At 39.5% G+C, this 72089-nt stretch overlaps 2 protein-coding genes across 2 annotated transcripts; both read right to left on the bottom strand.

Annotated features, from left to right (window-relative positions):
- Window positions 1-33769: 33769 nt before the first annotated feature.
- Window positions 33770-47130, bottom strand: slitrk6 (SLIT and NTRK-like family, member 6). Its single transcript, XM_058052034.1, has 2 exons — window positions 46729-47130; window positions 33770-37448 (listed from the first exon to the last, which is right to left on the bottom strand). The coding sequence occupies exon 2, from the start codon at window positions 37431-37433 to the stop codon at window positions 34899-34901; it is 2535 nt and encodes an 844-aa protein (XP_057908017.1). The 5' UTR covers window positions 37434-37448; window positions 46729-47130; the 3' UTR covers window positions 33770-34898.
- Window positions 47131-58464: 11334 nt separating this feature from the next.
- Window positions 58465-65145, bottom strand: LOC131104723 (hepatic sodium/bile acid cotransporter-like). Its single transcript, XM_058052217.1, has 7 exons — window positions 65073-65145; window positions 63015-63252; window positions 62448-62534; window positions 60553-60665; window positions 59585-59789; window positions 58794-58972; window positions 58465-58690 (listed from the first exon to the last, which is right to left on the bottom strand). Exons 2-7 carry the CDS (start codon window positions 63225-63227, stop codon window positions 58465-58467), a joined length of 1023 nt encoding a protein of 340 aa, XP_057908200.1. The 5' UTR covers window positions 63228-63252; window positions 65073-65145.
- Between the last annotated feature and the right edge of the window lie 6944 nt (window positions 65146-72089).

Genomic DNA, 72089 nt, shown 5'->3' with positions numbered 1-72089 from the left:
ACTGTATTGAGCGTGTGAGGAAGGACTATGAAAGAGGTCATGGTTGGTCACTTGTAGAGAGCGCTTATCAGCAATCTGGAGACACTGTCTCTCAGACGATTGGACAGGAAGGACTGGGACAGCATATGTGTCACTCAACAGGCATGCATGCCTTCATATACCCCGCCACCCTTCCCATGCTGTCACTCATAACGCTCCCTGTTCCACAGCATCATTCTCTCGGTTTTGGTGTCACCAATCCTTCCCCCATCAGATGCACACTCGTGCCTTGCTGCATTGCTATGCTGCCATTCACCCCCGTCCCCCCCACACCCTTCTTGTAACACAACCTCACCCCATTCTCTCTTTATGTACACCATGTTGCTTGAACTTGAATTCGAGTGTCATGCATCTCCTCCACTTTGATCTGATGTGGCTTTTGTCTGCACTCCTGGAAATGTGCTCACTCTGGTAAAGTGAGATGTGAGCCCCTTCTGTGCTCCCTCAAACACAAGGAGGGCTTGTCTTTGTGAGTGTGTGTGTGTGTGTGTGTGTGTAGTGTCTAAAAGAGGATAGGACCACATTAGCATGGTTTACACATTACCACAGTTCAAGATTGTATAGTAGCCAAAGATGCTTCCAAAGTCAGGTACAATGCTAACCCGGCTGTTAAATACCACCTTGTAAACATGTGTTGTATTTTATAACATCCAATTAAATTATTGAATGGCTTGTTTTGACGCAGCACAATGTACAATGAATGAAATGATTTTTCAAATAACACAAACAAATGTTTCACCACCCATGCCAGTGAAAAGGTGAAACGCCGCCAAAACATTGACAACTCCCCTTTCATTAAGTCGAACAATACTGTGATTAGAGAGAAGCGGAAATGATTTAGAGTGAGCGCCTGCTGTCCTACTGCCAAAATGTGAGAAAAAAGTGAGAGGGTAGAGCACGGAAAGCATTCTATCCAAATGGAGAGTGATATGTCCCCAAGGCAGAAAAATAAAACATCAACACATTGAAAGGACATTTATGTATAAATAATTACTTTATTAATTTTATAGCAATCGAAGCCAATTTTGCAATAGAGGTTTCATTTTTAAAGAAACACTAAAATGTCACTGTAAACCACTGTGAGATAACATCGGACCGGGGTTAACATGCATGAGATTGCTGTCAGGGCTGGTCCAAAGATGCAGTTTCTCTTTATTGTTGCTTTAAGCAGTGCTTCTCAAATCCGTCAGGTGGGAGCCGTGTTACATTACGCAGAATAAGAGAATGTTGCAGAATGTTCTATGTCATAAAATTAATTCCCATCAAAAAGGGGTGACATTGAAATTGTTCATTTTAAATTGGAAAAATGTCACTGAAAATATAAAATTGTGGAATTGTTTTTTCAAAAATTCCCAATTTACCTGTACCAGCCTTGTTTCTTCAGTTTCGTGTTCATGATAATGCCTGGCACAACTAAAAGTCCATTTGTTTCGACAAAAAATAATGATAAAATAGCTCATACGAGATTATTTTTTTGGCATACAACACTGTAGCTATTGATGTATTTTGTTATCAAGAAAACCACGAAAAATAATAGATATAAGCTCTTAAATTAAATTCTTATGAGCTTTCTTGTCATCATTATATTGAACAAATATGAACAAATAAATATAAATAAAAATATTTTTTTCCATGACTCTACTAGGTTAATGAGTTAGTTTTGTTCTGATAACAAAACACTGGACAACCAGCCCTTATATATAACATAATTGTATTGATATATTATCAATTCCATACCGTACATCGGTTCAGCAAATTTCATGGCAACACTGTCATGAAATCACATCACCACAAGACTTACCTTCAAGTGTGCACAAACTGCAGTTAAATCTAACCTTGAAAAACGTGATGCTAAAAGTTATCTGTATTAAAAATAGCACATCCCTAAACTACTGCTTTAAAGGATGTTTGTTTATTTATTTATTTAAAATTTGAGTTCATTTTAGGTTTATCCTCTACCCTACAAAGCTACACTGTTGTGTTTAGAGATTAATATCCCCTTATTTATTTATAAGGAAGCCTTTATGGATTGTCCCAGGTTAATGGCTACATATGCACAACAATAATTTGTGAGGATAATCCAACTCCTCAATCATGTAGCTCGGCTGGCTAAGAGCCAAGAAGAGTTGTTTGTCTGTATTTTGTCTCTTCCTGATTAAAGATTAGAACCTGGGAAGCTGCTGGCATTTACAAGCTAATAAAACTGGAGCCAAAACAATCTTGCCACCACATATTGGGATTCTTGGCTGCTATCGAATACAAAAAAAACAACAACAACTTGCACGGCATGCCCAAACTTGCCGACTGATAACCACCACAACAGTATGCATTGTCTTCCAGGTGTCACACATTCTATGGTCTGTCCAGAAAATAAACCAGTAAACAGTTTTACTGTTCATGTTTAGCAGACATACACTACAACTAATTTGTGCAATCCTTCTTGTATCTTGGATTATGTATTTGATTAAAACATGAATTTAAATCCTTTTAACATGTAATTTGTGCGACAATCTCAAATCCACAGCCACCATTTGTTTGCTATAAAAGTACCATTTGCTTTGCCTTGCAAGCCCCTTGGAAACATTTGCCTGTCATGACGTCTGCCTGATGGACCTGGACGATAAGAATGGTCCACCAGTTAGGAGGATGAGATATGAATCTGAATTATTGTAAGCATTATGGCCTACAATGACTATTATCTAATACCACTTCGCCACAGGGCATTTTAGTGGCGCAAGGTAGCAGCCGTCGACTGTGGATACAAACCTGGCATTGTGCTTATTTAGTGTCCCTTGTGGATTATGTGCTTCAGAGAAGCTCCACTCATCCCTGCCGTATCATGTGACTGATTCCATGGCCCATTTGCTAGATTTTTGCTTCGGGACCGAAAAAATACTTCAATTTTGCCTGGAGTAGCAGTTATATCGCCCAGTGTGTGTGTATTTTTCTTCTGTGCAGCCAACCTGCGACACCTGTGGTGATGTTGATAAATATTTTACCTCACTGCTTTGCCATTTGGCTTATGGATACAGGCAATGAAAACCAGAATGATTTATTTACAACAATTGTGTGGCAAATTGTGCCTACAAGGCTATACTGACATGAATTTACAACTTTCATAGTAAAAGCCCTGTAGTTTGATGTTAAAATAGCATAATGTCTCTAAAATAACCCCCAGTGTGATGATAAGTAGTCACTTGGAACACCTGACACTCAGGTGGCCAAGCTTAGCCAAGTGCGAAAAAGGCAACTCTGAGAACTTGATGACTGTTGGTTAAGAAAAGTAAGAGTAATTCAGTGAATTTGTTAATACAGGTTTGGTTGCTGTGATCTCTATTTTGATTTTTACTTGTGTCACATGAGCCTCGGGGCATTTCTCTCTTTAACATCTGCTCTGACTTTTCGCATAAATTGCTGTCACTGAACACAGGCAAGTCTTATCTTCTATAACTTGTGTCGACATGACTTCTTGGTAAACACAATGTCTTGAGATTTGAATGTAGCTGAAACTGGCAGATGTGCTTATGTAACCTACCCTCTGATACTTATTTAACTTTAACTTTCTAAGCAAATACATTATGGAGTGCAAAATAATGAACCCAAATAGACCACAGATTTTTTTTTTCAGTAATGAAGTGATTTGCGTCCTTCCATCTGTTTTGGTGTAAGAGCATAAAACAAATATGCTGAGCCTCTGTACCAGTCTGAAGGTCGCAGTTGCTAGGGCAACCCGTCTTACTGGCAAATATACTATGTTGCTAAAAGAATTGAAAGATGAACATAAATAGTCAAATCAATCTCCCCCAAGCTTGTTGTCCAACTAGTTTTAGAACTTCAAGTAAATTGGAAACATGGATTTGTGTCTCTCAATATCTCTATGACAGTTTATTTTTTTCTGTATTAATAACATGAATGTAAAATTGGAAAAAGATTAAGGTGAAACAAAAGGTCCTTAAGGCATTTGTACTTTTTGCTTTATTGCAGTCCTGGAACTTTAGGAAAGTGTTCCTCGTGTTACAGCCCCATGATTTTATATTCAGTGGAACATCTAATGAAAAAATGCATCATTGCTAGACGTCTGATTTATTCAGTTTTCCACATGGGAAATAATGGAAGTTTGACTGACTTTTGGCAGTACAGTAATCCCTTGTTTATTGTGGTTAATTGGTTCCAAACCCAATTGTGATAAGTGAATTTCAAAGTATAATTCCTTCTTTATAAATTTAATATTTTGTATAGTTTCAGCATAGAAAACCTTGTAATTATGGTTTTAAAAATTGTTAGAACTCCCTAGACATGAAATAACATCCACACAGTCACCTTTACACTTGTATTACCCTATATGGTAGCCGTAATAACAGTAAATAAGCCATTTAAAGGAAAACTAAGTTTTTATTTTTGCCCATCGTCCAGAGTCATGTAAGATATGTACATGTCTTTCTCTTTCCTGTGTGTTCTAAATAGAGAAAAAAACATCTTGCACAAGGCAACTACATAACAATGCAGATAATGAGATTCAAATAGTCTGCCAATAAAGCCTTCTATTAAAACACCTCCAAAAACCTTGAACAATATTTTATCATTTTACATACATACATGCTGCAGTAACAGGTACATTTATGATAAGAGAAAATATTTACAGTATTTTGCTGTATTTTGGTCAATTACCATTACTGCAACTTCCTTCCTGGGCGCATTGATTTCACTGAGCCCATAGCAACACACACATCAACAACAGCAACATGGAGAGAGCATTTGCTGTCACTAATCATGGCAGACTTTGTGAGAGCCGCCACTGACAACTGCTTTTTACTTTTATTCCCCCCTTTTTCAGATGTCATTTTGTACAGACAAAGTGTGATGGTTTTAAAGTGTTGATGTTTCTATTTGTGTACAGTTAAATTATTCTTACCTACAGTCTGAATCTGGCAACCTTCACGACAATGGCTGCATAATTAATGCTATATATAATACTGTGGCAACTTCAACATTAGTGACGCTTCAGGAATATTGTAAACAGGAAGAACAGCTTAATTGTGCAGATCGTTGTCATCAAAGTCGGCAGTGCGGCCTGGTTCCTTGCTGTTTTACAAACAGTTGGCCGGAATTTAACACATATGCCCTAGATTCGGGCTGTCAAAGTCAATTGCACTGGGGGCCAAAACTCAAAGCCTACTTTAGGTTGTGGGCTGAACTGGACATTATCCCCCCCACCCCCCCACCTCCCACCTTGGGACTTTATCTCCCAATCAGGACTTGGGTATATATGTACAGTATATTTATTCTCATTGCATTTTATCAGATCTATGGTTATGCAGTTATGGTTGGAAACCCAGCCAAAGACAAGTCAGCCCATCCTGCAGGGCATTTTGAAGAGGAGAGAAAAAATTCTACTGATGTCATTGTTGATCGACCAGCGCTACGTCATTCTCTCAATGTCTGGGCAATAGCTACAGTATTTTATAGCTGGTGTTCCTCCCCCAACAAACCACAGCAAAGTAAAGCAGAATCTGTGTTTTGTTTTTTTTTTAGGGTGGCTGTTAAAAAAGTTGCAAGTGCCAGAACTTTGATAAAGAAGGTGGGAATCACTGTTGAATTCAAGAAAGAACTTGTACAAAAGTATGAAGGTAGTGTTTGTTACAATAGGTTTGCAATGGGAATGGTTTAACAGAGACACATAGCAGATAGCAAGCCAGGCCAGTGTGTGTAATGATGATCGTTCCTGCTGCTGAAGTTTACAATAAAGTTCAAGTGAGCATATATACAGCTCTAACCATGCACTCTTGACAATGACATGACAATGCTATATAAAGAACTTGGAGTTAAGTGTTTGTGTTGTTGACCAGAATGCCCTGTCAGTGTGGGCAACCGGGGGGCAGTCTTGGCACATCAAGGCGGCTGTGGTTTTAAAAAAAAAGTGTCAGTGACTGAAAGACAACATGGGATAATCTAACTGCATAGTATGCCCTTGTGTCAGACATCACCTTGAGGTGTATGAACACACACACAAAATATGCTGACAAAAGTTCCTTGACCTCAAGCATTGTCATGGTGCCAAGGAGCCATGGCAGTTAATTTAAACGTGTTTATCGGCTAGAGACAGTCAGTCTTTGCTGAGATGTGCCTCTGTCCCACAAGCTAAGTGGGTCACCGTTGTGTTTCCTGTTTAACATAAAACAACTCACTTTTGATGTGTTGCTATTGCTACGTACTGTACATGTCTTTCCATCATTTATATGTAAACCAAGTGATGTGGAAGTATGGACTTGCACGTCCACTTGTCCTTCCTTGTCAAAAAATACATGTGTAACATAAACACAACTTGTAAGGTGTCGAGATGGTGCCTGGTTGATGCTTGTCTTGCTAAAACTACTGTATTTTCCACACTATAAGGTGCACTTAAAACCCTTTAATTTTCTCAAAAATCATTGATGCACCTTATAATCCGGTGCTCTTTATGTGTGCACTGAGTTCCAAAATCTGTCAAAAATGTTGTTGTGCTACTTTGTTAAGTGCTCCGCTTGATTGACTGTCGCACCATTTCCCGCTGACACAGGGGCGTAATACAGACTGCCAGCAATGAACCAATCAGAGAACATTACATAATATGTATAGCACATACGCACAAACCACCAGGTTTTAGATGTACTCTTTGGAATGGATTCATCATGAAGCTAAGGTTCCGCTGTATTATTATTTATCTACTATACGTACGATTGCTCTCTTATCCTCCAGCAACACACAACTTTTAGAGCGACAGAAAATAATTAGGCCACTGGCAGCAACAGACAACCAAAATAATAATTTGCAAATCGGATTTAGTCATTCAAGCATCTACCATCATTGCATGTGGAACATGTGTGTCCTCCTGCGGTAATGCCTTAATTCATGAAATTATTCATCTATCCTTTATGTCAAGAAACACAAACTGAGTTAAATTATTATTACTTTTCAAGGTAATGCATCTGAGAGTGTGCGAGGAGCCATAACATGCAGATGCTTTCATCGCCTATTTTTGAATCAAAATACTGCAGGATAATACCATTATGATTCACTACAGATGAGAGGAGAGCATACAGTACTCTGTGTTGGCATTCAAGTGCAAATTTACTTGACCTCTGGTTCAGCAGAGAGACAACCTAAATAAAAAGAACCAAGGTTTATTTTGTCACAAATACAAATGCTCTTGATGTTAATACCCACGGTGGGACCTCTACCTTTTGTGTCCCTTATCAGCGATTTCATTTGCAAGCAAATAATTACTGTGTATGACCAAATTGAATGTGGAACTAATTATTTCCAAATGAAAGTGCCACAGCTGTGCTCTTCTGGATATTTAAAATATCATTATGGTTGAAGAGCAAATCATACAGATATCATTTTTAAAATGAAACATCTCTCAAAGGCTGGTGACCTTCAGGGAGAAAAGGGAAATAGAAAAAAGGTAATGTCTCAAAAAAAAATATTTGGGTGAATAAATTCCTGGTAATAAGAGTTCCTGGAAATGTTGCTGGAAAATGTGCTTTTGCGCCATGCTTCCAAGACGCAAACAGTACGGTTGTCCCAGACCAACTCACCATGGATGTATCCGGACACCCGATCCATCTCAGCTTCCTCCTCTAGTTGTGAATGTGAAGCAGCTCTACTCTGAGCTCCTCCTTGAGGAATCCATCATCTTGTCTCTTAGGGTATCTCTTAGGGTGAGTCTGGCCGCTCTATAAAGGAAACTCATTTTGTCCAGTTGTATCACAATGTATCATGAGGTCTATCATCAAGAACTCACTCCCAACCTGAAGAGATGGAGGTTCTGAGTCTTCTCTCAGAAGCTTAACACTCAGCTGCAAACCCCCCATTTGTGACAAAGCGTGGCCTTGTCGGAGGCCAACATTCACCGGGAACAGACTTGACTTACTGCTGGCAATGCATATATACATATATCATTCAGAAATTATTTTAAACTAGAAGAAAACCGGAGGAGCTATTTCGGAGCCAAACTGTTCCCAAAGACTCTTCTGAGGGGGCTGAGCCAAAAGTCCGGGTTTGCTTAAAAGAGCTGAAATTTCCATCACTATAAAAGTCAGTAAGAGGTTATTGTACCCATGCACCCTCAAGGTACAGCAGTGTAAGTACAGAGTCATCCAGTGTTATTCATTCATTTTCTACTGCTTATCCAATAATATTTACACCAATGGGCCATTTAGAGGTTCGAATAAAGCATTTAGAGTCTCCAATAAAATATGAATGAATAAAATATCCATATATTTGGTCTGTATGTGGAACTCAGAGAAAACCCCCACAAGCATGTGAAGAACATTCAAGAGAACTCTGAGCCAGATTTGAACCCAGCCCTGAAATTTATGAAACTTCCAACCAACTTTGAAAGTGATTGTAAGACAGATAAGCGAGGGAAACCTTATTTGACACTATCCAGACAAAACTTGATATTCCAGCAGAAGATAGAGCCTTTTTTGATTGCGGTGTTGGGCGAGTGCATCGTCAGGATGTCGGAAAATTTCCATAGCAGACCTTTTGAAGTTTCCTCTGAGCAGTGGGACCAGAATTGGAAGCAAATTCACTTTCTTGTTCTTAAGAGCAACCACACACATAAGATAGTCACATGAAAGAAAACCAAGTCATGAGGAAGAGAACACATTCGTCATACTAAGTTGTTTACATTCACACATTTTGAGAGGTTTGTGTCCTCAAACAATGGCAGGATGCCACGTGGCCTGTACTGATGGACTAAGCCATCTAATTTGCATCATGTCACTTTCACTTTGGCTCTCTGCATTTTCATTTAAGCCACCACAGAATTACTCATGTCAGCCTGGACTGTTTGCAGCTTAGAGCTGTCTTGGTAGTGAAACGCAACAAGGAGGACACAATTAGCAAGCACCAAACAAATGTCCTTTTTAATCTCACGTGCAGCGAAACTGAATATTTATTCATAATTAGCTAGTCTGTATATGCATTATTTTTCCCATTCATCCTCACATTAAAATACTGTACACTGTGACAGAATCACATCCACTCCTTCACATCAAGAGGAGTCAGTTGAGGTGGCTTGTGCATAGAGTTCAGATGCCTCCCGGGTGCCTCCCTGGTGAGGTGCTGCGGGTATGCCCAGACCGGAGACAATCCCGGCACATGCTGGAGGGATTTTGTCTCACAACTGGTGAAGCACTCTGGTGTCTTTTTGGTGGAACTGGAAAGTTATCCATACACCAGGAAATCTGGACTTCCCGACGGACACTGCTGCTCCCGTGACCGGAGCCAGGATAAGCTGAAGAAAATGGTATGGAATGTGACAGAATTAGTCACCAGATAATGCTAGCAAACCCAAAGCGTTTTCGCAGGAACCATGAAATTGAAAGAAATACAGCTGAATAGGTGCAGATTCTGGAAGAACTATTCAGCTTTGTGTGTTGATTATCGTGTGTAGCTGCACAATAGGAGTCCACAACTCAATACAAGACTGAAAAATGAACATAATAGGGTCCCTTGAAATCAAAATCTCTCTCTGTTATGGAAACCAATTTCTTTGTGTGGAAACATGCATTCATATTGGCTGATTCATATTATTTAAGCCAACTGTATGTTTTTAAAACATCTATCTATCTATGTCTTTTGGCAATTACAATAGCCAGGAAATGTGCTTAATGTTGTCAGAATGATGTAGTAACAATTTGTACAATATTTTTTGATCATCCTTTCTGCCTCCCTGGGCTTAAAAAATGCCATATGAGACAGATAATGGCTAAATAATGCATATTCATGGCCTGGATGCTACAGCCCAATATGTTTTAATGAGCTTGTGGTTCCCTGGGCGAAAGACTACATTTCTAATTCAAGCCTCAGACAGAAAAGGTGAGAGAAGCTGTTCTATTGCCAGAGCGGGAGTGTTACAAAGTAGAGAGCAGTGGCTTCAAGATGGCAGCTAGAGGGTCCTAGCAGGAAATTAGCTTTTTGTGTGTGTTTACACTTAAAACAACACATCCAAAGAGTCATTACACGGCTGTTTTTTTCCCCAAATATATTATAAATATAAAAAACGCTGTTGCAGAAAATGAGTACTGCAACAAGCTTGTATTTCATCCAGGTTATTTGCCAGGTTAATCAGAATGTGGAGAAGTCCTTGGAGAACAATGAACTCTAATCCTGTTTTATTATATTTAACCTTGATGTCTGCTTTAATTAACAGCAGCAGGGACTGTGCTCTACTTATCTATGTGTCAATTTAACTTCCTTCTTGATAAAAAACTCTTTGGTCTAAGATTAAAACCTATTTAAAGCAATGTGGAGAGAGTATTTTGTACAGGCCAATGCAGGCATTGTATGGTAATATAACATTTAAATTGCTATTTTTTTACATGTCTTCAGTGGCTCTCAGTTCACTGTACCCTTCTTTGTCCTGCACAATGGTGTTTAGCTCATTTCATGGATAAGAGTCATGCAAAATGTATGTGAGTTGGTCAGAGCATATTGCTTCTTGAAGACATTTATTGCAAATGGATTGCTGCCCGTCAAGTTCCGTTTGCGTTGAGTAAATGCAATATCAAGGTGACCGAGTGTCCTGTTTTCCAACGACATGTCTTCGTTTTCAATGGTTTTCATGGGCAATTAAATTGACTGGCATTCCGGGCACTCCAAAGTTGCATACTATGTATGTTTTGTTTGTTGAAGTAATTACATTTACATTACAAGTTTATAAGAGCTCTTTTTGTTAAAGGTGGATTTGCTCTCTATCCATCCATTTTATATGTCGCTTAATCCTCATTAGCGTCACAGGGTATGCTCAAGCCTATCCCACCTGAATTTTGGGCAGGAGGTGGGGTATACCTTGGACTGGTTGCCAGGCTGGATTTGCTCATATTATTCAATACTTAGTTATTTATTTTTCTTTCTACTATGTTATTTCAATAATTGTTTTCATTTATTTCATAACTGTAATGTTTAGTTTGCATGATGAAAGAAACACTTCTTTTTCTATCTATTTCTGTTTTAATGCGCGTTGTGCGGGAATTCGTTACACAAAAAAAGTCTTTTTAGCAAATTAGTGGGACAACACTTCCTGTAGATTCTTTCCTGCAACGATCCAGTATAGTATATCCATCTGATAACATGGGCTCCACAATCGACTGCACACAGCGATAGCGATTTGGCATTGAGCAGTCCCATGGCCAGGGGGAAGTAGCTGTTTCTAAATCTGACTATTCTGCAGCGAATGGCGCGGACCCTTCTGCCCGACACCAGGTCGGAGAACAGTCCATGCTGGGGTTCTCCTGAAGTCGATGATAATCTCCTTAGTTTTGTTGACCAGGACCAGGCTGTTCACCTTGTACCAGTCCACACGATGTTGCCCGTCCTCCTTGTAAGCCAATTCATTGTTGTCCTGAATGAGGCCCACAACTGCTGTGTCGTCTGTGTACTTCAGCATGTGGTTGCTGCTGTATCTGGGGCGACTGTCGTGGGTCATCAGGGTAAACAACAGGGGGCTCAGAACACATACCTGGGGGGAGCCTGTGTTCAGGGGGATGACACAGAAGGTGTTACGTACTCGGACAGACTGGGTTCTGTCGGTAAGGAAGTACAGGGAGGTCTTGAGGCTCTGGGGCTCCAATTTGCATAGCAGGTCCTGAGGGATGATTGTATTGAATGCTGAGCTGAAGTTCAGGAACTCCATCCTTATGTGGGTGTTCTTCTTCTCTAGGTGCTCCAGGCTCAGGTGGAGAGCAGTGGAGATGGTGTCCTCCCAATACAGACATATACAATACATTCCCCAATGAGTTTTTTTTTTAATAAACTTTATTCCTATGTGTCAGTAAAGTGTCAGTAAAGTTACTGTAACTGTAATGTTCAGTGAGACACACAAGCACCAGGCTTGGACCAATTGTTATTCCAAGAATGACTTTCTGACATGAGGTCTTGACCCATGCCAAGCTAAAACGCAACTCTGAACCCCCGGTCATGCCAAGCTACGGTCATGCCAGGTCACTCCCTTTTCCGCCACCCCTCATCTCCCTTAGCCCTGCATACATAGGCACACTTTTTACTTATGTCTTAAATGGCTTATTTTCTCTCATTATATTTACTATATTAGGTAATATGGGTTTAAAATTAACTATGGGGTGTTTCTAATAAAAAATTCCGTATTTAGAAGGTCATAAACATGTTTTCTCGGCTCGAGCTATGAAAATATTCAATTTAGAAGTCAGGAATCCTACTTTGCAGGAATTCAATTATCACAGTTCAATAAACAAGGGATTACTGTATGTGAAAAGTTTCATTTTTTTAAATCACAATAAAAATGAAAATTAGCAAAAGATTCCTAGCTCTTTAGCCTTCCCTTTATCAGCATCATCTTGAAGAAACTAGAAATACAGTTTTTCTGTAATCATGCAGACAATCTTGCCATGAATTAAACAACCTCAAATATCTTAGAGAGCCTCACACACTCAAAGAGTTATGCAGAATCCATTATTGATAACTCATGGTGATGAAACATATATCTTAAAAGACTGCGATGCACCACAATGTTACATCTACACTGAATTCAGGTTTATTTCACACTCTACATCTCTGCACGCCATCACATATAAGTTTACTTGCCCTCGGCTTCACATCAGGAAGCATCAGCTTCATCTGCTCTTAGCAATAACAGGGAACGATGTGTACCAAAGAGCAGAGCTTCTAACTAAAATGCACCCATGTGATGTCCGGAAAAGTGACATATGAGCAGGCTTGGGAGGGGGGAAAAAACAAAAAGTAAAGGCACAGGTCCAAATTTACTTAAGGCACTTTGTCCATGTAATTATTTTTAAAACAGCAGCAGTGCACACACAACTGCCTCCGCTGGTCGGCTCAGAGTGGTCACACGGAACGAGCACTTTCACTGATGATAGAACACAAAGCTTTTTTTCCCCAGCCCAGCTTTACTATGGAGGTAAATTAAAAGTGCGTCATGAGAATGTCAGAGCTGATTTTCAGAGAAAGGAAAGAAGCTAGAAATAGATGAAGGTTCTTTCTGATATTGAAGTTACCACAGGGGGAAACAAACATCATCAGGGAATGGATATTTCTGTCTTTTTCAGATTTATTTTTCATCATGACGTGTCTTTTGCGTTATTAACACTGTAGATTATATCCCCCCTATTTTAATACAAACATTATTACTCAGCAAAGATGAAGCTAACCTTTTAAAACATGAGTCATATTTTTAGACAGATGGGATGTGTGGTGGAGATTTGCCAGTTTGGAGGGTCACAAGCTACAGCAGCTGAGACCGTTTGTATTCAGAGTCATTGTAGATGTTGTTGAATTTGTAATTAGTGCCGCCCCCTTATACACACCTGCGTGCTATCATGTATACCAGCCTTCTCCTCACACGACCTTGAGCTACAAAATGGAATCGTGCAAAAGCCTGAAACCACTTTAACGTCATAATGAAGTTCCTCGCTCCTGCAAAAACTGAACATAATACCAGCGGTTGCCGTAGTGACCCTAGATCACCTCCTTTAGTGTCCTGTAATATTGGATGACAAACCCTGACAACCCTGCAATAATTCTGTACACTTTATGTTTTTTTAGCTTTTGGCAGCTGGAGGAACCCACTGTATACAATCCCTTTTTATATTATTTATGATATAAAAATACTATTCAATTCGATTCACTCACAGTGACTACATAATAACATGTATAAGTGACAACTGGTCTAGGTGTCACTACATTACATCTGTTTTTAATGTCTAACTTTTTATATCTGACTGCTGTGCCCCACCCCACTTTTACTCATGTTTTAACTGTGTATTAACCAATGAATGTTGTATTTTGGTGTGTCTTCTACTCTGTTTACTTGTTTTTATTCAACTCCATTCTTCTGTAAACTGTCTTTGAGTATTTTGAAAAGCGCTATACAAATATTATATATATATATATATATATATATATATATATATATATATATATATATATATATATATATATATATATATATATATATATATATATATAATATATATATATAGTATATAATTATTATTATTTGGCATGTCTGTGGAAGTAAGAGACCATTCTGAAATTCTTAATCTCTATTTTGCGAGCACTATGTGTGCCTAGTGAGCCCCTAGGGGTGCGGCATGGCTCTCCCAACCTGCTGTTTGCTGGTTCAATCCTCCATCCTCCCCTAGTATCCTTGGGCAAGATACCAAACCCACCCTCAGTTGCTCCTGATGCAGCGTCAGTATACAGTAAGTAGTAAATTTGGTAACATTGTCAAAGCAACTTGAAGGTGGAAAAGCATTATACAAGTGAAAGTCCATTCACTAGTGATTTTTTCCCCTTTTAATGCAATGCATAAATGTCTCAGCTAATTATGTCCAAATTTATATCACCCAACTCCTGAGCCAAATTGATGCAGCCCAACGTGTGACATTGATATTCATGCTGATGATGAGCCCTTGGAGGAGGATTTATTCAGGAAACGCAGAGGGAGACACATTTGTCAGATGAGAGAGCCTCTGGTACCAGAGAATGCCCTTGGCCTGTCCCCTTTAGTGGACTTCCGTATGCTGCCATCTTACTCTTAGTGGCAATTGGCTCAATATGTCCCCATGTTGACAAAAAAAATATCACTTGCTCATGCATATGTTGATAAGAAGTTGAAGCCAACATTTTTCCTCTACCATCAGTGTTTTTTTAAGAGGAACATTGGGTAGATTCGTTTTACTGGGTCGATGGTCAACTTGTGAAGCAGATCAGATGTCCTCTGTCACATTTGCATATTATGCTTTGATACACTCGTACTCTTGTGCAGAGCAAAAGGAAGCATTTCCACCCTTCTTGTGTCACTCTCTATCTAGGTCACAAAAAGTGGCAGACTGGTGATGGTAAAAGGCATCATTACTTCACTCACATCACAGTACTCTCTCACTTTTGGCTTTCTTTGTGCAATTGTCCTCCTTTTTGAAAGGCTTTGATTTGGAAGGACAAGTTGCAAAGAGAAGCGATGAAGCAAGTGCAACCTCTGGCCTCATCTGAAGATCATTTTTTTCTATTATCTGTGGATCCGGCATCACATTGTTTGATGTGAAGTGGCTTGAAGGAACTCGAAAGAGAGGTCACGGGGTAGACTACAGAGGATGGCTGTTATCCAAGAGATGGAGTTATGAATGGCAGCACAGTTTTCACAGGAAATACCACACTGGACTTTGACTGATGTCACTCATGTATTACTTGGGACATCTCAGAACCGTGCAACTGTAATGACGGCACTGATTAGAAATAAGGCAAAGAATAAGGGAGAGCGAGTGAGATTGTTTGTGTTGTATGTGTGTGTATACTTGTGTGTAACAGAAGTGTTTGGCTTGTTCCCTTTGAACAACGTGTAATGAATAACCCACAAGAAGGAAGCTGACTGTTTTTCCGGCAGGTGCCAATTTCCTGTGGTTGGCCAGGTGCTTGTTGGACCCATGCATCCCATTGTTTGATTGATTGCGACTAAATCAAAGGGTTGAAGGGTTTCGAGGAAGATAGTGGTTGAAGTGGCTTTGACTGGGCGTGGGGAAATTCAACACCACAGGGCTGCACCACATGCTTTTAATGAAGGCTGTTAATGAAGTTCTTTTGACTTTGTGTGGGGACATTTAACAACACAGTTGTATGTGGCTGCTACCTGCTGCCCTGCTGAGTGCTGAGAAGCATTCACACTAGGACTGTCTTTGACCAAGGATTTTCATCATCTTATCTGATTCATTAGATTTTGTCCATGATCGAATCATATTGAAATTTTTTATTTTGTTTTTTATTTTTAAAAGCAGAGCTAATGGTGATCTCGACTTTTTTCACTTCCAAGAAACAGGCTAAAACACTAGGATAAACAAATAAACATGGCAGGTGTGCATCAACAGTACCTCAGTTAATTTAGTAACACAGAAAGCAAGATGAACAAAAGTGGAACACGACCACTGTTGGCACAGATCAGAAAAGCGCACATGGAATAGGAACAACATGGCTTAAAAAACAAAACTCTCTGTTAGCAGCTTCATTTCTATCCATCCCCCAAGGTTGGCTGGGATAGGCTCCAGCATTCCCCCTGTGCCCGTAAAGAGGATTAGCAGAGGAAAACATCCTTTTTGCATTCAAATTCGGTCAGACTATTAATGTATGTTGTCTCCTCATGTCGAAGAATGTTTAGTTTTTAGACAAAATGTACATATACATGTGTCTCTAATATTGTTGGAAAAGTTCAGCTGTAGAGAACTGGGTCTTTTTGCTTGGCTCCCTAAAAAGAGTTGGCTCCCAAACAGCTCCTGAGTTTGGGAGCTGTTTAAGTTTATTTCCTGCCAAAACTACCAACTATTAACAATAAAACAACAACCAACCAAACATTACACAACAAAGTAGAAAATTAAAATGTGCAAGATCCAGGGAGCAGTTTTTGTTAGTCTTCAGCAAAGATTGACATTAAAGAGACACAAATCGCTCCTTTAGACCAATCATGTGTGAATTTAACAGAAAAAAGGCACGTAAAAAAAAATAAAAAATGGCTTCACTTCAAAGAGCCGGTTGGTGTCATTCACCTTAAAGAGCTGGCTCTAACAGCCGTTTAGCTTCTCAACTTTATGCCACAATATTGACAAACTGAAAAGAATTTGCAACCAGTCCTTCGATGTTGCTATTCCAGCCATCTGATTGGCTAAAACAGACCAGAAGGTTATTGGCTTTATGTGGACAGAGGATTTTTATGCTTGTTTTTAAATGTCTTGTGTGGATTACACATTTTAAGTTTATGGTTGTTGTGACTCTGCACCAATCTATGATTTATATTCATTCACCAATGTCTCACCATTGTTTTGCAGCAAAAGAGTAATTGTTGTGTCATGTTCCGAACAACCAACCATAAAATCATAACTTCCTTTACAAATGCAGCAGTCAAAAGTATTAAAGTAGTGTTTTGGCTGTAAAAGCAGACCCCAGAAACATCCTCATGTTTTATGTCGACTGTCGACTAAAAACGGGAATGGTTAACAGTGCAGGATTCTCTCCAAAAAGCAGCCGGATCTGTTTTCAGTCAGACCTCTTTGACGTCCTGCTCTTTGAATGTGTGATGGATGGGCAGCGCTTTGCAATCTGACAGCTTGAGCGGAGAAGTTCACCTCACACCTGCCGCACGGTGTCCGTTTACCTGAATGGTGAAGAGAATTAGGCCCAGGTGTGGCCTTGATCAGATGCAGCCGGTTTTGTTACAGACACATGCCAAGTCGGTTGTTTAACCACTTCCACTTTTCTAGTAAACACAAGAACTGATGACGGAACTGTTGCTCTGCTCAGACATATGGTCTAAACCTGTAAAGGTTTACCAGATGGGGAAATGTCTGTTACCAGCCTGCATTCTTTGTTTTATCTGCTTTTTCTGAAATACTTTAAATGTTGTGTCACTTTCTGAAGTCAAACACTTTATTTGGTTTTGCACACACTGTAACACAACTTTGGCAAAGAATAAAAACATTACTTACTCTATTGAGTAATCCTTCATCACTTTGAATTTCATGAGTTGACCTTATCACGCTTTTTCAATCACATAGTATTAACTCATTCAATACTAAAGACGGGGCTGTCCGATAATTATATTATAAAACCAATATTGTCCAACTCCCAATTTCCAATACCGATATCAGCCAATACCGATACCGGTATGTGTAACATGGCATATCTCCTGTGGTGTAATGAACACGTGTTGAATACAACATTTTTTAAATACTAGTTTTCATGATGGGGGAAAAAATTAGATACCAATATCAACCAATATCACATTTTTATGCTGATATCGGGCCACTAATTATTGGTACCAATAATCCCTAGTAATTATAAATTTTTATGAACCTGAACACCCTATCCAAACATGTATTTATACACAGTGTGTACGTAATTTACATCTTACGTACAGTATTTCCATTTCATGTTTTTTTGCATTAGAGCCAAAATGAGGTGATAATGATGATGCAACTGCAGACTAAAATAAGTCACTTTTCGAGTGGTTGCCAGCCATTAAAACAGTTACAAGGTGGCAGCAGTGCATTTGATCAAAGCTTAGCATGGATTTTTTATTTTTTTTTACACGTAAAAGCACACAGCAAGGGGGCCGTGGAAAAGCTCGGAGGAGCTTATGGTGCAGAAGGTTTGTAGGGAATTGAAAGAATTGTAGTGAAATTTCAATGCATGCACCCGTACGTGCACACGCTGTTTAGTTCTAAATGTAAAGATTGTAAATAGTTCATGATGCTATATTTGCAAATAAATTGTTATTTTGATGTAAAAAAAATGACAATAGAAATCTATCCCTAAGCCCGCCTACAGAAAAAGCCATTAAAACATTTTCCAATAATGTCTTTCTGGTGAATACCAAAAGTGGGTCAGGGATTTTTATTTATAAGTGTTGCTCCAACCACTGCCTTTTTAATGCCTTCGATTTTCAGTGCCAGGCAAGATTAAATAGAGAATAGAACCACACACTTAAAACATGAAGGTAAAAAAGCCCCAAGCAGTGGCACTGGATGACGGTAAGCACCTTTTCTAAGCTGCATGAGTCTTACCTCTGTGCTACCCGTTTCTACAGCATTGCAGAGGCCAAGAGGTCATACGCTCGAATGTCACACTTCGACAGCCCCATTCTCTTGTTTCAGCAACAAGATCCACAGGCTATGTCTCGGTGGTCATCCTCCACAATACAAAGCTATCAACCCTGAGTAAAAACCAATCAGGTTGTCAGCCGAAAACCCTCCGAGTGGCTGTTTGAAGTCGTTGAATAGACTTGAGAGTGAAGAGATGTGAGAGTGGCCCCTTTTTAATGCCATAAGCATCACATTTTATTAGGGCTCCCGTGGCAGGGAGAAACTAGTTCAAGGACTCTCTACAGTGTGTCCATGAACAAATAAAAAGCATTGCCCCACATACTTCATACTTTCATGCACTGGTGGGGTCAAGAACTGGAAAGTGCAAATGAGGAGTGTGGCCCTCACAACAAAAAGTGTGCTAAAGCCACACTCTATTTTTATTCTGCTTATGACTGTTTGCGATCCTAGAATTCAGGAGTGCAGTTTCGTATGAGCTGTCCTCATATCCACCTCAAGTGGTTTATGTTAGTCCATCTTAGATATTGAACACAAAGCCTTAATAACAATTTTGACACAATTGAGCTAAAAAAAAATACCAAAAACATGAATTACTTCAGATGAAACTTTGTGGTTGAGACCACACATGGCTTGATCCCACTCAGATCACCCTCCTGTGTTTATCCCCTGGACACAAACAGTTACCTCACACACAATTTTTCTCTCTCCAGCGCTATTAAGATTGCTGTGACAGTCCTACCTGAGATATCTGGGCCATGGTAAACATTTGCAGGGCACTGTTTACTCCGTTGGCTCCTCGAATCATCACAAAGTGGAAAAGTGACGCATCTTTCCTTTAGCGCTGAGCCTTTTTTGCATCTGTACTCACACTTCTAGTTCTGGTTCATTAGATTGTTTGTTGAATGCCTGTTTGGGAATACACAGGTAACAGAATGATGATAAGCTTTCGGGACAGGTTTTTCAGGTAAATCTGTTTCCTGAGGCTTAGTCTGTGTTTTGTTGAAGCACAGTCCACAGGATTTGCTTTCTGTCCAGGGCTAAATGTATCACTGTTGGTAATGCTGTGGCGGACAACTTTCTGCTTTTTTGCATGTGGTCATTATTCTAAGAGTTCCTCACAATTTTTTTTCAACGAGGGATGTCAGAAAATCAGACCTATTGTTTTTTTAATAGTATCTGAATGATGACGTGATCCACTTAACAACAACCCTGCGAGCGCAATCCATCCGCGACCGCATTTGAGAAGAGTTGGAGTTTTGTTATGGCTAGAGCGTTAACGATCCATGCCACCGCCATTCAAACATTTTTTTTTTTGAGGTGGCCATCACTTACTCGTTTCTTGTGGGGTGAGGTGGGCAAACGTGGCGTGTGCTGAAAACTGCAGCAGGTTTTCTGGTTATCTTAAGAACGCACAGAAAAGAGAAGGTCATCTGTGTTCATGTCTCACACAAGGATTGTGAATGATGGGCAAAATTCCCCCCAAAAGTGCAGTTTTTCTTTAATGAAAAATACAGCCCTGCGATTGGCTGACAGCTAGTCCAGGACCTACCCTGCCTCTAGCCCAAAGTCAGCTCAATACCCAATATCATTATTGGATCGAGGCAGTCCTATTTATTTGTGAATTTAAGGATTTTCAAGTCATATGTACAAGATTTTTCATTGTCAAAAAAACATCAATTCTAGTTTGGAAAAATGGATTGCAAAGCCGAGCCCTTTCTCTCATGGCCTTTCCCAAAATGTCTGCCAACGTCGAGCTTCTAAGAATACTTACACTATTTCTACTCTGTTTTTACCCATCTCAGGTCAAAAAAAGGGAGGGCTTCGATATTTCCATTTGGCTTGGTGTTGCCATGGCAACACATCTTGCTCCGGTTCATCCTGGTTCCATAGGTGCTTTTTCCGTTCATAAATTCCTCTTAGCATCCTAGTGTGAAGTTGACCTTGTGCGATTGTGTGTGATAATGTAAACCTGGCCATTTACAATTGTATCCTATGATATTATATGAATTATATAACCGTTAGCATGCAGAAATATGATGGAAATACAATTAATATATTCATTTTTTCAAGTGTATATGTTAGCAAGGGCGTATGAATTTAGCATGCAAACATAATACTAATGTATATTTACTTGCTAGTAGATGTTCTTTTAGGTGATGAGTTTCTTAATGCCTGTTGTTGAACTTACATTGCATTTTGCAGTATGTTATATTTTGTTCATTTGTGAAATGCGTGTGTTCATTCATTACACAAAATGTTACCTGCCATTAGTTTGAGTAAAGACAATTATTTTGTTTTTATTTATCATTTGTACTGTACTCACATTTCAACAGGATAGCACAAAGAGGAAAACGTGTAGGACGAATGTGCAAGCAAGTGCTAATGGCCACCATCTGGGGGAGAACATTGTTTATTCACATTATGTTTATTTATGTGCGATAGCAGATGCAAGTTGGGCAGTGCAGGGAGGTAAAATTCATGAGTTCTCCTAGGACTGCTGTGAGAACACATGCAGACTGCAAACTTATGTGTATGCGGTATTAAAAAAAAAACCCGTACATGATGATTATGAGATAATCACTCACTGAGGACAACCGTGATTCCACTGAAGGTAATAGTTATTTCGCATTTCTATGCTTGGATCTCCCAAACAGGAAGTTCCACAAGCTGACTTCCAAATCAAGTGCCAAATCAGGACGAGGCAGAATGTTCATGATTGCGCAGCCTATAGGGGAATATTTCCCCAGACAAACATTCCTTCTCCTCACGATGACATTATCATTCACATTATCATTCACATTATGTCAGTGTTATTATTATGTTTTCATTATTATTGTGCCTGGTTGTGAAATAATTTAAACCAATGAAAGACTGTTTTTTTCAGGTAAGAAGTCTGGCTTAGTGACAATTCCAATTACTACATTCACAATTTCAATGGCTTCTCCATGCCTTATATTTAGATTTTACTTAATTTTTCTATTTTATGCTTAAACATGCTCAATTTAGGCAAAACATATGTACAATTTGCTTAAATATGTATATTTTCAGTCATTGTTCAGTAGGCCTAATGACGCAGGGCAGTTAAACACCACTGAAAACGACCAGTACAGTAAATGTCTATACGATATACATCATTATTTTAGAAAAGCACATCATTGACTGAGCGTTTGCATTGGCACTATGCATGTGTTCCTAATGTAGTTGAGATTAATGTTTTTGCTTCAGATGAAGCTTCTGACATCCTCCTTCCTCTAGAAGCAGCCAAGTGGGAACCAAACAATTTCCTCAACAAGCTTTTCTATTTATTTAGTGTCTAACATTAATAATTCAGATACCAGAAGCCAACATCACTCATTAATGCACCACCTCCACCTCGAGCAAGAGCTGCCAAAGAAGGACCCCATCCTGAAATATTTACAATATTCCTCCTGTTTTGTTCTCTGCATTTTGAGTTGTAGGACAGGACAAGGAGCTCAAGTTGGCCTTCCTGAGAAGTCGTGAGTACACTTGGAGGAGGAGGAAGACAAACGCTCCCTCCTCCCACTTCTGTAAGCCCGCTGTTCAGCCCAAAGCCACACAGTGCGAATAAGTCCTCAAATGGATTATACACAGTGGACTGAGGAGGTTGGAAAATAAAATTATGTGTTTGACTTTTGATGTGAAACTTGTTTTAACAGAGAAAATTGAAGTCTTCCCCCAAAATGTGTCTTTGAGGTAGTGTGGAAATGTATGTTTTAAGCTTTGGTGATTTGTTGGGTGCTTTTTACAGCCTCCACTTACAGTAAGATTAAAACTCTGGGCTTCTCTTTTTCATTCCCCTCTCCACAGACACAGTGATGTAACAGTGTTATCCCACAGCCTTCTGAAAATTACCCAATTTGCAGCATCCCGATAACAAAGACACTTCCCACTCCCAAGAAACTTCCTCTTTGTGATTAGCGATCCACCAGCAATCTATGTCACATTTATATGGCACGCCATGAGAACACATCCAAAGAGTGGCCGCACACACTTTGACAAGGTGTTGCGGCAAAGCCACACTGGCTCTCTGGTCCTTCCGGGTCGGTCTCGGAAAAAGGAATCGCAAACTTTCTGTGCCCGTCTTAAGAACACTGAGAGACAGTGAGGACCATTACTGGGATAACCCATGACAGCCACGTAATAGCACAAGGCCTTGATATTCAAAATGCATCCGTAATGATACAGAACTGCATAGTGCCAGTAATGAGCTGCTTTTCATGCACATTTTTTTTTCTTCTGCTTCGTCTTCCAGTGAGAACCTCCCTCGTTAGGACTCCAGGTTAGAAGATGATTCGATACATCTCAAACTGATAATTGTTACTCAGATGAAAAAAAAAGGCATAGGGGGGTGATGCTCGATTTCCACATAATCTGGAAGAAATAGCTTGTTAAAAACAAGCTATGATTGCATCAGCTTTGTTTGACTTGATGCACTGTCCTTCCTCGTAATATGGATGAGGATTGGGCCTTGTGGCCATACCTACCAGAGGTGAAAGACAGAAAGGTTGGTTGGTCCTTCCGTTTTGCTGCTATAACAGTTTATATTCCAATGAGCAGTGACGTGCGATGAGGTTTATGTGTGGTAAGGCAGAGACTTCTTTTGAGTTTTGTAAGGTTAATACAAGTTATTCATTCAGACAATAAGAAAAAGGAGATTAAGTCACTTGTTGTTATTGAATACTTTTTAAAATGTATATGTTTATATATTTTTTAAATGTAATAAAAACATTTCTGGACTTCCATTTTATCTGTACATGAAGTACATACCCCCTATCCTTCTCCAGGAAATGGTTTGATACTTTGTTGTAATTTGCAGCATCCTCAAATCCTCAAATTTGATTCACTCTGAAGGGCCAGTATAGTGACGACGCTCCAGCATAATGCAGCCTTACGTTTAATTTTAAACATTTTGTTTCTGTACTCTGGTTGCCCACACCTCCCCTGGATGCCTGAGGGTGCATTAACTTGCAGCCTTGCACCACACAGCAGATTGAATGAATCACATGTCAAACTGCGGGTAGCTTGCATCCGCACAATAATCTCATTATTTTTCCCACTGTTGATGATCAGCAGGTTTGAAAAGCTCTTTGAGGAAGTCACACGTCCTTTTGCAGTATGCTGAACTTTGCTGTAGGTGAGAAGTTGCTTTCGAACATACCACATGATGTGTTTGAGAGGCACTTTATATAAATAAACTGTTCTGATTTGATGAAACAATGCAGTGCAGTGTTACACAAACTAGAACACTGGGTGGCAGTGGCGGTGGTTCAGTCCTTGGGAGACTAACTACGTCAATCGGACTAATACAGTGGAACCTCGGTTTCAGGCCAAGAATACATCAACAAGATGGCCCCCAAGGATGACCTGCTAATGCTTCAGAGAACAGAAGCGCAGGAAGGTAGAGAAGCCAGATGGGCTGCCATAGGAAGACAAGCCCCTGCATGGCATGTAACATTGACAAATTGGAGAAGAAACTAAAGAAGAACATGTATACATAACCCTAACATAAAGAAAATGTGGGGTGTGAAGGAAACAGTCGTGCCAGTAGTGATGGGGACACTGGGGGAAGTCACTCTAAAGCTTGGGTAGATGGCTCCAGGAGATTCCATACGAGGAACAGCATTTAACATTTCCATCCAAAAGAGTGCAATATTGGGAACAGCTAAATCCCCCCAAAATGTTTTTTTTTCTTCTTCATTGTGCATTTTTGCCCGGTGCAACTTATACTCCGGCCTAACTTAAAGCCCAGAAAATATAGTAGTTTTCATGAACTTAACATTGTACATTTATTAAGTGCTTACAAGTTTTTTTTATGATGTGGAAAAGATTTAATGTTGCAAAAAATAAGGAAGTTCTGAGACCACCTCAACTTAAAGTTTTTAGTCTGTTGTTTGGTTTTTAGTGAGCAGGTTCAGAGCATGTGCCATACTGTCATATCAGAAGGGGACTTGCTTTAATATGAAGTGATAATCCATCTTTTCCCAGGGTCTTACTGGAAAAAACCTCCAGAAACCTCCAGGGACAACTGTGATGAAACTGTTGAATGAAGCCACTTAGGACACAGATGCTGATTAGCATAAGAAAACTTCATTCAAAAAGGCCATAAAATGAAGCGGCTGTAAATACCACCTTATTGACGCACTGCACATTAAAATTTTAATTTCATACACTGGCACTGAACCATGAGGCTTGTAATTGTGAATTATACTGCAGCTGTTAGCTCTCTCCCCTCATCTCGCTTACACTGTATTGAGTGGAGGAAACCTGCCAACACCATTACTCCTTAAGTGTACCTGACAGCTGACATTGTCATGCTGTGGTGGCCATTTTTTGGCCCTTGAAAGATGAGTAAGTGTCACCTTAAGACATTGTTCCATGTGGGACCGGATCATAAAAAGTCCCCTTGGTGTTGTCAAAGTATGCATAACCTTGTGGTGCCTTTTTTATTGTGAGGATTCCATATTTTATCCATGATTTAGCACAACTTTGCCTACCTGCAGTCTTTGCTATGTATAATGCAATTAAAATTTATGCAATACTTACTTTAGAATGACTTTGTGCTGAACTGCAAAATCCTTGAAAGTCAGATGAAATTTTTTTGCCCATTAAATTGCTAATCATGTCACACAGTATAATAAGCATGCATCTGTTAGGAGACATGGTCAGAGATAAAGAAAAAAAAAAGACAAACCGATGAAAGTGTAAGTGATAAACACTAATAGTGTGTGTCATAGTGTCATACTGTATCTTGAAGTAAACACTGGTACTTGTTAGATAATCGAGGACATGTGGTTGCCATGTCCTTATAATCCAGTGTACAATCAGCTGTCAGTTTAAAGGTAAATTATCTCATAATTTATCCACCTGCAAGGTCCTGTTTGCAAATACAATTAAGATAAGATATAGTTCCACTCGGGGAGTGTTTGTTCATCAAAGTGGACAGCCTCGCTGTCAACGTTGCCCACCTCATCAACCTGTTCCAGAGGACGTCCTAGGACAGAGCTAGCCTTCTTTTTTTATATTTGCCCAGCCTCTTCCTGTCAGCTGCTGTGATGCTGCTCCCCGAGCACCACACCATGGAAGCTGGCAGAGGCCACAACGGTCACAGAAGGACTTCAGGAGTACCCCCTTCCTCCTTGTGTTCCCAAGCCAGTCCAGTTTATGGTTCATTCCAACACCCAATTATAAGCAAAACTAGTAGATTTGCTTAATTATGAATATATAAGAAACAATACAAATGTTTTTATGAAAAAAACTGAGGTTAGACACTCCTAAAACCTTTATCCATGACTGCAGGAAATGTACGGCTTTATGCAAATTTATTATGTTCAAACTGTGTGGTTATTGAAATTATTTGATGTTGACTGTATTTAGAATTTGTCACCATTATTATTATTATTTATTGACTATCAATATGTTGGCTGAATACATGCAGGTTGGGACAGACAAAGTGCTACTCATTATGAGGTAAAAGCGAGGTGGTTAGCATCAGCGAGTTCAGTCATTGACCTGAGGTTCTACATTCTGGGTTGCCAAATGTGGCCACATGCTTGAGTGTTTTTTTGCATAAAACGATGAGACCGAGCTGAGAGAAAATGTCCCCTGCGGGGGGGTTGAAGTTGGCATGCTGCTGGTGATTGACAGCAACTGTCTACAAGAACATAGTTTAAATGCCTGAGTGATTCAAACATCTTAAAGTGAGGGAAAAGCTTGCAGCCAATAAACCTTAGATGTTGTGCAATAGTATCCATGATCCCTCCAGGAGGGTTTGGGGACTGGTTCTGCTACATAAGCCCCTCCGTATCAAAGAGATTTGATCTGTAGAGCTTTACTCCTCTAACTTTCTGATGGTGATGCATGACTCATAATAAGTTTCCAATAAAGTTCGAGGAGGCGCTTTCTCATTTCTCAAGTAACTGCTAAAAATAGCCAGTGGGGATAGAGCAGAAAGAAAAATGCGCCAAGTGAAAGGGCTTGGAAGTGGAAGACCACGGGACGGATAGTATGGTGTGAAAAAGATGTTGCAGGAAGAATAGAAAAAGAAAACAGATTGGGTGTATGAAAGATAGGAATTGAAGGAGGACGCGAAAGTGACAGGGGCTCGCAGCCTCTTTTTACCAAAGTGACAGCTAGCTCAAAGCTCCTGCCAAGACCACCTTTGCATGAACAGTAGTGTCCTGTTCACTCCTTGGACACATCATGAAATGAACTCCGGTTAGAGGAAAAAAAGAGCCCAAATTGCTCCAAGGAGGTTGGACATGATTCACCGTGTCAGCTGAATTCTGCAGTGTAGCCTACAGTGCTAAGAAGGCTCACATGCAACATGCGCACAAATTCACGTGTGGTCGGAACTGTGGAGGCTTCCAGTTATTGATCCACTGCAGTTGACTGTGAATATATAAGTATATCCTCACACCAACAGCACAAACAATATGCTAATGTGGTGAGCTGATTCATGGAAGGCCAGTGAATGTGTGCAAATGTAGGAGGGTGAGAAGTTTTCACCAGGATCAAATTAGCCTCGGCCGCCGAGATTTGTTGTGGGTGGTATAGGAAAGCACATACCGGCCTTGGTGAGGGTGCATCGTGCTCTGTGGAAATGAGCGATTCAAGCCGCACTCAAACTGGGGGCCTCTCTGCCATCATTCCTAAACAGGCTGGGGCTTGCTTGTATGCGTGCGGCAAGGCACTCAAGACAACATCAACACCATCATAAAAAAAGTTTTTCTCCCACCTTTTACCAGTATTGACATTTAATTCAGGTGCCACATGCATCCTGTTCTTGAATGCACGACAAAGACTGCTGGAGAATAGAAAATGAGTAGGAGGTAAACAGAGAGTGAGTTCCTGTTCAACAAACTATTTGCAAAGGACAGCTTGTGCAGTAAATGTAATGCAGCTTTAAACAACCCGTTGAGTTGGATTTTTAATGTCTTTTTTACCATCAAATCACAGTTGCAATAAATATTTAATGTGTCCCGGATCTTTGGGAGGGGGGGCAACTATGTCAGATTTGTGGCAAACAACATCATCGCATGTCTTTGCCCACTTGTTCCTCTCCATACAACACAGGCCTATGGCTGGAGAATGATTTAATTGTTTTGACTCGTAACGTCAAGAGTACAAAAACAGGAACACATGAAGCCCAGAGCCAAGGATGCTCAGATATGAGTCTCTTGTGTGAATTTTAAAGTCCCCCAAAGGTGAAAAAAAACACAACTTGCAATACTAACTTCAAAATCTTGCTGTCTATGCAAAAGTTAAGAGGAGAGTAGTTCGGGTGATTCATTCAAGGAAAACATCCAAAAGGAACAAGTAATAAAGCCAACCCGCATTTTAATTGTTGTTTTTTTTCCCGCTTTAATCTGTTTTCCTTTTCTCTGAGAGCAATCCGCTTCTCCATAATCCATAAGATTAAGCGCTGTCTATAATTCCATTTAAGCGACTTCAGGAATTATGTGAGCCCCCTAAGCACCGGACCCACGCTGCGAGTGCATCTCTATGACTGAGAAAGCTCCAGACATGTGGGACGTGACCTGTGAGTCACATCTGTTAGGTCACATTCAATCTAGGATTGACACTTCGGACACATCTGTCAGTGTTTGTCACACCAGATATCAAAAGAAAATCCACAAACTAGCAGATTTGATACCTGCAATACTTTTGGGTTTCTTGAAGAATTTCCAGAAATTTTGAAGGCAAAAATATTCTCCGTCTAAACAATTGAGACATTAGCGCATATCACCTTACCACCGCATAAAGTCATGAAGTCAGCTATGGCATGTCCACTATGATAGAGGGGGAAAAGGTTCTCCTCTTATTCCGTGTGGAAGTGGTAAGTTTTTGGCTTCTTAACGTATTCGCTACCAAAGATGCATTCATAAGTTTTATTCAAACGAACCGCTCACTCCCCAATCGTATATGTATACATTTTTAAGTAGAACAGAGCATACAAAGAAAGGAACTTCGCCTTGTTACGCGAATGTGCACATTGAAGGGACATTTAACACATGCACATGCATAAACGCACACAGAAATGTGTGCACACAGTCAGCATTCGGCATTTTGATGGATAAATTTGTATCAAAGGGAAAGTTATGCTTAAGATGTATCTTTTCAGATACAATTTCCCCAGATATTTTGCTGAAACTTACCTATGTTCTACTGCTGATTACTAGAAAAACAAAAAACATAGAAACCAAAAAATATATATTCTGTGTGCCTTGAAAAATCAGTAAAAATCATGAAAAATGGGCGATACGGAGAGGTACGGCTTTTGAAAATTGGCTGGGATTGAATGATTAAATTTAGAAGAAATTATTTTGAAGCTAACTGCTTAGCTTAGCTTGCAATCTTGACTCCGTCTGGAGCCCCTGCATCATAAGAGTTGAGCAATGTATTGTAAACAATGAATAGTGTGTGTAATGAGAGTAAAGGTGATTATACAGGTGTTATTTCATGTCTACAGTGTTAGAAAGTCATAAACAGGTTTTTTATGCTACAAAATGTTAACATTTCTTAACACTGAATCCTATATAGTGGAAATTAATTTACAGTATTGGGGTCGGGTTTGGAACCAATTAACCACTAGAAAAGAGGGGTGGCTCTAAGCTCCAAATGAACTGAAAAATCACACTAAAAGATACCAAGTTCTATTCTTGTATTTCTGGCTCTTCATCAACATTTCAAGGGCCGTTATGGAAGTACTTTGAAGACTGCCTCAACAGTCTGATTTAACCAATTGCACCACTGCTTGAAAGCCCTCTCGGGCTGTCATCTTACACTTTAAGAGTGTTGGAAGAATGGATCGTTGGTAATGATGCAAGCGAACATTCGCCAGCAACTGTTCCTGTACAGATCCTATCGTTGCATACTGCATAGACTGCAATGGGGCCATCACCACGAGTGTGCCAATGTGCTTCCTCCGTGTCCAAATGGCTTAAATGTGCAGTTGGTGAGATGACATGAGTAAAAAAGATTAGAGTGCTGTCACCCGTGGCCCTTGAGAACTATTGTCATAAGGAATATGTCACATCTGACACATTATTTCAACACACACTTACTGTGCCCTTTGGAGCTCCAAGAAGTCAGTGCTGCACTTGATTTCGGGATACCATATAAAAGGGCTTTCTGTTACATAGTTTATGACCATACAAGTTGTCTTTGGCTGTGGTTTGAATTCCGTTTTATCATTTTTGAAGCAATATATACGGCAAAACGTGTTATGCAAGTAGGTGTATTTCAATCCCACACAATCTATCATACCATTCCATTTTTGTTGCTTCCCCACTAAATATATAACATTCCTTTTGGTTACTGACAGATGATTGCTCTCAAAGTTTTGCAAAAAATAGTAAATTTGAGTTTATTGAAGTCACCTTCTGCATTGAGCTTCAGTGCATCATTTTTCGAAGGAATAAAAGCGAGAGAAAGATGTAAAAGTGCTCATGCCGGAGACGTACAGCTGCCTTAGAACTCTAATTGATGTGACTCAGATCTACTTTTGGACTGACAGGACAAAGGGAGGCCGTCAGTAGAAGCCGGGCTTTGTACATTTGCACGACACATCTTTGGATGAAATGAACAAGCGCAGCCGTCCCACTGATGTTGGCACACGATGAAAAGTTTAATTGCACCATCATCCAGCGAGCGGATGGACAGGGATGCAGCTCCTGCTGCTCCATCATTGTGGCATCTCAAGCCACAAAAGACCATTGGTCCAAGTGGGACACTCTGGGCCTGTTTTAAATGGGCCATTGTCTTGTAATATTAATAGAAACATTTTTGACAGTACAATTACAAGAAGGCATTTGCCACGAGCAGAAGCAGCTTCTTGAAGGGTTGTCTCGCCACCAACCTCTTTTCAAGCTCAACAAATAAAACAGCACAAAAGTGCCCTCTTGTGCGACGTGCACTGTACTTATAATACATTCGCTTGATTGCACTTGTCTGTTTCTATTTGCAACAACTGCACTTCTAGGGTAAAGATCATTAAGCTTGTTTGGCCAATTTATTTTTTTCTACTCCAGTGCTGACCCGATGACCTGTACATACACAGTGAAAAAGAGCCAGCCCTACCCAAAGTGGTGCCCAGGGTGAGATTTTATACGACACTCGCCCGCATCTGCGACTTACATATGCATGCAAAAGAAATTGAATGACATTGTATTTAATTTGTAAGACAACATATCAACCGATTTACATGGTCCACAAATTACAAATAAATACAAAAAAATCGGTACAATATAAACACTCTTACCAGAAAATGTAAAAAAAATCCTGTTACTATGTAAGTAAATAATAGCAATAAATTACAAATAGATCAACATCAAACAATTTAAATAATAATATAAGCAATAAGAAATTGCTTTATACAAAGCTACATAAAATAACTATACAGAAGCTATATAATATACCTATAGATGCAAAACTATGTACAAAAATAGATGCGGGTGACTTAATTGTAGTAATATTAATTGAGCGATGCTTTATATTTAAAACAATGTAAGCATTTCTCATTTAATTATTCATTTAGTATGCTCTAAACCACATGTAAATGGAGGGATGAACCACTGCATGTTTTCTCTCCAACAGGTGATATAATTGATGAGCTCCCTACCTCAAATTGAAGGTAATCACCTGCTTTAGTGACCGACTGGAAAGAAAACCTGAAGTGTCTTAGCTCTCTCTGGCATGAGTTTGACACCCCTGCTCTAATCGATGAAATATACTGTATACTGCCACAGTAAATCATTCCAAAATACTTGACTAGATGCAGTCTGTGGGTTCCGACTAGAGTTGGTACAATTAATCGAAGAATGAATGATTGCCATATTTTTTTTATTTCCTTAGTCATCCATGACTATGATCCAGGACCAAACCACTAACTGTGTTTGGTTCATATTGATTGATCTATCTAGGGCCTAACCAATTACGAGATTAATCAAAACACCAAGCGTCGAATTAATCAACTAAGAAAACAATCGTTAGTCCCAGCCCAAGTTCCGAGTTTAGCAGTTCTGGATTTCCTGATTACATTATTTGTTCTTGATCATTTGTAAATTGTTGTGAATGTGTGCAAATATTTTGTGGAAAAAAGAAAGCTAATCATAACTGGAAACTTCAGGACAGGATGTGGGATGGCTGTGATAGAAAACAACTACAGACAAATGGTTACAGTGGCTGGCCGATGTTTTATTCTGCCCTGCTAGTTTGTAATGCATGTGAAAATGGATCATGTGCGCTTGTTAGAAGCCAGTGCCCGTCACACTTGAGTAAGTTGAATAACGAAAAGAAGAGCACATAAATACAATGCATTTAATTGTAGTGAGTTTGAACTGCAGAATCTGTGCAGCTGCTGCCTTGACATATTGCCTCTATCGTATCCTTGGCCCAACTGGAAGTTAGAAAACAGACCTTGTGATCCATGCCAGTGCTCAACCGGGCCATTATTTAGTGAGCATATGCTTGCACCGTGGCCACATACACACACAGTACAAAGGCCACTTGATCAATTAGCAAACAAAAGAGAACAATTATGCTATTTCAAACCAGCTTCCCTTTAATTAATGTACTTTTATTTCAAGGCTTATATGCATTCCTTTATATCTTAAGCGGTTGTTCAAAGATAAACAACAGTACAAAAAAGGTCTGTCCTTTTCTTGTCCTCTCCATAAAGTTTTAAGATTAAATCTAACTGGCAAAAACAAGAACTTTTGGAGGCTTACTTACTTAAACAATTCCCTAGTGGGTTTATACATGTGCTCCACATTGGACCTATTCCTATAATTTTGCCCCATAAATCATTCAGTCTCCCTAAAATGGAAAACAGTGCTTTGTTCACCATTTTCACATAGCTTGTGCTTTGAGCAGCTTTTATAACTACCATAGCACACTATTCTAATTCTGACCTTTTGTAGAGCTGCAGTACATCCTTCATGCCTCTGTGTGAAGCACAGGGGGAAATAAACATCAATCCTGTAAATACAGTATGTGTGTGGTTTCACATCTCTCACTGTGAGGTTTCATGTGCTGCTATAGCAGGGAGGTTTTGCTGAATCAATTGTTATAGAAAATGTGTTGGCTCGCCCCCCCGTCCACAACCATTGTTGTGTGATTAAGGACTAGACTTGAGCCATCGCACAGAAAACAGCAGTACAATGACAGGGAGATGACCAAATTAGTGTTTGGACAAGTTTGTTGCCAGGTTGTTGGAAGCTCATTAACACAGTAATTCAAAAAGACTTGGATGAACCTTAAACTCACCATGAATGCATGTCTTATACTGTTGTCGCATACACACATGTTATAATCGGCCTGTATGTCTGGGGTGCCCATTGCGTTGATCATGTCGTGTGGGTCAGTCGAATGTGTTACCCACGTCATAAACGTCATTTTGGAGATGTCATATGACATCAGTCAGCTGACATTAAGCACCTCGCTGCTCTCAGCGGCAAAGATGACTCAAGGGGCACACGGAAATGCAGCTTTGATCTTTATTTTTCAGATTACGGATAAACTACCTCAGTGGAAAAATGCCTATATTTGTACATGTACTGTAGCAACTACTTACAGATATGTCAAAAAAAGTCAATAGTTTGATGGCGCTGCGCCACAGCCTGAATTTCACTGTAGAAATGTGTGTTATCTACACTGAAAACTATTAGTGTGCCCATGACTGAAACCTTTTTAATTAGTTGCCTTGACTTTGGCTGCAGTCTTTTGCATCATCATTTTTCATTTCCAAATATCCAAATGTACAAAATCCATGTTGTAGCAATTTTTCAAGTGGTGTTAAGAGTTTGATCAGGTCTGAATGTACAAAGTTTTCCTGTTTTATAGTACGAGTAGTAAGTAGTAAGAGTAACTTACATGCTGAAAATGTGTGTGCACCACTGATATACTGCAGATAAATAATATAGATAAATACATTTATTTAAGTATACTATAACCTCATGCTAAACGCTTCCCTGTCATCTCAGTTTATTGCACAAATAATAGTCCATAAATCAATTCTACGTATTTTAAAATAGGGAATTATTTTTCAATCACTCTGTATATAAAAATATGCATTGTCCATGTTTGTCGTATTCTTTATTTTCTGTTCATCAATTACAACTTCTGATTATGTTTTGTACAGCACTGAAGGCACACAAAACCAAAAGATAGAGTGCAACATGGCTATTTACAAGATGTACAGAATAAATAATTCAATCTAATTAGGTAGAAAAGCTACAGAGTGTGTGCTTACATGGACTGTATTGATGTTTATAAGGGGCACAGAGGGTGTTTGGGGTATAAATCCTGAACAATGTCCAAGTTGGGATAGTCAGTCAATGACAAATGGGAAATGCTTTATCAGGTAAATCAAACACAGTCCAGTTCCCAACATACGTTCAGATCATACATAACCGGGGCTATTTTTCACGGTTTGAGGATGAAAGAATGAGTTGGAGCAGGGTCAAGTTGATTGTCATGCACCATATTGTGGCATCTGTCAGTGCAATGCATTCTACAAGACAATGGTTATGTACTGTATAAGTGTTATATTTATTCATTTCGACAAAGAATTCCCCTCTATCTCATATTGTACATTTGTATAAAAATAAATACATGTTCTGTGATTGCATTTAAAAGCTCTGACAAGAAAAAGCACAAAACCCCATGCTTCTGTTTTTCTGATGTACAGTTGATATTTTGCTGACCTGTAAGCCCCCCCACCCAACATACACCGTCTGGCCCATGGCACAATGAGCATTCCGGTTCCAGCAATCCAGCTGGCTTATGCTGACAGAGGGTGTAATCAGGTCAAACCCGGAGTGAGGATAGACTGATTAAACAGCAATTCTAGGTCAAGTGGTGATTCAGATTCACTATTTTTCCAAACATCTGCTTTATCCTGACAGGATGGGTGGGGGTTGGCAGAGGGCGGAGTCTTTATTAATCGATTCATTTGGCAGCCATGGATACTGCATGGGTTAAAAAAATAGCCTCTTTGTGTTACATTTGGCCAAAAGTCACACCTTCCAGTGGCTACATAATGTGGCTGTCAAATGACAAAATAAACCGAGCAGTTACATTCTGTGCTACAATTAGACTTAAAGTGACGTGCCCATTACAGCTATTTCACACTGTGGAAAATACAAGAGGGCAAAGAGGACAAGGCACTTGCATCAAAACGTCACATATGATTTCTCGTTCTGCCGAAGCTCAGTTATACGCAGCTTGATGCTCTACAATCTCCAAGTAGTCTGGCTCAGTATGTAAATTGGCCTTGAGTTCAAAGTACTCATTCTTAGTTTGCTCAAGCATGACCTTGCGCGGCCGGGAGTACATAATTGTCTCCATTAGCTTTAACTCCTCCTGGTGCCGTGGGACTTGCATTTCTACAGCAGGCTGAAGCTGGGCCATGTTTTTCCGCAGGTACTCCGTAATTCCTAGCTGTTGCAGCTCCTTTTCCCGCTCCAGAATATTCCTGTACAAGGAGTTAGGGTCCCCAAGTGTAAGAAACTCAGCCGGGCTCTCCCCTGCCATTGGTTTGAACTTTGAGCCCGGATTGCCTGTAAGAGGGGAGGTGTTCTCCTTCTCCATGATGCTCCGACAAACATGATTCTTGGAGCTCGGGTGGTCTAGGCTATAATCCAGATCTGCGTCGTGCTCCTTTTGCTGAGAACAGTACGTTGGGTTTCGACAGATCTGCACAATGGGGCTATGCGACCTCTCCTCGTACAAGGTAGCAGATCCAGGTCTTTGTGTCAGAGTGTGGTGCGTTGTTTTCTGCCCATACATGCTATAATGTAAGTGTATGGGGCTGTTGCTGCTGTTTTCTCTCGGATGCTCTCCTGCTGTTTTTCTTTTTGCTCTGCGGCGCCGCCGATGCACAACAAAAACAACCAGTCCAGCTGAGCAAAAGATTATCATTAAGACTAAAACAAGAAGACTAAGGATGAGCACGGAGAGTGGGACGGTTTCTGTGAGGGAGCTGAGTAAGCCTCTGCCAGAGCCGTCGGGGCCCAGTGTAGCAGTCACGCTTTCCTCTCCATCTGGAGCCAAAGAGTGGGTTCCCAAACCTGTGCAGAGCACTTCGTGACGTAAGCTCCTAAGATCAGCCTGCATCACTTTCTTTGGGGTGTGACACAAAATGGAGCCCACTACAGTGTCTTTTCTCAGTTTTTCCACCCACTGTTTGAGGCTGAACAAGTCACAGCTGCAGTCCCACGGGTTGTCCTCAAAATAAATCTGCTCTAATGAGTCGAGTTGATCAAGCACGTTGCTCACTGGCAGGTGCATAAACAGATTTTTCCTCAGATTTAATTTGGTGAGGGGTGCATTGCGAAATATCTGTGCAGGAAGAGAGCTGAGCAGGTTGTTGTTTAATGATAACAGATTAAGGTTTGGCAGGGGATTAAATGTGCCTGGAGCAATGTCCTTGATAAGGTTATATTCCAGATACAAGAATTCGAGGTTGTGGAGACCCACAAACATTGTGGGGTAAAGTTTTTCAATTCGGTTACCGTTCAAATGCAGTTTCCTCAAACTGCTTAAGCTGAGGAATGTCTCATTGTCAATATAATCAATCCTATTATTTGCCAAATTGAGCAATTCCAGCCCATCATATGTAACAAAATCATACCTGTACAGTCTCTGAATCATATTTCCTGTCATGACCATTTTAGTGGGGCTTTGCTGAAGTATTCCGATATCTGAAACCTTTTGAATTCCTCTATCTTGACAATGCATCAAAAACCCTGCCACAGGGTGATTGTGGCAAGAACAATGCTCTACACAAGGACTACCCGGAACGTGAGACGGTGTTGGTTCCTTGGCGTCGTCTTTGGCATCAGTTAACTTGGGAATCTGCGCCCCCTTGGATGAGGGCGTAACAACCATATCCAATGACTTAGAGGGTTCCTCTAAATTGATATCTGCGTGGGATGGACAGAGAATTTCCCGCTTTACTTTAGCTAAGATGGTGCCCTTGAGATTGTGTGGTGAGTTGCAGATCACCTCTCCAATTGCAGATTGGCCCCTCATGTTCTCCATCCAGATTTTTAAATGCAAAATTTCACAGTCACACACCCAGTCATTGTCCTCCAATAGTAGTTCCATAATCCGACCAATGTGCTCTAGAAAGCCAACATAAGGCAGAGTCTGGAGCTTATTGCCACGTAGGTCCAGGTGGGTGAGAGGCACAAAACGGAAAATGTTGTTTGGTAAAAACTCCATGGAATTATCATTGAGGATTAGGACCTTGAGGCGGATCAGTTTGTTAAAGGCTCCAGGCTCGATGACCCGAATGAAATTTGTGTCGGCTTGGAGAAACTCCAAATTCACCAGGCCTTGAAAAGTGTCCTCTTTGAGTGTGACAAGGAAATTTCTATTGATGTGGAGTTTTTTCAAAGAACCAAGAGTGCTAAAAACTCCTGGTTCTAATTCTTGTATGCTATTACCTCCGATGTGCAACGAAAGGGCATTTTTGAGCCCTTCCATTTCCTCAGTGCGAAGCTCAACTAAGTCATTTTTATAAAGGTTTAGGTGGAAGGGCACATCTGAAGGGATTTTAATTTGGGAGATGCTGCTGAGGTTTCTCTGCTCGCAGTTAATGTAGAGGATACCGTCCTTTGCTTCGCAGGAGCACAAAGAGTCGCAAGACTCGCTAATGGAGGTCGACGGCTGTAAGGGATGAGAATCTTGGCATCGGATCGCCTTTAAAAACACGCTGACCAAAATGACACAGGGCAACATGATGGTCTGTGATACCTGTAATGAAAAAAAAAGTGGGTGGGGAGAGGAGAGGGGGAAAATAATATTAAATTCATACAGTTTCAAGTTGTCCAGAATAACATTCCGCTGCAAGGTTATAGTTGTCTGTGAATAATAACAAAATGTCTGCAGCATTTTCTTTGATTTCTCATCTGGTGCATCACACAAGTAGCCTGTTTCATCACACTTTGTTTGGTAAAACTCTGGTGCAGTTTGCTTGGTTCATTGGATCAAGTGTGATCATTAAACCCTGGCGAACGCCGAACAAATGGACAAAGATTGCTTCAACTGGAGGTAGGTCCACTCTCCGAATTGTGGTGCAATTTGCTCAACTCTGCTGAAATGTGACTGTGATATGTAACAAAGACACAGACTAGTGTAAACACAACTGTAAAAAGCACGGAGGAGTCATGAATATATAAACGCTAAGCCCGGTACAGCTGTCTTCAGTTGTCTTTAATGCTGTCTCATTGTTGCATCTTTGCGCATCTGTCTTGCAGTACTCAAGAGTGCTGTTTATCAATCTGTCTGTCTGTCTGCCTGTCTGTCTATCTATAATGTTACATTTATGACGATTTTAGAAGCTCTTTGTGAGATCTCGGCTAGCGAAAGCAAAGTACAAACACAATCCTACTACATTTAAGCTTAACAGGCAGCATTATTGCATGCATATTTGTGATGCTTTTAACTTGGTAGATGTTGGTGATATTTGTTGCTCAGTGAAGCAAAATGACACAGAAAATTCCAATAATACCCTTTTTCAGAAACTTACTGATATGTCTGTTTCGATGCTGAGCGACAACACAAAGGCGGCATCTCTTTCTTATGACTCAATGTTTGGCCCTCTCTATGCTATGCATTATATGACTCACACAGAGCTACTCTGTTCAAATGCCATATCATGTCTCGATCAAAAATACCATATATGAGAAATGTTCAGCCAGTTATCTTTCAAGTGGACTGAATGGACAGCACCACAAAACATGGCATGTGCCGCACTGCTCCATCAATGAAATGTGTCTCATTAATCTGATTTAAGTGACAGCAGATCAAAGGCTGAATCATTCTCGTGAACTGGCCGTGTGATAACTTCAATCACGAGTACGCAACTGATGGGAAGGTGGGAAGGCACAGCTGTTCTTCACAAAGCTGAGTATCTGAAATCCTTCATGCTAGCAGGCCCAAGAAAGCACATGCTTTGGAGAGCAAGGAATCTGATTCTATAAATAACTTCCACATTATTTGAAAGTAATAAGGCATTAGAGACATTGTATCAAGACAACAATGCATATCCCTGTGGGTTAGTGTGTTTCACTCTTAGTATTTATAATTTTATATTGGGTTGCAACCACGTCTGCATCACTTCCGATGACTGGTGGTCATGGTTTATTTTTATTTTGAACATGCCCAACACATATTACAATTCACAACTGCACATGTTCAAAAGGGAGTAGGAAGAAGCAAAACTTATTAAATCTGTCCCCCTTTTCATTTCACATCAATTGCTACTATGTTTGTTTGTGCACTTTCAGTATTCAACATGTACCATTTACCATGGGGACGGTGGGGTTCAATGAATATGAGCACATACATACTCAGTATCTCTCTACAATGTTCAACAGATTAAGGCGAATAACAAAGCATGTTGCTGGAATGATTTGCTCCAATTGTGTGCATGGTGTGTTGCATGAAGACATGAAATAGTTGAAAACAAGGCAATCAAACAAGGGTGATAGCTTGTCTTCTGCGTCAGATACAATAAATGTAGCAGGTGAAAATACATGAAATCTATCTGCGTTGTTACACCAAATCAGTCTGCATCAAATCTGCATCAAATGCATTATTATGGAAATTTACGATCACACACGAGTCCGCAATTAACCTAACATGCATGTTTTTGTAATGTGTGAGGAAACAAGAGTACCCGGAGAAAACCCACACATGCATGGGGAAAGCATGCAAAGTCAACACAGAGATGCCCAAGTAGAGGTTCTAACCCAGCTCTTCCCGATCTCCTTACTGTGTGGCCAACATGCTAACCACTTGGCCGGGCGGAAGACCCAAGACAAGGTACATTTAACATAGCACAAATCAATAAGATTAACGTAACTGTCAAACGTGTGGCTAGCTTTTACGGTGGTAATGTGAGTTAAAAATATGGAAAAAACTTTTAAAAAAAATTCAGTTTGAAGACTCAAAACTCTAAATCGTATTAAAGAAATATTTGCTTTATTTCTAGTCGGCTGATCTACGTTTAGGGTTCATAAATGCAAGGCCATAAACATGATGTAGTATGCTATTTAGTTTTTGTAATGTCTATTAACGAATTATTTCTCTCTATCGCCAGTAAATCACAATCTTGGATGGATGTAATCTACAGAGCACCATCATGTAGTCCCAAGCAAGCTATCCTTTGTTAAGGGGTTATGGGTAACAGTGAGGTGACAAGACAGTTCTGGATTGGCTTGTTCAGCTCACACTCTTTTTGTTTGTTTGAGTCGGTGCATCAGGATGTGTCATTTTGTCCCCTGTGTCCTCTTTGAATATGTTATGGACCTTGTTCTGTAACACTATCTTCTCCTGAAATCCCGATTTGAATTATTTCCATATGCAAGAACAGCACATACATGCAGCATTTTCGCCCCTAACTACTGCTGTTGTCATGTGACAACAGCAACCATATGTGACGTCACATACAAATTGTGGAAGTAACGCTTGTAATATTTAAAACAACAAATAATCTTCATTGCACATACGTTATGAGGAGCTCTTTCATCATTGAGCACCTTTCTGCATCCCCCCAATACCAACACCCTTGCCACATTTGATTTATTCCAAGGTCACTTTCCAGACACGACGCAGACAATGAAGCTCAGCAAAAATGTTGGACACGAATAATTGAGAGAATGCTTTCGGATAAACATGAGACACCTCATTCGGAAATCAAACATAATTTGTGTCAACAATAGCAGGCAACTGAAGAAATAACCCTGTCATTTACGATTCACCTCGGAGGATGAAAACATGCTTGTGTGATTAAACTGTTAATTCCTCAGACTGTGACAAGGAATCAGTTTCCTCTCCAAAGACAACCTGGGAGCAAAATACAGAAAAAAAAGACTCAAGCACTGTAATTGTACAGTGCATTTCCATCTACAGTACATTCTTTTTGAGCAAGACAAGATCTGAGAGAGCAAAATTCATCTAAACTCTGTTAAACCATCATAAAACAACATTTTCTCCTGCTTTGGTTAATTTGTTTATGCTCTCAGCAGTATCACATGTCGATGGTCCAAGGAGATAGTTTTCAAATGAACTTTGCTCACGTGTTATTTCCAGTCACAGCAGCTTATATTTGCATCTCTGTCAAACAACTCCACATGTTCAAGATGAATTAAACCATTACATTACCATTACAAATACTGGAATATATTCCTACCCTTAAAAGCAGGACAATAATGTCCTGGTCCATGGTTCAACTTTGCTACATTTGCCACCACTAGTGAGCTGTTTACTTGGCACTTTTTGACCTTACAGTGGATAAACCTTGTCATTGTGCCTGGTGCACTTTACAGCCTGTGTACAATGGCTGTTTTGTTGTGATTTAGTTTTCTTAGGATTGAAATCAGAATAACTTTTGCACTATTTATAAGCTTTTCAAGTCACTTGACTGACACTGTTAGATTACACATTAGATGCATTTTAAACATGTAAAATAAAATTTAATGCAATCACTTCTCCAATAAGTTGATGAATCACAGCCCCTACAATCCAGACTGGATGGCAAGGCTTGTTGGTGGGCAGACAGAAGTTAAATGAAATAAAAATAGTTCTTGAAATCAGGAGTGGGCAAACCTTTTGAGTCCCAGGCCACATAGGGTAGAAAAACAGCCTTTCCACACACAAACATTCCTTTCCGCATGTCAATCTCTGCAAAACTACTCATTTACGAGTAGATTTTCTGTTTGAAAATCTTCTGTTTTCTGTTGAAAATTTTTGGTTTGAAAATTTTCTCACTTTCCACTTTACTAAGCAATTATTAAAAGTATGAGTCATGCTGAGATCAGATTGATATGGATATGCAGGGCTGCAGCACAGGAATCATATCGGAAGTGAAAAAGTTGTATCGGTACAACACTTCCGTGTGTTATTGGGCCAGTTTACAATCGGAATAAACAATTTTTGTTTTTTTTTTTTGAGAAATTAAATTAAACACAGCAGTCTGACGTCCAAAAACCAAGGTCAAAGTTTTATCACTATTTTTGTCCGTGGTGTGTGTAGCCAAGATTCGCACCTAAACATAAAATGAAACTCGGACTGTATAGATGTTATCTGACTATAAATAACACAGCAGAACACAGATACGGAAGCACAGCCTCACATTTTTCCATCTGTACTTCACACTGACTTCTTCAAAAGTGTTTTAATTTCATATGCCCAATATAATCAATGTTGCATGGGACACCACATCACAACTGTGTTTGATAAAGCTTCTTCCGGTACTAGTCTTCCACAATGCAGCTCCGCATTCAACATTCAAATATGCATCACTTTGCTGTTCAGAAGATTCAATTAGCAGGGCCGCCGAAGCCTCGTGAGAGCTCCTCTCATGCATGTGCGCAAAGCAACTCATTACTCAATGACAAATGAATTCCAACAAGACCACTACAAATATTAGAAAATATCTTTTAAAAAAAACGCATCACAGCCTTGCAAGATCTCTCTACATACAGACCCATAAATAACACATTTCTGCTTAATTTTACCCACCATTATGACTGATTTCACTTACTGTTTGCCTTAGACCAACGACCATTGCCTTCAGGGGTATCAGAGTAAATATTTTGACCCCGAATTGCTTGGTACTGCCATCCATCCTAAACCATGGCTTCAGGGCCCCAACCAAATTGGAATAACTGAATGTGTAATTTTGAACAAATCTCTGCAAAACAACACAGCTCATTGTTGAAAGGACAAGGGCACCACAAAACATGTGATCTTCACTGATGGCATAACACCCTTCACCCTTCACCCTTCCACAGATGCATCACACTTTGCAGGTGAACACCACGCTATACACAAATCTCAATGTAGGCAGTACAGAATTGTGTGCACATTGTGGGCATCGTCGTCATACAGTATGAATTCAGCTGTGTCATCATGCCGCCAAAGGAGATAGGCCTACTACATACCAGTGGTCTGATGAAATATCAATATACCAAACTATTGCAATGTTTTACCTTGCAATGGTTTATCAATATGCTCATGCCATGTATTATTTTGTAAATTATTATTAAAATTTAGCCGTTATGAATGTTGTTCATTGTTCCTCCTCAGTGAGTTGTGCCATCATCCAGAAGATGTGGAACTTCTGCCACGGAGGTCACAGAAGAAGAAAACTCAAACAACACTGCTGCGAGGATGTGACCAGCGAGGTAGGACAATCAAAAATGTGGACTCACTTTGATTTGTCCCAATTCACATTTTTTGGCTTTATCATTCATTAATTGTGAGTACCTATGCATTGTATGAATTAAAATGTTTTAAATATGTGTATGAGGCATATTAAATAATTACAATAGTGACTCTTATTGCAAATTGTCTTCAAAATCAAACTAGCAGTGGTGTTGTATTGGTGTTGTAAAGACCTTGAATGTCAGAAGTCATGTGGACATTTAGTAGTATCAGCACAAACATGAGCTAGAAACCAATATAGAATCTTAATCAATGGGGGAGTTGGATGTCAATGTGATTCTGTTTTCTGTCAGTGGGCTTTAGTTCCGCAAAAGCAAGCAAACATTCATTACTCTTTGCAGTAATTAAAAAAAAGAAGTGTGAGGTTCTACTTTTAGGTGCAATGTTCTAGATGATGGTCTCCATTCCCTTCAGGGTTCATCTGTTCTTCATAACTTCAATTGCTTGTTTCAGCAGGGCAACCACAGCCAGTCAGAACGGCCACAGGGTACTGGCAATGATCGTCTTATGATTCCTCCATAAATGCAGTTTCGTACAGAAGCACTTGGACAGTGAATAGTTTTTATGATTTTGACTCTGTAGACCACCACATTGGAATCAAAAGAATTCAAACTAGACATAAGATTTGAGTTTTTATTTAAGAAATTATAGCAAGTTCATGTAACATAAATTTACAGGAGCTGAAGAACATTTGGAAATATGCCATCATTGTAAATCAACTATAATCTTTCACGTCTGGATAAAAACAATTAGTCGTCAATGACTGATTTGAATCTGGAGCCTGTGGTCATCACCAAGTTTCCTCATCGGGAGGCTTTGCCGGGCTTTCACGACAGCCACTTGCTGCTTTTTTGTGATTCTTCACTTGCAATACTTGTGCCTCAGTTAGTGTGTGGCTTGGTTAGAGTGTTTTTCAGTTTATGTCCAAAATCTGTGCATTTTTTTTTCCTGTACATGTTGCTTTCATTTTGCAGTTTTCATTCTCATGTTATTGATACTGTGTGAGTCCAACTGTGCTCTTAATGTATTTAATCACAAATGTCCTTCCTAGCAGCTCACTAATAAATGGAAAAACAGGCACTGTCCCGCCAGACACAAACACAAGACACCAATTCAGGAGGAATGTTGGGTAAAAAGCTGGACAGCTCGTGTTAGAACGTGTAAAAATAACAACTCTTTACGTCCCTCCTGCTTGTTTTAGGACAGCCCTAACATGTTTAAGACCTGAACAGAAATGCAAGATAACGTGTGTAACAGTCAGCACAAGCAGAGGAAACCAAAGTTATTTTTCCTAAATAATCGTTATTCTTCTTTGAAATGGCCGTCTGTGCCCCTTTCTCAATTGCACATTTTGCACATCACGCAGAGAGTGCTGTCATTCCATATTTTTACTTCTACCAACTGCAGGTGAACATAAATTGAATATTAATGAAAGGTTTGTGCTCTGCAACCATTTTTGGTGCCTGAAGCATTGAGTCCAGTACAAGCAGCTTCTTGACTATTTTATTCGTCTTCTTTTTTTTTTTTTTTAATCTCAGCTCTTTGACTCTCTCCCAAATGTCTGACAATTACACAGGCATGCGTTGCTGCAAAACATAGCCCCTCTAGGCAGCAGTCATCCTTCGCCCCCGAGTCCCTTGAAGGTCAACAGCCAACGGTCGCGTGCGGCCACTAATACATCAAGTCCAACTGCTTTTGCTCGCAGGCAGAAACGAGTAGGGAGTCTGAGACAGCGTTACTTGTTGCATTCAGCCAGGCACGGTTTCATTTCAGTCACATACACTCACACCCCTCCTTCCTCTGCTCTATTGCTTGACTGTGCATAAATGTGAGTGCATTTTTGTGCCTTTTTTATGCACACGTGCGCGCTCCATAGTTGCATGCCAGAGCACCGTGCAGTGATCCCAAGAGCCAATTAGGCTACTGAGGGACTGAGGGTCGCTTTTTCATCTGCAGTAATGGAAGTGATGTGGCTAACCCTGCAGGGGTCAATGCCACCACTACGCTATTGAATGTGCGAGAGCAAGAGTGATTCACTCCAAAGAAATTCTAATTTGATGATACTTCTGACATCAGCCTGGAACAAACTCTGTTGCACTTGTTTTACTTCAAGAAATACATTTCATTTCGCTAAGCTGTACATTACAAATTGCAAAGCAAATGCTGAAAATGTTTCTCCCCCTGGTAACCACTGTTAGGCCATCTGATACCCAAATGTCAACTTCAGGAGGGTGTCACTCTCCGTGGTTGGTTGTTAATGGCCTTTGAGTTCAACATTTTCAACTAGGCCAAGGTAGATTAACCTGAAGCTTGTTGTCTCATTTAATCGAGTACTTAGTTGGGCCCTAGACTAGTGGTGTACAAGCAGCGGCCAGGGTGTTAATTTTGGTCCACGGCACATTCTAATAATAGAATTTAACATGAAAAGTTCTGAAAAGAAAAAAGCTGCAAAAATTAAGTTTGATTTTAAAGCAAAAATCTGTTATTTGTTAAAGTTGTAATATTATCAGAAACAAATAACGCAACATATTTTTTGTTGGGGGTGGAGTTTTATAATGTTACAAGAATAAAGTTAAAAAAAAAACACAGGAATGAAGTCATAATTTTGAGGAAAACGTTTATAAGAAGAAAGTACCAATAAGAAAAAGTCAAAATATTACTAGAAAAAAATATACAATATTAATAATAACATTTTAGTAGAAGTTGAAATATTAAAGAACAAATGTGTTTTCCTAATTGCTTTAATCTTTTTTTGTAGCCCTTGGACAACACTGCCCGAGATGAACCCGATCAGTTTTTAATTCAATCTTTATATTATGCCAAGAGGCAGCAGAATTATAATCATGTGTTGTTTGTTATGTAACATATCAGAAAAAAAGACAAAAATGTTGATCACTTTTTTCCAGAGTCAAAGCTGTTTGCTTGTTTTGCCCAAAACACAAAGATAATAGGTCTGGTTTCGTGGATGACTACGGAAATAAAAAAAAAATATATTCACATTCGAGAGGCTGAAATCAGAGAATATTTACATGTGGAAGGCTAACGCAGTTTCCAATTAATTGGATACTCGATTAATCCCTGATTAATTGTTGCAGCTCTATTTGAAACCAAGCTAGACCAAGTCGTATTAGTAGAGCGCAGGCCTCAAGGCTGGACTATATCAGTTTGGATCCATAGGTTATTAAATGGAGTGTTCTCACTAACTTCACTATAAACTCACAGTTGAAGGGAAAAAATGAAAAATCCTAACATACACAAACAAAAAATTAAGTCCTGGATATGCACCATTCACGGCAAAACATGGAATAAGTCAAAATAGTGTAATATTCATAAGACTTCATTTACTTTCTAAAACATTCAGTCATACTAAGTTGGAATGAAAAGTACTGTGGCCTCAATTACAGTAGATATAGAGTCAATTTTGGCATTGCATGTTTTCTGATGGTCGTGATATGGTAGATGCTGGGTACCAGAGAAGCTTCTTGTTAAAGCAAATAAGACACGCCTATATACATGAGGGACGAGAGAGGAATGGATTCCCTAAGTGTGGAAATAAACGACAGTGAAAAGACACACCAGTCTTGTGGATAAGCAACCAGGTGAGCTCAAGGTTACCTGTCAAGTTCAAGCTCTGTTTTATATCAATTACACATGGAAATTATGAACCAGTCTTATAAGAATTGTGTAAATTTGGGGTTTCAAGTGTTCTCCATCATACAATAAGAACAAGATAACATTGCTTACTGAAAGTTGCAAAATAAGTCAATGTAAAAAGAGAAGACAAATGACACTGCGTTCTTACCGACGACAAGTGATGGGAGATAAGCTATTCCGAATTTCACCACGTCGAGTCCATCAGTGCGCGGAAGCCAGCCGCGGAAGCCTCTCCGCGGTGAGGGTGAACTTCCAACGGCGCCGCTGGGCAGCTCTCAGCTGGCCCCGGTCACTGTCGCGAAAAAATGTCCTCACTCCTCTGGTCCCGGGACAATGAGCGACACTTCTCTGCCGCCTATCCCGGAATTAATTATGATAAAGTTGCGGTCCCAGCCAAAGGACTGAAAGTACAGTGATGCTGAGTAAAAAAAGCTGCAAATCTTTTTTTCACAGGCCCTCAAAGTAACCAGCAAATGCTGTCCTCTCGCAGCGCGGTGCCTTGTGAAGCGTTAGCAAATCTGCGACGCCTTGTCTCATCTGCTCCGTAATTTGCATGCCGTGGAGGTGCAATACATGGAAGGGGGATAACTAGCAAGTTCAAAAAGAAAGGGCAGATTCACATCCGGCTGTGCTCGTCAAAATAAGAGCATATCTATATAAAGAAATTAGAGGCTTGGCGTAAAACTAGCTTTACGCACCCATTACTGTGATCATTTTAACCAAATGACTTTTACAATTAGCTTTTACAGTCAATCACACATTTTTTATGTACTTCCAACAGAAAAAATGCACGTGTTTCAAATGAAATGTGACCAACTTCCGGCATTTGCCTTGCCAAATACATGGTACAACAACACAGATGGGAGATTGCTGTTACACCTAATCTCTTCTTCCTAGTGGAGTTTCTTACATTACTAAGGGGGAAAACGTTGAAATGGTGTGCTTTAAATAGCCAGGCTGCAGCATCCCAAATGGCTGTTGTTATGTAATAGGTAGAAAGAATAATAACACTACAGTAGGCTACAAATGATCCAGTGGAAGATAAAAGGAGATGAACGTCGAACGCTTAGTCAGATGTGTGTATGTTATTGTGGGGAGGAGGGGATGGTTCTCCTCAGGTGCAAATGGTACCAAACTGCAAGCTGGTCTGTGTCCTTTGATGCTTAGACAATCTTTGAACTCCCCGTTGCCATATATGATAGCATGCTGGGCAGTATTCCATCTCATGCTTCTCTGTGACAAAACCCCGATGGAAACTGATTCATCCACTATCTAAATTCTCTGCAGTGTTACGGGTTGATCGCTTTCAGATGGGCCACAATGTGGCTTGACATAGCTTGGAGCCCTACTGGGTTTGTCACCAGATTTAGGGTGAATTATGCTCCCATCTGGAGCATCAGTAAGTTTGTGCAGAGGCTTGCCAGTGGCACAGACTTCCACCGAGATAGGATGGCCGAGTAAATATTTCCAAATTACAAGAGGTGTTTATTATTGGAGTTTAGTCACAATTGTGTGTTGAATGGTAATATACACACATCATGAGAATGAATATAATATACATTTTTTACCTCAATGTGTAATGTATTTTGAGTTATTTGATACAACAAAGTACATCTTCAATGATATATAAACAATTTGAAGTCATTTTGAATGTTCTCTAATTTACTCAGGGTCCAAATGTTTTGGCCACCAACAAGCTTTTGGCATAATTCTGGTAGAGTTCATTTAAATACGTAGCTCGATTTCTTGTCTAGCTGTTGATCTGAGGTGAAGTTGAACAATTTGGAAGTAGTCCTTTTTCATTATTCCATCCACTTTGTGCAGTGCACCAGTACAGAGGGGTTTTGCAGCTGGGGGGCGGGACAATGGACACAACAGCCGTCTCAACGACTGTAGTAGTCCCATGATGACAGCAACGATGGTCCGCTTCCAGCCTTGCCACCGTCAATAACGAGCATATAAATGTGAAGGTGCAGTGGTGCCCTTGTTAACCACATCTCCAGGGGCAGAGAGCACCAGCCACAGGGGGAGAACGAAAGACGAGAGAGAGGGGTTAGTCACACACTACATAAATGGTAAGTATCATTGAGAAGAAGGTTTCAATATTTATTGGGGTGGGGGCAGGGTTAGGGATTTTAGGGGTAACCTATTTCGGGGTTTGATTAAGGGTTGGGAAGAGGAAGAGCCAGGCAGTGAGACCCTGATCTGGATTCATGAACAGCCCTGCTGGACTGCTCAGCTCCCCCCCACATAACATCTTAGAAGTTAAGGCAGGGCAAAGGTGAGGGCAGACGAGCTTGACATACAACCATTGACGTCTAAACTGCTGGCAGTATCCAATTTTGCATTTTTTTGTGACTCAGTGTTACAAGGTCTCAGGTGTGAAGAGGGAGGAGTTACATTTAGGGTTCTTCATCTAGGGTAATAACACTCTTTCATACTGGTCACTGGAAGTTCAACATTATTTCTAAATTCCTTATTTCTAAAATCACAAATAGTTAAACTTGCTGATATAGCTAATCTTCAAACAGCTAAAATAATGCATAAGGCTAAAAATAACCAATTACCTAAAAATGTCATCCAATACTAAGAGAGGAGAAATATGATCTTAGGGAAGAACTAAATTTGAAATACTTATATGCTTGGACTACGTTAAAAAGCCATAGCATTTCAGTATGTGGAATCAAACTATGGAATGGATTGAGTAAGGACCTCAAACAATGCACAGCGATGAGCCAATTCAAGAAACAATACAAGCAGTTGATGTTTGCTAAATACAAGGATGAAGAGTCTTGAACCAGTCATGATGTGCTATATATATATATCACTATATTGACACTTACTATGGTACCCATTATGTCATTGTATGATCATATCACCTTGTACTTCGGTATGAAGTGCATTATTAAAAAAAAAAAAAAAACCCTTAAACTGTATTATGGAAAGCAGGAAGTGAACAAATGTAACAGTATCAAAAGTATCAGATGGAGGGGTATGATTTAATAAGCTTTGCTTCTTTCTACTCTTTTTGGACATGTGGAACTGTGAACGAACTGATTATGTGATGCACTAAATTGTAATCTGATGCATGTTCAAATGAAATAAAACCATTACCATTACCATTAATATGACACTGCATGACGAAGTCTCTGAGCATGAAGTCTCTGACACAGTCACTCTACATAAAGATGTTCTAGGCCAGTGGTTCTCAACTATTTTGACCCATTTTTTACCTAAAACAAAAATTACGCTAACCAAGGCGTACCCTAACCAAGACGCCACTGTATTTGATGTTGACGACTGTCATTTCATAGAACTTTGTTTTTTGTTCTATGATCATGTTTACAGAGATGTGTCCCTATTTGTAGCATGTTACATAATGTACATGTTACTGTACAGTGTTTGCTCGACGTAAATGGAGTAATTATTAGCGGATGCTGAAGCTGGGTGCAGATGCTGTTTTATTTTCTTGATGCTTCCCTTTTTCAGCTTTTTCTTACATAATGCAGTTTTTATGTGTGTGGGCTGTATTTGTTAGTCTCCAAGCACTCTATTTGGAGCTGTTAAATGTATTCATTCAATGGGGCAATTTACACAATAGTTTTTGTTTTTTTTTTAAACAAAGACATGAGTTGCTTGTGTTGTTTGTTTGTATCAATTACATTTTGTACAGTTATTTGAAAATGTGTTTTGAACGAGGACATTTTGGAAAACGAGATTTTCTGGAAAAACTTAGAAAAACCTCTTAATGTGCAAGTACGCCTCAACCTAAGCAAAGATGGCCGAACTCAAGGTTGTTGTTGTATTCATGCTTATTATGCTTTGCTGAAAAATTGCATAGATTGGATTACGAAATACTTCAAATTCTAAACCCATGTCTTGCCAGCAAAGGGTATTCAAAAAACAGTTGGTTAAGACTAGTAGAAAAACTACAAATGTGCTTGCCCATAGTGGGTTTTTATGTAATTTGATGTAAACATACCCTCAATGTCTACTAAAATAATCAATAAAAGGTGAAACATGACAAATCTGTGTAATTTAAGAATCTATGTACTTGTTTGGTATGGAGGAGATGGAAAGTATGGGCCTGTGGATATTTAATAACATAACTAAATTATTTGCCTCTTTGTTTGAAAAGTGACAGTCGCGCGCTGAACACCACAACCTTGCATCTGGTTTTGTCAGTATCTGCAGTTTTGCTGCAGCTGTTCTTATGCATAATTGAAGCGCTTTCTGTGAGATTTGCTCTCTTTTGCAAAATTCAATTCTTGTTTCAATAATCCTTAAGAGATATTTCCATAATATTTAGTGCATCTGAACTTTAACCACAGCATAGTTACAACTACAATGTAGTTTTGCTCTGTCAAAGTCATTGTCCTCACTGCATCTGTGGGTTTTAGCAAAAATCATGCTCCGCATGCAATCTTGGCTTGTTTCGGAGCCTAAGGCGCTGTCTTCCTCTTCATTTTCTGCTTCCAATTCAGAGGCATATCCGCCATGCGCTTACTTTCCCTACCTCTGATGTCACTATAAGTCATCTTCATGGGAGCAGTACGGTACCTAAGGAGCCAAAGGAGTAATACACGACTGTGTGAGGCTATTGCTCGTCGACAAAACGCATCACTGCCTTAAACACTATCTGAAAAAAAGAAATTAGGACATTAAGGCTACATAACTTTAAGGCAGCAAGGTACAATCTACTCTAATGTACCCAGTAGGTCTAAGTAATTGTCTATTTTTCAATAATGCAACAAATCTGCATTATTGCACATGTACAGCAAGGATTATGTGTTCAACAAGCAATTTATCTAACCTAGGTAATCTTTGCGTAGCACTTAATTTGTTCCCAAGTGCTTGAGCGAGATGTTTACCATCTTAAGCCAGACCACTTCATCCTCTTCTGGTTGATGTAAGTGCCCTTTTGTTAGCTTGATTGGTTTTTTCGGTTTACTCAAAGTCCCTAAAGGTTCAGGTAGTAAACCACAGTGTTCCACATCATTGACGTGAACTCTTGCTGTTCTTCCACATGTCCAGACATGCCAGACTACACTTACAGATCGAGGTTTGATCATTGATACAAGTCAAAACCATGCACTCCACCCAGATCTTCTGACAACAGCACACAGTTAAACATAATATGGTACAATAGAAGTTCATTTCTGTCCCTGAAGGCACAGTCTAAGTGTTTCTATACCACTTAGGAGTAATTATTAGACTGCAAGGTAAATGTTCGTAACTTTTCCAGTAGTATAGGTGTGTCCGACTTTAATAGACAAGTCAAGTTTAAAAAAAAACAGAAGTCTCGACGGTACCGCCTGTGATAAGTCAGTTTTTCCTTTAAGGGAGATATTTCTTCAAAACAAACCCACTGAAGGGTCACTACTCACATAGAAGGCAGGTTCTTTTTCAATACACTACTGCCTTTTTTTTTTTTTTAAGAAACACACTACGAGGAAGTACTTTGTGAAGAAGGCATGCTAATTTCCCTGCCTGACTCATGCCCAGGCTTGTATAGAATGCTTACGTGTAGCATTTCGTAACGGACACACCAAGTGAACACTTTGTTTTCATGCAATGTAGGACATTGTGGGCTTGCTTGTTTTTTTTTTCCTGCAGAAGCACATTTTGATTTAAAGTGTGATGGGGAATTGAAGATTCCTTTGCTTTTTGGAGTATTGACTGGTACAACAAGCCACAGCATACTGTTTTTGGAATTTGTACACAAGATTTGTTTTCTACCTCACTGATCTACCATTGTGCAACCACTAAAGGAAAGAACAATCAAAGACATAATTTTAGCAGCTCTGCAGGCCGTTATGCATGGCAGAGATTTAAAAGAAATCTATATTGTTGTTTTTATCAAAATCCTTTTTATCATATACCTACTATGGTAAAGGTAATGCCCACTTTCATTTACTATCATTGTGACAAGTGAACAAAAGGTTGGCAACACACTACACAGATGCAAAGACTCAGCATGACGGAAAGCATAGCAGGTGTCTTAGCGGAAATCTCTCCAAATGTATCTGACATGATTTTTCGACTTGCTCTATAGTTTTTGGAATTATGTTCTATGTTCTTGTATGCGAACATACAGTTAGTAAAAAATACATTTTTGGTTTTGCTGTCCACCATTTTTGGGATTCATCTTCGACAAAAGGTGTTTCCCAAGGTCATTGCAGTCGAACTTCACAAACATGAGCAAATGGACAAGATAGGAGATGGGACAAATATCTGGGGATGAAATAGAAAACTTTCAACATGTATGAATTAATTTAAACGATGGGACTGTATAGCTGATGCTAAGGTGTCCAATGACAAAGACATGGAGATGAAGATTGATCAGCTTCAAAAGTATAAATTACCTTGGAGTTGCTTATCCTTCAATTACTGTATTGTTTTAAATTGCCTTTTTAATTAGAGTAAAGGGCTCTTTGGAGCCTTTTTTTATTGTGTTTGGTTGTCTATGTTTACTCTGCCTCCACCGTCAACACATTTCTGTGAAAGTAAGTTTCATAACATGCATAATGCTTTGAATGCCTGTCGCTATGGTGGCACAGCGTTTACAAAACTATATAATATATGCCGGCTGTATAATCCAATTCTCCTCCATAACGAAACAACCTCATGGTATCACTCGGACACTGTGAACAGCCACCGGCAACAAAGCGTTTTGGCATGACTACTTTTTTGATGAATAATACACTGAACAAAATAGACAAGCTAACTCCAGTGTTTGCTTGCTAGCCTAAAATGAGAGTCGTCCCCATGGCAATCCCAATGCTGGACTATGGTCATCAGGTCATTGGAAAATCAAAATTAACCCCGACTTCACTACGCTTCTATTTTAAACTGACCCACATGCGTCTGACGCATTTTGTGTTTTTACACAAAGCAAAAAAAGACTTCCGCGAACAATTCTGTGGTTATCATGACACATTAGAGCAGGGGTGCTCATTAAGTCGATCGCGATCTACCGGTCGATCGCGGAGGTGGTACTGGTCGATCGCTGGTCGATCGCGGCGTGACATTAAAAAAATATCATCGTAGCATCAATGCCGTCACTTGATTGATATACAGGGCAGCCATTCAGATGACAACTGAATGTTGCCCTTCGGGCGACCAATCAAATCAAACAACGTTTCTAAGTGCAGCAGAACTTACGATGTCAGCCTATCATCCATCCCCGTTACTTGATTGACATACAGGACAACCAGTCAGATGACAACTGAATTTTGACCTTCAGGTCACCGCTCATGCGTAAACAGTGATGCAAAGTGCTAAGCTAGTCGGCGAATTGCGTCAGATTTTAAGCCCTCGCTAAAGTTTATGGCCACTAAAATGAGTGAAGTAGCTGGACCAAGTAAAAAGGCAAAAACATATCACTTCCATACGGAATGGGAGGTGGACTTTTTTTCCACAATGTCTTTTTTGAAGTGCGTTTGCCTCATATGCCATTCTACCATCGCAGTACCAAAGAAGGGAAATGTGGAGTAATGTGGAGGTAATTACAAAAATGTTAATTGTTAATTATGTGTGTTTTGCAAAGTACAAATAATCCTCAATACATTTGAAAATAAGTAGATGTTTTGCATTTTTGTAGTGGGTAGATCATTTTGACTCGGCCATTTTAAAAGTAGCTCGCATGCTGAAAAAGTGTGAGCACCCCTGCATTAGAGTTTCCCTGTGCTGTGAAGGTGTACAACAGGCCACTCATCTGGCATATGAATCACTTGTGTTGCCTGAATCCCATCGATCCATTATTGAAACTAAATCTTATTAGCCATCCATTTGTCATACAACGACCTTTCCCCTCAGCAACATGCTCTTTTCCTGCATGAGTCACAAGTGCTGAATGTACACTCAAGTAATTATGTTGCCTTTTTCCGTCCTGTGAACACCTGCCTTTGTCCTCTGAGAGGTGTTTATTTGACACCACTGTAGTTTATCATCTCGAGAGACTCCTCATCCCACCCTCAACATAACAAAAGATTCAATATTGTGTTTGTTAATTTTAAAGGATAAGCGGCATAGAAAATAGATGGATTGATGTTCACTTTAAATTAGGGATGGTACAAAATGTCATGTCACAAGATCTTGTGAGATTTGAATTAATCTCACAATACATAAAAATAAACTTGATAATTTAGTCATGTGTTCAAGCCCCGGCTCGGGCAGTGTAAAGCGGGAAGGTTACACATGCTTTTTTTTACTCTGTGTATTGGTTTCAGCACCTTGGCGCGTTTGTTCCCTCGGACAACTACATGAATGAAGTCAGTCTCTTTGTCTCATTGGGTGGAGTCAGGGCTGGTAGCATACACAGAGTACAGAATAGTGTAACGTTGTGTAAATTAGTAGATTGCAATATATTGTCAAGCATTTTTTCAATTTTTTAAATTAAAATCTTGCCTCATCTTGCAGACCCAATTTTGAGTGTCTTGTGACACCCCTTCTTATAATTACGGGTCTGCATGTGAAGCAATGCAGGCCATGTTAACATTCCTCACGCTTATTATTTTGGACATATTAATATTCCTTATATTTATTAAGAAACTGCATACAGAGAAATGCAGGCCACATTAATATGCCGCACGCTCATTATGGACCCGTTGTCACGGTGCGGGTTGCGGTGCGACCCCAGGATGCAGAGAGCAGGACCAGATGCAGGTAAAACATTTTTTTAAATAATAATTGCAGCAGTAGGATACAGCAACTGAGGAAAGCAGACCGACAAACGATAATGATCCCAAGGAGGGGAGCAGCACACACCTGAACTAAATAGGTAACAGAAATTAGGAACAGGTGTGGCTGATAATTGCAACACAGTGGAAAACGGGGCAAAGCAGGAAGTGAATACAAAATAAGGGCGTCCGAACAGAAACTAAAGCCCAAGAAGGGAACGTAAACAAACTATCACGCGAGAACCTACACAACGTGATCTCAATCTCTTGCATAAAAATAAAGCCATCTTAATATCCTTCAAATGTATTTATTTTTCTTGTGATTTCATTGCTTAATGCAGCACAAGCAGGTGCAAATAATCACAGCCGCTGGAGTAGAGGCAACAAAAGGCTAACAAGAGGTGACTCTGCAAAAAAGCAATGGAAGCACCGTTGTGTGATGGAGATGGGGATTACGTACACAAAATAGGTTTCTATAGGACATACCAATGTGGTACCATCAATGGAACTGCATTGGTGGAGAGAAGAAATAAACTGCTCAAAAACAGATCCGTCTTTTATCTTTTATTCTGCAGAAGGGAAGATGGTTGAAACAGACAGTTGAGCGTCTGCCGCAAGTGCCCCCACCATTTCATGGTGAATGCAGCATACTGCTCTTGGATTCTAATGACTAGAGTACATATATAAATGCCTCATACAGGATATAGCTCATGTCCATTCATTCGTTCATTCATCCACGAGGAAATCCATGCATGCACGGGGAGAACATGCAAACTCCACACAGAGATTGCACAGAGAATTGAACTCGGGTTTCCTAGATGTGAGGCCTGCGTGCTAACCACTTGGTCACTGTACAGCTCATGTCCATATGTTTGCTTATATTCCACAGAGAGAGTAATATTGACAATTATGACGGAGTCAGTCAGTAAATGCGGTGACATTTGCGTTGAATTTGTTATACTCCGTGACATAGGAAAGCCTTTCCCATCACGTAGTGGCCTGAGTTACAGTAACTGCATGGTTATAGACAGGATGTTGATGGTTGTATTGTTTTCCATGTGTTGTATTTATATTGGATTTATAAGTATTGGTTAAAGTGCATCGATGCATGAATATGAAACTAATCAGTTTTTGGTCACTTAACTTGATCATCACTGCTGTGGTAATAGGTGACACAATGAACGGGCTTTTGGCACCACCTAGCGGTGTCATTCAGAACATCAGGGATATTTGGATGAAGACAAGGGACCGACTGGCTACGGTCAAAGCTGTAGTTTACATGTGTCATTAGAGGGCCGAAGCACTTAAGTTTTCTTTCCAACCAGTTTCTGCAGCAGCTCCTTCCCTCAAACCAAAGGAGGGTTAATCATTAAAATCACCTGCTTTAGTGACCGGCTGAAAAGAAAACCTGCAGTGTCTCGGCCCACCATGGCATGAGTTTGACACCCCTGCTGTAGTTCCTTTGCCTACCCTAAGCTACAGTGCACATTTTACACAGCAAGAATACTGTAAAACACATAAGGGAGGGCGGGGTAATAAGGGACAATTTTGGGGAAAATGTTTTAAATGTAATTCTGCCTTTTCATGTTAAACAGGAAGCTGCTTTGTGTTTTTTTTTTTTTTTTTTACACCTAAAACACCTAAAATAGAGTAAACAGTAGTAAACAGTAATTCACAAGTCACACATGTCTCTGTCTACCATTGACCATCATTCCATTTGCAATGTGTGGCTGATCGCATTATATACTTACCCAGGCAGAAGAAAAAATAGTTCCCATCAACCATGCATCATTTAGTCAAGATTTCAGTTGTATTTACAAAAATGAGTACGCATTTATGTACGTTATACATGTATATCAGAGGTGCAGGTACTTTTTCAGCATGGAAGTTACAAGTCATAATGAGCTACCTCTATCCTTCTATAAAACATATATATAAATACAATCTAGCTGGTAAACTTTAAAATGTATTGTAAATATTAATGATCAGTATTTCACATTCAAAGGCCACAGAGGCAGCCAAAAATCCCAAAGGGATTAACAAAGCATTCTGTCTGTATGTCTGTCTCATCTTAGTGCATTGTTTGAGTTCCTTGCTCAATATTTGCCATAAATTGGTTCCACATACTGAAGTGCTGAAGGTTTAGCATTGTTCCTGCGTATAGGCGATTTAAGTTTAATTTTCCCTAATGTCATATTTCTCATCACAAGTTGAGAAGTATTGGATGACGTTTTTGGATAACAGATTTATGTTTGCTGTAAACACATTTTTATTACATTGTTATTAAATTTTTATTTTAGCTGATTCAAAATGTACTAGATGAGGAAATTTTGATTTTATGATTATAGATATAGAGGGTTTGGATGTTCTCTATTCGTGGGGTGACAGCGGGGTGACAATACAATTTTTTTCACATCCGGGTTTTGATTTAAGGATAAATGGCGTACGAGATGGATGGGTTTTTATTTACAGTACAAAAAAATTTAAACTGTCTCAACAATGTTTCATTTGTATCAGGATCAGCTCAGATGATCAGAATGTCAAGACAATTTTTTACCAAATCCCTTTAAATCATGTTTGCTCAGTAAAAAAACAACACATATTGTACTTATAACTGAGATGTTCTTTTCATGGGCAGAAAATGAGGGTGGCATTAGCATTTTATGTCTAATATTTCTGTGGTATAACTAGCATTTTTTTTTTCTGCTAAGTATTATCCTGTTAGGTGCTATTGATTTATGTATTTGTATTATGCAGTGCTACAGTTACTTCATTTTGCACTTAATGGCATCGGTTTTCATGCTTTCAAGGTACATGGTGTTGTTTTAGTGTTACATATTTGAAGTGATGTATTGCAGCTGCAGGGGGAATGACCCAGGACAAATTTCTCTTTGTGAGACAATAAAGTTAATCTTGAATCTTGAGAACTGTCCATCATACCGTCCCTTCACAAGACGTTTTTAGTCCATCGTCAGTTGCGGCAGGTTGGTATACATCTGTTGGACAAACAGTTCAATTATGAATTAATTGTGTTTGTAGGTCATGCAAAAGGTAAGAAATTGTAAACCTGATGTAAACGCATGCAGGAAATGGCTAGCGGGTGTGTAAGTCTACATTTTTGGACTAAACCTCTTGACCTCAGTGGACAGTTGGATTCTTATATTCGACAATGCAATACAGTGACATGCAGAAGAATAATTTACTCAGTTGTATGAATGCCGCTTTTTACCTTTTTTTTTCCTTGTGAGCCTCTGATAACACCTGAACAGCGCTATGAGCGCCATGCCTTCAATGATCTGCAAGACTGCATACATAAATGGGAAGAGGAAAAGCGGGCCGACCACATATGATGGAAAGGACAACTTCAGAATGGTTGAGCACAGCTGGGTGTTCTGACAGCCTGTTTCGACAGCAACAGTCCTGCACTCCCTGAGATAAGTCATTTTGTACATGATGGAAAAATGACAAACAGGACCAGTGATACAACGCTGGTGAATACATCAAAGTGGCTGTGAGAAGTATAGTAATTTACCGTTGACTAAGTTTGAAGATTGTAGAAATGGCGTAGCCAAAGATGTAGCCCGTGAAGGGCATGATGACGGCAGCTGCCATAAGTGGAGAAGACGCCATAGCCACAAGTTCGTTGCCGATCGCATTGGCACCCACGATAATGAGCGCTAATGTGCCAAGTGACACTATAATGAAACCTACCTGAAAAGAGTGTGACAATGTGAATTAAGAAAGGTTTTTTTTGGTTGAATAGTATGAGCCACCCAATAAATAAAAATTGAAAAAATAAATAAGTCACTGGGAGAGTCAAACATGTACAAAATAATGCCTCTCTCCAAACAGACTTGACAGTCTGACAAATTCACTCAAATTCACTTGTTCGAATAAACTCAAAATTCGGTAAGTACCCATGCAAAAAGAAAAAATGGGAGTGGGACAAAAAGCCAAAACAACAATTAAACTGAAATAAGATGTAAGTCAGATGATCAAAAGTTTAACACCACAACTCAGTTATGAGCTGCACCATTCTTGTTCATATGAAAAAAATGGTTTGGGTATGCTCTCCACTGTGGGTGACTCCTTTTTGACCCCTAAAATAGGTCACTTTGCTTCTTCTGTTGCTTTTTATATTAATTACTAAAGGCCTCATTTCAAATAGAGGCCTCCTTCAAATAAGCATTTGATAGTCTTTGCAGTTAACTAACTGGCCACTATTTGAATAAATAGTTCATTGCACATTTGGTTCTTATACAGTATTACTGTCTTTGTGATCTCCAGCAGTATTATGAGCAACACTGGTGTTTGCACACTGACCTTTGTGACAACCTTGGCGTACTGCGGCCTATAGTACTTGATTAGAATGCCAATCCCGGTGGGTGCAAGGATCACGAGGAGTGATATTGTGATCTCGACATAAGGTACAGTTCTCTGCAAATGGGTGAAGGTCTGACAGTAGATGAAGAGCAGCAAGGGCATCATGCCCAGGGCCAACACGGTAGAACAGAAAGTCATCACAATGCTAAAGAGAACAATCGGGAGATTACAATGTTTTCTTATTAATAAAACACGAACAGTAGAGGTATGGCATCATTAAAGGGATAGTTGGATTTTTTGACATGAAGTTGTATAACACCCGCATAAGCAGTGAAGTCTGTCGACTCAGTGAAGAGTTTGTCTTCTCAGAACAATATGCATTCACACCTCACAAATCGCTCAGCTTTATTTTCTCTGCCATCATATCACTTCACGCTCCCACCTGTCCATTGTTAGGCACATTTGCTTCACCGGTTTCACAGTGTTTACTGCTAGGACAGTGAAAGTTAACATGTCTGACTACGAAACAAGTGATGACAACATTTTTTCTAGCACAAAGCCAAAGGGATATCATTATGAACCGGAACACACGGATGCTGAACTTCAGCTGCTTCACCATAGCCACAATGGTTTCCACATTATAGCCAATGGCAAACAGCCAAAGTTGTAAAGTAGCAAAACCATGGAATTTAAAGGGCAACAATTACAATGTCAAGTCAAAAAACCTGGACTATCCCTTTAACTCATTGGCTCGTATTTGTAGGTGTAAGGTTTTTTTTTTTTTTTTTTTTTGCACAAGAGGCACAAAGAAGTGATGATGCAACTCCACAATAGAAGAGAACACGTATGGTGCAGTATTAAGCTGAAAAAACAGCCACAAGATGACGGCTTGTGACTACTTTGCAATACAATAAATGAAAATGAACTTGACAACTTTGCCAGCCTCAACAAATGTCATGTGTGTGTACCTGAGGTTTATGTCCCCCTGGACAGCCAGAGCCAGAATGTTGGAAAGGTTCCCCCCAGGACAGCACCCACAGACGAGAACCGCAATAGCCATCATTTCAACCATCTGGAAGGCCTGTAGAAACAAATGACACAATTTTAAACCTTACTTTACAACAAATATAATTAGGAATCAGTGCCGTCTGTGATGTTTGCAGGGCTTCATAACAATGCAGTGGATCCCCCAAAAGACCTGGGAATGGCGAGTAATTGAGACGGCTTTAAAAATGTCTATTTTTGGTACTTGCTTCCCTCCCGCCCTCCAATTTTGGATCAATATTTGCAATGAAAGTGACTGTTCCAATATGTTCCAAACATTCCAATACGCTGCTCCCTTTGCATGGAATGATTTGCAAAATGAATTAAACTTACCTTAACTTATTATGTTAGGATTTTAAGTTATTTTAAAGGATCGTGAAATGAACGGGCTTGGCCAATGTAATTGTTTTTAAATTGGTGGAACTGTTGAGTGTTCACTGTGAATGTTGTATTGTTTTGTATGTTTAAATTTTGTGCTGCTATCTTGGTCAGGGCACTCTTGTAAAAGAGATTTTTTAATGTCAATGAGGTTTATCTGGTTAAATAAAGAATGAATGAATGAATACAAATTGAGCTGAAAAAAACCTAATAAAGTGCAGTGAGTACGGTACGACTAAAGTAACGCGAGACGTTTTTAACTTACCAATTGCACTGTGTTCGTGAATGAGGGACCATTGACCTGCTGCCGTCTCGGGAGAGGCGGTCACTGTGTGTGACTGGCCAATCACAGAGTGTGAAGAGTGAATACATAATGAGCATGGTCTTTAAAGACAGATACGGATATTGAGAAAATGTACTCTTTTACAACCTTTCACTTTAACACCTATGGACAATTTAGAGTCAATACAATGAAAAACATACTATTTACATTATTATATTAATAATATTATTATTATATTATTAATATATTAAAAATATTAAGAACAGGTTAATGAGAAAAACCTACAGTATTCCTTATATCAGGGGTCAGCAACCCGCGGCTCCAGAGCCGCATGTGGCTCTTCAGCCTCTTTGTTGTGGCTCCCTTTGCAATGCTTGAATATTTTTTAACACCACAGTGGGGAAAAAGCATGTCTTTGTAATGAGTTTAAAAAAATCCAACTTTGTGTGAGTCCATGAATGCATCCTGACTGAGTTCTGACTGGTGATTGGATGAGTACAAGGATGAGCAGACAGGATGCTATTCAGTTCTCTCTCACAGGTAAACATTAAGGAAAATACTTTATAAATACTTTTCATACTTTCCCAAAGCTATTTGACAATTCTAAAAAATAAATTAGAGATCATATAAAACAGCGACATTGGAACTTCAGGTATCAGGTAAGTTTACAGTAATTTACACATATATTTATGTAAGTTTATATTTAATATAATACTAGCAAGAGTACTCCAACTTGTTTTTTTTCTTATCTGAACTACTTTGATAGCCCCAAATTCCCTCCAATTTTGTTTTAAACATACAATGTTTTGCGGCTCCAGGCTATTTTTCTTTAGTGAGCAAGGGGGTGAAATGGCTCTTTTCATAATAAAGGTTGCCGACCCCTGCCTTATATACAGCATACTCAAAATTTCTATGATTTCATTTTTTGCTCCCATTTTGAGCTAAAATCTTCCACATGGAATTTTCCCTGTTTTAAATTGACTTTTGTGACCAATACACATTGTGGATGAAATTCAAACATTGTTTGACATTATATCCGCATACACACAATGATGACATTTCACACAGATATGAAAACACACTCTATATAGTGTTAATTTGGAACAAGTACAGTGTACAGTATGTCTTCTGCAGGCCTAATATTTACAATATACCAACCTTAACTAAGGCAAAGGCAGTAAGGGGCATGACAAGATACTGGGCCACCAATGCTATTGCCACACCCTTCGGTTTGAGAATGTGACTCTGTAAGAAGAACAAAACAGAAATATAGTCAAACAATATTGCACATAATAAATGGTATTTTACCCTTTGGCATACTTAATCTTGTGGTATCAAAAGATGTGGTCTTAACTGTGATAGCTGAATTCCTGTGTAGTAGCATTCCTTATATCCAGTATGAATAGAATATTATCGTAGTTAAAGCGTAAAAACACTTGTTTATAACTGTCTAAATACCGTTTATAAAATTATTTAAGCCTCTAGATATGAAATAACACTCTTATAATCACCCTAACACTTGTATTAACCAATATAGTAGACTCTCTAAAATGCATTTTTGTGAATTTATTGGGTGACTTGAATGTATTAATTTGATTTACAGTATTTGTATGAGAAATTGTTTAGTTGCGTTTTTGTCAAACCTTTCGGAAAGGATTAATAACAACACAAGCCACTGTGTTAACATATTATCATCTCTATTGAGCTTTAACAAAGGCTGGTAACCTTGATCTTGGAAAACTCCATGGTGCATCCCAATGAGACCATCGTGAGGAATAAGATAGCCACCAATATGCCTTGGATGGCTTTGTCCATCATGGGTGTAAAAATTAAACTAAAGTCCAAAGTGGTGGTGTTTGTGGACGTCACGTTGAAGGTGAGCATGCTGTCGTTCTGCATCAGATTGGGATCAAACATCGGGCTCACAGTGTGTTCCATGGCGATGTCATCAAGTGTCTCTAGACTACAGAACATGATAACAAGAGACACAAACGAGAACCAAGACGTAATGAGTCATTTTTCAATTTTCTATACTCTACACACAACATCCTACATAATATATGTATTAATGTTTAATAGGACTGCCTCCATATGGTTACTCATCCAATAAATACTACAAATATACTATCAATCTACATCTACACCTGGATGTTGGTTTTGCTTGTATACCAATTGTAAATTATGATTTATGACATGATTAAAGTAACATTATTACTGAAAAATGACTATTGATACAATAATTGCATATAACATGTAAAAATGACTTTACAACAGTAGTTGTGTTTTGTTACATAATTAAAAGTTCATTCATTTTTTCTGACCCATATAATTCACCCTTTATACTGAAATTGTCTGCCCTTTTTGTTAGAAAAACACACACACGCAAAAAAATAATAATAATAAAAAAAAAAAAAAATATATATATATATATAGTATGTATCATTGTTGGAAGGCTGAGAAATGTGGACACATCGGCTCTCAATGTTTTTCAACCCTAAGGTGTGCATGACCTTACTTCTCCTTGGTTTTTGCCTTGACGGAAAACACTATTGTCGTGAAAACATAACTAACGCAGGGAAAAATGTGATCGTCCTCAACAACAAGGCTAGAGAGGCAGCAGTGAATGAGGTTAAGAAAAGAAAACCCTCCATCACAAATTTTAAGCGCTGCAAAAGGTGGCAAAGGCAACCTGGACAAGGCATGTACTTTTGTACATGCGTCAATATCTTGCTTCGCCAATTTGTTCTCACATGCTTGTTTTCAGTATGTTTAATGATTTTATGTTTTTTTCTCATTTTTTTCTTGGCCTTCTGCAGAAAAAAGGGCCCTAAAGTCCTGCTGAGACTGTGCTGGATATGCACAGGGAAAAAAAGAAAAATGGCTAAATGCTGCATCAGGTGTTCACCTGCCCAAGTTCACCTAGCACTAAATGTTGTGCTGCAGGTCCTACTGGAAGGAATAAACGCCACTAATCTCCAAACACACACATTCACACATGCACACACGGTCTTCCTCAATTATACTAAGTTAAAATGTAAATACAGTTAACTCCTTCTTTATGTGGACTTGGTGTTAACCGCTCCATTCTTTATTTGTATTTCATGTGTCATCTATGTTTAGTTTGATTTTAATAGTTACACTATTTGCCACATGTAGAATAAATATTCATACTGAAAAATTTGATGCTGATTTTTTAATTACTTCAATTGGAAATGCTTTTATCATTACAAAATGGTGAGTGTTTCATACATAAGCTATTTTTTTCTGTAATACCATGTAATATCATGTCATTAAAAGGGCACCTAAAAGGTTACAATCATTAACTTTAGGGATGTTCCGATCAAGTTTTTATGCTGCAGATCCCGATAATCCGTGAGTGAAATCGTCCGATACCGACACCAATACCCATATGATCACATACATGCAGTGTAATTCTTTGAAAGTACTACTGTCTCCTGCTTGTACTACTGAACAGCTTTTGAGAAAAATACAGTAAACTTGGCTGACAGATTATTTCCCTGTTTGCTATCGCTGGATGTTTGCACTAATCTCCAACTACACACAGATCATTAAACAAAAATTCAATAATATAGTCTTACACATCACTCACACACATACACAGTACATTTAAAGTCAAACCAGTAGCGCAAGCACTGAAAAAATAAATTTGAAGCAAATTTTGGTCAATTTTAAGGCTTTACAAACATATTAAGGCAACAATTTTCTGCATATTTTCACTGGTTATGATAAACGTTAACAAAACATTTTACATCCAATCCTTACCATTCGGAGTCTCAAGGTACGCTCAAGAGGTTTCACCAGACACTAATGCAATCCAGTTAATACTCTGACGAATGTATTCCTTTGGTAATGTTTGCCGTGAAAGACACCCTGCAGGAATTTGTAGAGGAGGTATACATCAAGTTCTTCTTAAATATATATGATGGGAATACACACTCTGAGTAAGGACTGGGCGATATGGACAAAAACTCATATGCCGATGTATTTAGGTTGAATATTGATATATATCCGCAAAGTGAGTTCAGAAAAATAAAAGACAAATATGCTGTTGTTTTATTAAAATATATACTTAACATGAAGATGTATTTTTGAAATTTTATAGCTTCATGCACAGATGCACTGTATCTGTATCTGAATCTATATCTGTTCATCCATCTAAATTATCTGTATCTGTACTCGGAGTGGGCGAGGCATAAAACGGAGGTGAGTGTGGTTTAAACGGAAATGGGCGTCGATTAAATCTGTACCTTATTTTAAATCTGAAATTGACATGGATTGATCAGAAGTGTCTATATGTAAAAGGAAAATAATCTGTCAAAGATTGAGTGACACATTAAAAAAGTAAGTTAGCACGTACCCCATGAACGTGATAGCCACTTGTAGCTGCCACGTGAGACAAAAACGAGCTAACTACTAGGGATGAGCAAGTGCACCACTATCTGTATCTGTATCTGTTCACCCATCTAAATCCATATCCATATCTGTACTCGGAGTGGGCATAAACCGGCAGTGGGTGTGATTTAACCAGAATTGGGTGGAGCTTAAAGCTGGGCTTAAAGCTATACATTATTTTAAAGGGATAGTTCGGATTTTTTGACATGAAGTTGACATGACCTGAAGTTGATATGAGTTGAGTTGAGGACAAAAGACCTCACAAAACTCTTCCTATTTTTCAAGCCAACCAACGGGAACCAAAAGTTAAACCCGCCATCACTCTCTGATGCCAACCTGAAGTCCTAACTTAAGCATTTTTAAGCATAAAAAGAACTAAAACACATGAGAAATAATCGTTTCCAAGCTTCTGCTCTCCATCTGGTCTCTGATGCATGGGTTCCAGTTGTGATCTTGGTCACATATGATCAAAAAAATTGTGAACATAGCCTAAATTGGCCTCAAATGCTGGGCCAGAAGTAGCCGGCCTTTTTTGCAGTTACTGCCCAACATTGCTTTTGTGTCTCAAACAATGCAATAGGGAGGCACCACAGCTTTTGTGTGGACTCCCTTTATTGATGGTTGATCTATGAGTCACTCCGAGGTATCACAGTAAATACTGGCCTAACAAAGCAACAAAACAAAAACAAACTCAGGTGGCAGCTTGTTTCAGTGATGACCAGAAGGGCCTCGAGGTGCAAATCCATGTTGCGTGCATGGCCCTTTGTGCTCTAATTTGGGTTTTATTGCATACTTGGTAGGTGTCGTTCTGCAAGTCATCCCTGACTTTTCTGGGTCTGTCTACTTACTTGCACCCTATCACATTACATACCATTATAAAAGATCGATAACAAGAAGGAAAACAGTTGCAACTATAACTGCAACAGTTGAATAAACAGGCGCAAGATTGGGGGATATACAGTATTTATATGTAAATTGCTTTTATTTATTTATTTATTTTCACAATGAAAAGCATTGTTTAAAAAGTCATTGTCACTATTTGTAAGATTTTCATTCTGTATACTCAGCTTAAATTGTGCTTTTATCAGACCTTCAGGCAAACTGAAGAATCCCATGGAACCATTGTGGTTTGGAGAGACTGAATAATGTTAATAATTAGTGTAGGATGCCTTCTGCTGGTGGTTTCTTGTAACCACTGTGGCTGTGGAAGAGGCAGCTTTTCTATCTTTTTCTTTTTGAAAAAAAATGTTACCCAAATATAATTTAAAGGTGTTTAACCACAATAAAGCAGACAGGGCTGTCAGTCATGAAAACATGTAATTGCAAATCATCAAATTTTGTCCATAGTCATAATTAATTAAGAAATGTGTTTTTATTTATAAGTAGGGATGTAAATCTCTTTGTGGTAGACCATTTGTTACGGAACCATGTATTGTGGGTATATTTTATGCCAAGGATTGAGCACTGACATGACCTTGCTTCTAGAAGGAGAAAATTTATGTTCATTGGTGGGGGTGTAGTGAATGTGTGTGTTTAGGCACATGTTAGTCAAAGCTCAGTGGTGCAGTATATTTGACGTATGGGCCAAGTGGGCAAAGCAGCTGCCTTGGATGTCATGAATTCCGCCAATCTCTGGTCCTCAGCTTCAGGTTGCCCTCCACTGGCAATTACTTTCATCCACAGACTGTGACCAGGAACTGTTCCCCTTGGGGTTGGCACACACACTTGCACACCTCTAGCCTGCTGAATGCTAATTCTGGGCTTCAGCCAGTGCAGCTTTGGTTTGAGCTACTAATCCCTTACTGTGTGGCGGGAATCCTTCTAAATGCACCCTGATGGTTGCGTGGCGGGAATCCTTCTAAATGCACCCTGATGGTTGTGTGTTCACCAGTCCATGGCTGCCCATGCTGGTCAAACACACTGGTGAAAGGCACAATAAAAACACTGTTGGCAAAGCTTTTTAGCACCACTGAAGCAGTGATGCATTCATATGTAGGGACTAGGGACACAGGAAGCCACTCATCCACGTTAATAAAACAGCAATGTGGACATTAACCTGTATTGGCTTTGGTGCCTTGAAGATCATCATAATGAAAACAAGCAGGGAGTGCAGGTGAACAGGGATTAAGGCTGCAATGTTTGGTTTAGAGGATTAATTCATGGGTAGGAGATAGGTAACTGAGAACCAGCACTAAAATTGGGATCATTGGAATCTTTGGAATACCATGTTGAGAAAATGTGGCACTCTACTTCATACATACACTCATTCCCCATCCTGGGCAGCTTTAAAGGGGACCTATTATGCTTTTTCAACTTTTCTGAACTATAAATGTTGTTAGAGTGTTACTATATAGTCATGTTAAACGATGCCAAAGTTTCACATAATGAGTGTTGGCCGATAGAAGCCAGCGGCCCTCACCACGAAAGGTGCATTCATGTGGAACACAGTATGCTGCTGTGCGTTAATGGAGATGGGGAGAAGTACAGTGTACAGCTGGAGGACTGCGTCACAGTTTTCAGTGGGTCCGAGTTATTTTAAACACAGGTAATCCCACAAAAAAAAAAACGACCACATTTCCATTACTGATGTCAAGATTGTCTGCACTTAGTAAACGTGGACCTCCACTATGACACTTTGAGTTCATACACAGTAAGTCAGGGGTCTCCAGCGAGTAGCTCATGAGCTACCAGTAGCTGCTAACAGCTGGAATAGGTGAGGAGTCTAGAAGATCTAGAAAGCTTTCTGTGCGGGTCATCGTGTGTAGCTGCTATATAGGAGTCCACAACTCAATACAAAGGGACGATAAATGAGCATAATAGGTCCACTTTAAACTGCATTCCCCTTGCATGTACAGCACATGCACTTCAAATTCGATATCTCTATTCAGCACCCGCCAACTAGCGTGTCTGCCGACCCCCCCGCTTCTGTTCAACGCAAACAGCCGGCCTTGTTTAGCACCAGGGACAAGGTCGTTTAAGTGATAATGAAGTCGTCTCATTAATGTAATGAGAGACATTTTTAATGAAGGTGATTTGGGGATAAAAATGTGCACACACAAAGAGGCAAACAAGCAGGTTGACAAATGCGTCGAGTGAGTTTACAGAAAAAGAACAAGCATAATGACCTTTTCATAACTACTAAAAGAACTAGCGGCAGTCTGCAAAAGCAAGAATTTTACAAGGATGAAGTCAAAATGTTCAGAGAAAATTTGTCATCTAATGAGAAAAAGTTTAAATTTATGAAAATAAAGTCATGGTATTAGAATATATTAGTTCTATATGCTAATGTTGGAAAAAAAGTACATTTTGGAAGATTAGGTTGGGAAAATATATGATATCATGGAATAAAGCTAACATATTATTTGAATATTCATTAATTCATTCATTTTCTACCGCTTATCCTCTCAAGGGTCGCGGATGTGCTGGAGCCTATCCCAGAAGCGGTGTACACCCTGGACTGGTTGCCAATCACAGGGCACATATAGACAAACAACCATTCACACTCACATTCATACCCATGGACAATTTGGAGTCGCCAATTAAGCTAACATGAATGTTTTTGGAATGTGGGAGGAAACCGGAGTACCCGGAGAAAACCCACGCATGCACAGGGATAGCATGCAAACTAAACACAGAGATGGCCGAGGGTGTATATGAATATAGTCATATAATAATTCCAAAAAGAAAATATACAATGATGAAATGAATGAAACAGCACAAATGGGGGGAAAAAGGAGCAAAGACCGAAGTTCATACCTGTAATACTACTTCTTCAGCCATATCACAAAGCTGAGATGCATTTTTTTTTCTTGAAATACAACTTATCAGCATATCTACTTGTTTTGGTTTACATAATATCAAAGTGACCCTTTCATCCTTTTATTTTTCAGTATGTGGCCCTTTGTGGAAAAGGCTTGGGCAGCCCAGATATAAAGTCACCTCTGAAGTTCAATTCAATTTGGAATTCAGCCAACGTGTTAGGAATTTTTTTGGTAATGTTTTTTTTGCATCATAATAAATTGACTTGCGCACGATGCCACAAGAAACCTTGGCATACCTTGAGAGAGCTAAGGTCAGTGAGCATAACTTCCCAATTCTTATTCCAAACTGAGGAATAAGTGGCTGTATGGTGGCCGAGTGGTTAGCATGTAGGTCACTTAAGTGACTGCAGTCACTTAAAACTATAAATTCCAATCCCAACAACATTAATCCTAATGCACCAATAACAGGCGTGGCTTATTGTGGACACAAGAGGGCACTGGTGATTCTCGTCTGCAAAGCATGGGAGGCGCTCAGTTGCTGCAGTGCTTCATGTAGAAAGCAATAACATCCTCCGTCAACTGTTCTGACTGAATGCATGGTCTCCAAGGTGCATAGAGTACAAACTGTGACTTTCTGCAACCAAATTGTACAGATCAGATCAGCCCGGAAAAAAGTGTGACGTCATCGCAGTGAAGAAAACGACACAGACACGTAAACACAGAATGACAAAGGCGGGCATCCACCATTTAGTGACTGTTTGTTACTAGAAGATGATAAGCTTTTCAGTCTGTCTTGCTCTACCCATTATGCTCTGTGCGTTTTCCACCTCACATTTAATGTTGCCAAAAGTAGAGGAGAGTAGCTTTTTGTACAGCATTATGAAATAAACTTTAAACACACATGGCTAGAGATGCTCAATATTGGTTTTCTTACCAACATTCGATATTATCTAGAACTTCATTACAATACTGTTTAGAGCTGCTGAAATTAATTGACGATTAATTGATCATCCATTTAATCTACAACTATTTTGGTCAAATCAATAATTTATAATTTTTTTATTTAAAAATTTAAATATCTTTTATCTATCTTGTATCTATCAACTGAAAAATCAAGTTTGTGATTAATCACAGAGAGCTCAGAAAACAATCCTTAGTTGTGGCCCTAACCAATATCAGTAGAGGCAGCAGCTCTTCCGTCAAACTAGTGTTGTGTAAATAACACATTATGCTTCGTCTACTGGATAATCACATGAGCACAATAAGACAGATCCACCAATATGCAACTCAAGATTAAGAAAAAGAGCCATTATTCCAGAAGTGTGTTATTCGATGTAATCAAGGAAGAGACCGTCCTCCCCCCTCAAATAACCTGCACTTTATACTGTATTCCGCATGACAGATGTGAGCTTTAGTTTTGACTTAGTTTTCACGTCATTTCCTCCTCTGTGCTCTTATTTTGGTTTTCATCATGTTTGATGCGCAGTGGTACCTGTTTCTCAATCCTTACACTTTACACTCTTTGCAAATTGCATATTTACAATCGGAAGGCCAAGAATAATTCCACACCACCAACATATTGAGCTTGTTGCTATGTGGAGCACGTTGCAGTTTAATGAGGTCTCATTCGCTCGCCGATGTCATTATTGTCAGAAAAATCGATACAGATATGATCCAGTATCTCATTTTAATGCCGATACAGGTCGGTCAATCCCTATCTGTCATGTGCACCTAAACTACGCGAAAAAATATGTGTGTGTGTGTGTATGGGGGGGTCACCTCCATAGCTCAACTACAGTCACAATGGCCGGCGATTGGACATCTATCAGTTTCAAATAGGTACTATTAGCTTGTCAAGTGTGGTAAATAGACAACTCTTGGAGGAGCCATTTGTCTCACCAGCCGGGGAGCAGTTGTCCATCTTGTTGCAAAGCATGAATTCACAGAGGATGTCTTGTACCTGTCAGGTAGCACACACTTGCACTGCCACGACATTGTCAATGTGAGCGCATATATTTGTTGTTTTGTATGTTTACAAAAGGACATAGTATGTGGGTACTTCCTACATGAGTGCTAGTGCCACACATGCATTGTCTGGACTTGTCTTTGCTCTTTCCAATCTTGCAGACTGAGAAGCTCCTGCCGTCCATATCAATTAGCAGCAGTTAAATAGCCACGCCACTGGGCTACACATGACTACATTTCCCACAGCGCGGAGTGGGAGATTGCATCCCATTATTAATGGCACTGTCAAGGAGGAGACGGATGCTGAGTGCTACTCAGTGAACCCGTATTTGGATTTGCTCCATCTCCCCCTGACCCTGCACTTCTCTTACAAAAGGTCAACTCTTCATCTGCAGAGACATTTTCATCCACTTGCCGCATGTTTGATGTTGTAGTTTGTTGTAGTTTATTTCTTTGGTGGAACGTAAGATCATCTGTTTCTGTGTGTGTGTGTGTCCCTTCCTTGCACGTGTGCATATGTCTTCCAAGGCTTTATTGATCATGTGCTCAGGGGGGTTAATGCTCAGCATTTTCGAGGGCTCAGGGAACATGGCAGCCAAAGTCACTCCATGAAAAAGGGCCGCTGGTGAGAGATCTGTGAGTTTAATCCTTAAATCAAGAG

The sequence above is a fragment of the Doryrhamphus excisus genome, chromosome 16, assembly GCF_030265055.1.
Source record: "Doryrhamphus excisus isolate RoL2022-K1 chromosome 16, RoL_Dexc_1.0, whole genome shotgun sequence".
Taxonomy (NCBI): Eukaryota; Metazoa; Chordata; class Actinopteri; order Syngnathiformes; family Syngnathidae; genus Doryrhamphus; species Doryrhamphus excisus.
This window is presented reverse-complemented; position numbering and strand designations above follow the sequence as displayed.

What these genes read in the sequence shown, in the direction of transcription:
- slitrk6 (XM_058052034.1), bottom strand. Translation starts at nt 37,433, where the DNA reads ATGTTGCCCTGTGTCATTTTGGTCAGCGTGTTTTTAAAGGCGATCCGA.
- LOC131104723 (XM_058052217.1), bottom strand. Translation starts at nt 63,227, where the DNA reads ATGGAACACACTGTGAGCCCGATGTTTGATCCCAATCTGATGCAGAAC. An exon ending in CAGGGGGACATAAACCTCAG is followed by an intron (nt 59,790 to 60,552) that starts GTACACACACAT and finishes TGTTCTCTTTAG; the next exon opens with CATTGTGATGACTTTCTGTT. An exon ending in ACGCCAAGGTTGTCACAAAG is followed by an intron (nt 58,973 to 59,584) that starts GTCAGTGTGCAA and finishes CACTCTTTTCAG; the next exon opens with GTAGGTTTCATTATAGTGTC.